The 72,089-nt window shown below is 45.1% G+C and overlaps 2 protein-coding genes across 2 annotated transcripts; both read left to right on the top strand.

Annotated features, from left to right (window-relative positions):
* Nucleotides 1–46,003: 46,003 nt before the first annotated feature.
* Nucleotides 46,004–52,463, top strand: LOC138650937 (C-type natriuretic peptide 1-like). The gene is made up of 3 exons (XM_069740822.1): nucleotides 46,004–46,133; nucleotides 46,762–47,070; nucleotides 52,293–52,463. Exons 1-2 carry the CDS (start codon nucleotides 46,041–46,043, stop codon nucleotides 47,059–47,061), a joined length of 393 nt encoding a protein of 130 aa, XP_069596923.1. The 5' UTR covers nucleotides 46,004–46,040; the 3' UTR covers nucleotides 47,062–47,070; nucleotides 52,293–52,463.
* Nucleotides 52,464–66,369: 13,906 nt separating this feature from the next.
* LOC138651337 (natriuretic peptides A-like) lies at nucleotides 66,370–69,132 on the top strand. The gene is made up of 3 exons (XM_069741448.1): nucleotides 66,370–66,602; nucleotides 67,573–67,864; nucleotides 68,936–69,132. The coding sequence occupies exons 1-3, from the start codon at nucleotides 66,492–66,494 to the stop codon at nucleotides 68,950–68,952; spliced, it is 420 nt and encodes a 139-aa protein (XP_069597549.1). The 5' UTR covers nucleotides 66,370–66,491; the 3' UTR covers nucleotides 68,953–69,132.
* Nucleotides 69,133–72,089: the final 2,957 nt, after the last annotated feature.

Genomic DNA, 72,089 nt, shown 5'->3' with positions numbered 1-72,089 from the left:
ACCAGCAGAATAGTGAGTGCAGCTCTGGGGTATAATACAGGATATAACTCAGGATCAGTAATGTAATGTATGTACACAGTGACTGCACCAGCAGAATAGTGAGTGCAGCTCTGGGGTATAATACAGGATGTAACTCAGGATCAGTAATGTAATGTATGTACACAGTGACTGCACAAGCAGAATAGTGAGTGCAGCTCTGGAGTATAATACAGGAGGTAACTCAGGATCAGTAATGTAATGTATGTACACAGTGACTGCACCAGCAGAATAGTGAGTGCAGCTCTGGAGTATAATACAGGATATAACTCAGGATCAGTAATGTAATGTATATACACAGTGACTGCACCAGCAGAATAGTGAGTGCAGCTCTGGAGTATAATACAGGAGGTAACTCAGGATCAGTAATGTAATGTATGTACACAGTGACCGCACCAGCAGAATAGTGAGTGCAGCTCTGGAGTATAATACAGTAATGTAATGTATGTACTTTAATATTTAGTCATCTTAAATATTAAATATTAAAAATAAGTGACAGTGTTTGTTAGATGTAAGTAACATAAGTAACATTTGTTAGATGACAAATTGGATACAGATATCAGTCCTATTTCACGGTTTCTTGAGTTTAATATTGAAGATTAATAAATGTGGCGTTTTTATCCGAGCAGCAGTGTCGGACTGTCGTGCCAAGCGCCCACGAGTAATCATCTCCAGGGCCCCACTTTTCAGCTACATACAAATGCGAAATTATCCCCAATCACAAATTTATATAACAATGATCTGGGTAGATGGATAAGATGCCGCCTTTGTCTGTATTCATGTATATTGTGCCGAGTAAACCCCAGATGACTGCACTGGTAAGAGGAATACATAATGGGGAAATAATAGAAATCCTGCATAAGTTCTCCATGTATTAAACGCTAATGGACTGTAATAATGAGCGTCACTTCCCTTCATTGTAAATTACTGAGCAAAGTCAGAGTATTAATAGAGGAGATGTCTAGATATCTTATGTCACTGCCACTGAGCTCTACAAGGAGGGAACACGGACCCCTGGACACTATTGATTCCACATTACAAGCCAAAAGTAACACTTTATGCTAAACTGAATACAGAAAATGCATTAAATGTAATAAATCTGTATTCAGTCAAGAATATTCCCAAAAATAAGGATCTGAGCAATATAATGGATAAGATGTACAGTATGTCACGGGTTTACCGCAACAGAGAGGAGTCAGAAGACCGCTGAGTCTGATTTCTCCTACTCCTGCACTGATTAGAAGCACTTCACCTTCATATAGAACAGTGCAGGTTTCTTTGAGCAGTGCAGGGGTTAATCTGCTCAGTTGAGAGCTCCTGGAAGCCTTCCTGCATTAAGGCTCTCAGCTGTTCACTGTTGGCCACTCCCCTCTCCTATATATATTCTGGGCCCTGGCTAGCACTCATTGCCAGAGTGGCTTATGCTGCATGGTTAGGAGATGGTGGTTTGTGGCTGTTGTTTGAGAAGGGGTTTGGTGGATTTATCTGAGACTGTTGCTAGGTTTTGGGTGTGTGCTAGTTTCCCCCCTTCTCCTACTTTGGCTTTACCCCATCCTGCACACCCTGGTGTTTACCTCTGTTGTGTGTGTGAGTGTGGAGACACGGGGGGTCAGCGGGTGCCTTATTCCGCTATCTGAAACTGCATGAACCAGGGATCGTCCCGCCGAACACCTGCTCTCCTTTTAACGTGGCCATAATGCTACTCAGACAACACAGGGTGAGAGTAAAACAGAGTGGCAATGCTTTATTGAACCACAAAAGAGGCAGAAAACACGTAGAACGGTCCCAGCAAAATACCCCAAGCTGGTGCACATTACAGAGTCTCACCCTTCCGCTGACTTGCCGGGATAATGGCACCTGCTACTTCAGAGCTTCCAGAGTTTATTACCCCACCTGTGGCACGCACACAGAGAAGAGGTAGCGACAAGCTTACGAAGATGACAGTCCATTGAGGTACAAGGCTAGATGACCCGAGGGTCATAACCTGGCTTCTCCGAACATCTCCATGGAGCCAGGCGACCGGCGGATCCCAATCCTGGCTTTCTCCAAACTTATCCATGGTTCAGTGATGGTCAATGAAACAGATCTGCATTCTTCCATCTAGGGCAGAGGTCCCTTAGGTTGTTTCCTGGAGAAACTATCTGGCTTACACAATGCATAATTAGCATATTAGTAAACATCAGTAGTCATCAAGCATAAGAGCACAGTATGTTTTGTCAAATATCAGCTTACAACTCAATATTCCAGGTTTAGGCCATGTTCACACAGTGCGTTTTTTACTGCGGAACCGCAGCGTTTTTGCCGCTGCGGGTCCGCAGCTGTTTTCCATGCAGGGTACAGTACAATGTACCCTATGGAAAACAGGAACCGCTGTGCACATGATCCTGAATTTAAAAAAAAAAGCCGCGCTGAATAGCTGCGGGAAAAAAGAAGGAGCATGTCACTTCTTTTTTCGGAGCCGCAGCGGTTCTGCACCCATAGACCTCCATTGTGAGGTCAAACCCGCAGTAAAACCCGCAGATCAAAAATATATCTGCGGGTTTTATTGCGGTTTGTGGTGCCGAACCGCTGCAGCAGGAAGTGCGGGGAAGCGGGCGGAAGTGCGTGGGCGGAGTGTGGCTGCCCCGATCCCACCCCCCCATGCTCCGATGCCCCCCCTCCGTGCTCCGATGCCCCCCCCGTGCTCCGATGCCCCCCCCCGTGCTCCGATGCCCCCCCGTGCCCTAATCTCCCCCCTTATACTTACCCGGCCTCCCGATGTCCGTCCGGCCGTCTTCTCCCTGGGCGCCGCCATCTTGCAAAATGGCAGGTGCATGCGCAGTGCGCCCGCCGAATCTGCCGGCCGGCAGATTCGTTCCAAAGTGCATTTTGATCACTGAGATATAACCTATCTCAGTGATCAAAATAAAAAAATAGTAAATGACACCCCCCCCCCTTTGTCACCCCCATAGGTAGGGACAATAAAAAAATTAAGAATTTTTTTTTTCCACTAAGGTTAGAATAGGGTTGGGGTTAGGGTTAGGGGTAGGGTTAGGGGTAGGGGTAGGGTTAGGGGTAGGGTTAGGGGTAGGGGTAGGGTTAGGGGTAGGGGTAGGGGTAGGGTTAGGGTATTTTCAGCCATTTTAACCCTAAAAAACTTCCTAGAAAACACACAGACTCTGCATAGAAAACTGCATAAAAAAAAGGATAAAAAAACACATAAAAAAAAACGCACCAAAAAAGCACAAAAAAAGGACCAAAAAAAGGACCTGCGTTTTCTGCCAAGAGCTGCGGTTTCAGTCCTGAAAAAAAAAGGATGGAAATCAGGAACGTGTGAACATACCCTTACACAAGCAAAAGACTGTTTTGTTGACCAACCAGAAATCAACACTTAATTTCAAAAGTCAACATATAGATAACAGTCTATGCTTCCTTGCTTGATAAAAATAGTTTTCTGGTTAATTTAGATACATTGGTGTCTCCATAGTGAGTATATTTTTATGATTGTTTTTTTCCTTTATCACTGCTCGTATTACCTTGTTAGTCTGGTTGGTGTACTACCGCACACTACTACTCCTCTTTTCCCAGGGTGGGGCAATGGTGCAGACTGAGGGTGGATTCAGGAGCTAAGGCAAGGTACGTGGCCCTGGCGTCTTCACCATCAGAAGTAAGCCAGGGAACAGGGCAAGCTTGGGCGCCCCGAGCGTTAGAGACAGGGAAGAATCCTCTGGTCCTGTGACATCTGACAACAGAATTGTGAAAATGTATCTGGAAATGCTCTTCAAGAAAAAGTGTAGATGAAATACAGGCTAATCTTAGCGTATTATCTCCAACCTGTCCACAGAATAGCTGGCAACGTTCTCATCTGTGACCCCCGACTGATCAAAAGAACAGGGCTCTAAAATGTAGTGGAATATTTCTGTCAATCCCATAGACAATGACTAGAGAGGGAGCGATGGCGCACATGCTTCACTAGGACCGACATTTTAGCAGTCGGTTCTTGGGATTTTTGGGGATCCCAGAGGTCGTACCTCCACTGATCACAATGGTACCAGCAATCCTGTAGATAGGTGATAACTTTTAAGGCTATGTGCCCACGTTGCGTTTTTTAAGCATTTTTGCCACAATTTTCCGCTGCGGAAACGCTTAAAAAATGCTTACAAACAGCATCCCATTAATTTCTAATGCATTGCACAATTGATGTGCCCATGCTGTGCTTTCTCCACGGCGGAAACGCATTGCGGTAAAAAACGCAGCATGTTCATTATGTTTGCAGAATCACTGCAATTTCGCACCCATAGACATGTATTAAAAAACGCTTGTAAAACACATGGAAATGCGGTAAAAACGCGTCTAAAACGTGTCTAAATCCGCATGACCACTGCTGCTAATCACTAACCTAAGTCGGGACAGTAGAAGAGTCAGCATATTGAGGCCAGTGTTTGGCTGCAGCAGTCACGGGGGGAGTGGTCAGAAAATTAACACTTTGCAAACAGCAGTGGGACCCCCTGAAAATGGAGTGGCAAAAAGTTGAAAACAAGTTATTTTAATTTGCCCCATAATGTGCGATCACAAAATGTTATCAAGCCGGGAGGCTACACGTAGGGAACGTCCTGGGAGTAAATGAGGCTACGTGTAGGAGGCGTCCTGGGAGTAAACTAAGCTATGTGTAGGAAGCGTCCTGGGTGTAAATAAGGCTACGTGTAGGGAGCGTCCTGGGTGTAAATAAGGCTACGTGTAGGGAGCGTCCTGGGAGTAAACTAAGCTATGTGTAGGAAGCGTCCTGGGTGTAAATAAGGCTACGTGTAGGGAGCGTCCTCGGTGTAAACGAGCCTAAGTGTAGGAAGCATCCTGTGAGTAAACAAGGCTACGTGTAGGGAGCGTCCTGGGTGTAAACGAGCTTAAGTGTAGGAAGTATCCTGGGTGTAAATAAGGCTACGTGTAGGGAGCGTCCTGGGTGTAAATGAGGCTAAGTGTAGGAAGCATCCTGGGTGTAAATAAGGCTACGTGTAGGGAGCGTCCTGGGTGTAAACGAGGCTAAGTGTAGGAAGCGTCCTGGGTGTAAATAAGGCTACGTGTAGGGAGCGTCCTGGGTGTAAACGAGGCTAAGTGTAGGGAGCGTCCTGGGTGTAAATGAGGCTAAGTGTAGGAAGCATCCTGGGTGTAAATAAGGCTACGTGTAGGGAGCGTCCTGGGTGTAAACGAGGCTAAGTGTAGGAAGCGTCCTGGGTGTAAATAAGGCTATGTGTAGGGAGCGTCCTGGGAGTAAGCGAGGCTACTAGTGATGAGTGAGTGTACTCGTTGCTCGGGTTTTACCAAGCACGCTTGGGTGACCTATGAGTATTTGTTATTGTTCAAAGATTAAGTTTTCATCGCCTCAGCTGAATGATTTACAGCTATCAGCCAGGCTGAGTACATGTGGGGGTTGCCTGGTTGCTAGGGAATCCCCACATGTAGTCAGGCTAGCTAATAGCTGTAAATCATTCTGCTGCGTCGATGAAAACTTAATTTCCAAACTCTAATAAATACTTGGAGATCACCCGAGCGTGCTCAGGAAAACCCGAGCAACGAGCACACTCGCTCATCACTAGAGGCTACGTGTAGGGAGCATCCTGGGAGTAAATGAGGCTACGTGCAGGGAGCGTCCTGGGAGTAAATGAGGCTATGTGCAGGGAGCGTCCTGGGAGTAAACGAGGCTACGTGTAGGGAGCATCCTGGGAGTAAATGAGGCTACGTGTAGGGAGCATCCTGGGAGTAAATGAGGCTACATGCAGGGAGCCTCCTGGGAGTAAATGAGGTTACGTGTAGGGAGCATCCTGGGAGTAAATGAGGCTACGTGTAGGGAGCGTCCTGGGAGTAAATGAGGCAACGTGTAGGGAGCATCCTGGGAGTAAATGAGGCTACGTGCAGGGAGCGTCCTGGGAGTAAATGAGGCAACGTGTAAGGAGCATCCTGGGAGTAAACGAGGCTGCGTGTAGGGAGCATCCTGGGAGTAAATGAGGCTACGTGTAGGGAGCCTCCTGGGAGTAAATGAGGCTACGTGCAGGGAGCGTCCTGGGAGTAAATGAGGCTACGTGCAGGGAGCGTCCTGGGAGTAAACGAGGCTACGTGTAGGGAGCATCCTGGGAGTAAATGAGGCTACGTGTAGGGAGCATCCTGGGAGTAAATGAGGCTACATGCAGGGAGCGTCCTGGGAGTAAATGAGGCTACGTGCAGGGAGCGTCCTGGGAGTAAACGAGGCTATGTGTAGGGAGCGTACTGATATTTGGTGGAGTAAAGACTGATGTAAAATTCTTTATCGATACAGGAAACATGGGTGAAATCTCCTGATCAAATATTGCAATATTGACAAAAGGGAAATATGGTGGTCAGAGTGGTGCAGGGGTCCACACATGTGCGGACATACCGCCTGTTCAGCCAGTGCGGCTGCACCGGGGCCCAGAGGCTCTAGGCTGCCCCTGCATGGCGGATAATAATGAGGGCAATCTGGCCAGTTTATCTGGCCTCGAGGTTTCGGGGGGACCTGGACAGATTGTCCTCATGTGCGGCAGGCAAGGAGCAATCACTGCAGCTCCGCTGCCTGCAAGAGAAAATGGCAGCGGAACAGAGCTGCAGGGAATGGACCGGTCCTGCTTCCTGCCCACGCTTCCTGTCTCACACAGCAGCGGCTGAATGACATCATCATTCAGCGAGGCGGCTGTTCGAGACAGGAAGCTGCTGGTGATGATGCGACTTCAGGATACCGTGCGCACAGGTGATTTGAGGTGTGTGTGTGTATGTGTATGTAGAGAGGTGAATGGTGCTGTGTGTGTGTAGGTGGAGGAGTGGGCAATGATGGGGGAGATGGGGCAGAAGGCAATGATTCGGTTGACAGAGAGGGCAATGATGAGGGTGATGGGGCAGAAGGCAATGATTGGGTTGACAGGGCAATGATGGGGGCCGGGGAGAAAGCAATGATGGGGGTGGTGGAAAGGGCAATAATGGGGGTGGTTTGGGAGGAGGAAATGATGGAGGTGGTGGAAGGGGCAATGATGCAGGTGGTGGGGGAGAAGACAATGATGATGGCAGTGGAAAGGACAATGATGGCATGGTGGGGAGGAGGCAATGATGGAGGTGGTGGAACGGGTAGTGATGGGGGTGGTGGGGGAAAAGACAATGGTGGTGGTGGAAAGGGCAATGATGGGGATGGTGGGGGAGGAGGAAATGATGGAGGTGGTGGAACGGGCAATGATGGAGGTGGTGGGGGAGAAGACAATGATGATGGCAGTGGAAAGGACAATGATGGCGTGGTGGGGAGGAGGCAATGATGGAGGTGGTGGAATGGGTAGTGATTGGTGGAACGGGTAGTGATGGGGTGGTGGGGGAAAAGACAATGGTGGTGGTGGAAAGGGCAATGATGGGGATGGTGGTGGAGGAGGAAATGATGGAGATCGTGGAATGGGTAATGCGGGGGAGGAGGACAATGAGGGGTGTGGGGGATTGGGTTGGGAGGAAGGGGGATTTATAATGGATTTAAGAAGAGGGGGAGATGGAGGAAGATGTTATTATCGATTATTATGTCTAACACAGTCCCTTAGTATAAAGTGTACTCACTTATTATGTATAGCACAGTCCCTTAGTGCAGAGGTCCCCAACTCCAGTCCTCAAGGCCCACCAACAGGTCATGTTTTCAGGATTTCCTTTGCATTGCACAGGTGATGCAATTATTACCTGGGCAAGACTAAGGAAATCCTGAAAACATGACAGGTTGGTGGGCCTTGAGGACTGGAGTTGGGGACCCCTGCCTTAGTGTATAGTGTACTCACTTATTATGTATAACACCATCCTTAGTTACATAGTTTCCTCTTTTGTTATGCATAACACCGTCCCTTATTACGTACTATCCTCTCTAGTTATATATGATACCATCCCTTATTATATAGCTTCCTCTGCTGTTATGTTCAGTGCTGTCTCTTACACAGTGTATTCTTGTGATTTTTGTTATTCACAGCGCCCTCTTTTATTACATAGTCCCCTCTCTTGTTAGATATAAAATGACTGCTGATGGAGGAGCCGGTGACCAGATGACCAGTGCATCACCTCCGCCATTAGAAGAGAAGCTTTCCCATGCTCCATCAGCCATCATTGCATTATACAGCTAACAAGGGAGGACGGTATGTAATAAAAAACAAGGCTCTATACAATCCAATATGTAAGGGATGGTGCTGTACATAATAAGAGAGGGCACTGTATAATAAGGGATGGCAATATACATAATAAAGGAGACTATGTAATATATACGTGTACAGTTAGGTCCATATATATTTGGACAGAGACAACATTTTTCTAATTTTGGTTATGGACATTACCACAATGAATTTTAAACAAAACAATTCCAATGCAGTTGAAGTTCAGACTTTCAGCTTTCATTTGAGGGTATCCACATTAAAATTGGATGAAGGGTTTAGGAGTTTCAGCTCCTTAGCATGTGCCACCCTCTTTTTAAAAGGACCAAAAGTAATTGGACAGATTCAATAATTTTTAAATAAAATGTTCATTTTTAGTACTTGGTTGAAAACCCTTTGTTGGCAATGAATGCCTGAAGTCTTGAACTCATGGACATCACCAAACGCTGTGTTTCCTCCTTTTTGATGCTCTGCCAGGCCTTCACTGCGGTGGTTTTCAGTTGCTGGTTGTTTGTGGCCTTTCTGTCTGAAGTTTAGTCTTTAACAAGTGAAATGCTGCTCTGTTGGGTTGAGATCAGGTGACTGACTTGGCCATTCAAAAATATTCCACTTCTTTGCTTTAATAAACTCCTGGGTTGCTTTGGCTTTATGTTTTGGGTCATTGTCCATCTGCAGTATGAAACGACGACCAATCAGTTTGGCTGCATTTGGCTGGATCTGAGCGCACAGTATGGCGGCTCTGAAGACCTCATAATTCATTCCTGTGTCACATCATCAATAAACACTAGTGACCCAGTGCCACTGGCAGCCATGCATGCCCGCGCCATCACACTGCCTCCGCCGGGTGTTACAGATGATGTGGTATGCTTTGGATCATGAGCTGGACCGCGCCTTCACCATACTTTTCTCTTTCCATCATTCTGGTAGAGGTTGATCTTGGTTTCATCTGTCCAAAGAATGTTCTTCCAGAACTGTGCGGCTTTTTTAGATGTTTTTTAGCCTTTTTATTCTTGATGCTTATGAGTGGCTGCACCGTGCAGTGAACCCTCTGTAGTTACTTTCATGCAGTCTTCTCTTTATGGTGGATTTGGATATGGATACGCCGACCTCCTGGAGAGTGTTGGTCACTTGGTCGGCTGTTGTGAAGGGGTTTCTCTTCACCATGGAGATTATTCTGCGATCATCCACCACTGTTGTCTTACGTGGGCGCCCAGGTCTTTTTGCATTGATGAGTTCACCAGTGCTTTCTTTCTTTCTCAGGATGGACCAAACTGTAGATTTTGCCACTCCTAATATTGTAGCAATTTCTCGGTTGGGTTTTTTTCTGTTTTCGCAGCTTAAGGATGGCTTGTTTCACCTGCATGGAGAGCTCTTTTGACCGCATGTTTACTTCACAGCAAAACCTTCCAAATGCAGCACCGCACCTCAAATCAAATCCAGGCCTTTTATCTGCTTAATTGAGAATGACATAACGAAGGGATTGCTCACACCTGTCCATGAAATAGCCTTGGAGTCAATTGTCCAATTACTTTTGGTCCCTTTAAAAACAGGGTGGCGCATGTTAAGGAGCTGAAACTCCTAAACCCTTCATCCAATTTTAATGTGGATCCCCTCAAATGAAAGCTGAAAGTCTGAACTTCAACTGCATCTGAATTGTTTTGTTTAAAATTCATTGTGGTAATGTCTATAACCAAAATTAGAAAAATGTTGTCTCTGTCCAAATATATATGGACCTAACTGTATGTGTGTGGCTATATATATATATATGTATATATTATGTAGCTTTGTCACCTTAAAAGGAGGGGGGCCCAGACACATTTCCTGCACAGGGGCCCAAGCTGTCCATGTCCGCCCCTGGGTCCGCACAGAGGGTATGCGGACTGGCTACATGGCCGGGGGGTGGGGTAAGCTCCCATATGGATTTCAGCAACCCCTTCAGTCTGGCGTTGTCCGGATCTGATCTCTCTGCATGTGAATACTGGACGGGATCGATCCCCAGGATGTGACATATGGGGCGACGAGCTGCCGCCATTCCGTTCTGTGTATACAGTATAGGATGAATCGTGTTTGCGTCCTATAATCTTACTCGCCCGTGAGGACGTCTGAGACGTCTGTGACACTGGTAAAGCCGGAGGGAGGACCTGTCTCAGTTTTTTAATTAGGTTTATAAAAAAAAAAAAAAAAGAGGGGAACAGAAAATATGTGACATAAAAGGTGACACATTTTACGGTAATTAACTTCTATTTAGTGACTGCGTCCCTTTAATGCAAGAAGCTAATTACAAAGCACTAATTGCAAATGGCTTTAGATAAACAGCGTCCCCTCCCCCGCTCCTCGAGCTCGGAGCATCAGAGGCCGCCGTCACTGAAACACTGAAAGACGGTCCGTATTTCCTATTACTGGAGACACGAGTAATCCGGCTCCAATTAATAAATATATTTGTATTTACATATGAAAGGGGAAATCCGCTCCCTCGATATACAGTCTAATTACAGGGGTCTTCCTGTTTTATGTCCATTAAGCTCATCACAAACATTTCTGCAACTTTCAAACATGTTTTGTTTCAAATTTGTAACTTTTTTTTAGATCTCTACTTGTTGATATTAAAGGGAATCTGCCACCAGCGGAGAGCAGCATGATGTAGAGACAGAGCCCCTGATTCCAGCGATGTGTCACTTATTGGGCTGCTTGCTGTAGTTTTAGATTAAATCCCTGTTATATCAGTTGTAGATCTACAAGTTCTCTGAATGCTGCGCTGTGTATAACTCTGCCCTCACCACTGATTGGCAGCTTTCTGTGCACACTGTGCATAGGCAGACAGCTGGTAATCAGTGCTGTAGGTGGGGTTATACAGACCTCACGAATATGTAGGACTACCTGACAGCAGCTTTACTAGTCCTCTAGTAATAAACTCCTACTGATAAAATTGTGATTTCTATCAAAACTACAGTAAGCAGCCCAGTAAGTGACACATCATTGGAATCAGGGTATCTGTCTCTACATTATGCTGCTTTCAGATTGCATGGCAAAAACCTGGTGACAGATTCCCTTAAAATATTGTGAATGGTGGATCCTGCCTTATCAGCTTGGTATAGAGGTGCTATCAGCCACTGTACAGGAGGAGGAGAAGGTGTGCTGTGATATCGTCTATTGTCAATGGTGGATCATGAATTATCAGCTTGGCATAGAGGTGTTATCAGTCACTGTACAGGAGGAGGAGAAGGTGTGCTGTGATATCGTCTATTGTCAATGGTGGATCATGAATTATCAGCTTGGCATAGAGGTGTTATCAGTCACTGTACAGGAGGAGGAGAAGGTGTGCTGTGATATCGTCTATTGTCAATGGTGGATCATGAATTATCAGCTTGGTATAGAGGTGTTATCAGTCACTGTACAGGAGGAGGAGAAGGTGTGCTGTGATATCGTCTATTGTCAATGGTGGATCATGAATTATCAGCTTGGCATAGAGGTGTTATCAGTCACTGTACAGGAGGAGGAGAAGGTGTGCTGTGATATCGTCTATTGTCAATGGTGGATCATGAATTATCAGCTTGGTATAGAGGTGTTATCAGTCACTGTACAGGAGGAGGAGAAGGTGTGCTGTGATATCGTCTATTGTCAATGGTGGATCATGAATTATCAGCTTGGCATAGAGGTGTTATCAGTCACTGTACAGGAGGAGGAGAAGGTGTGCTGTGATATCGTCTATTGTCAATGGTGGATCATGAATTATCAGCTTGGTATAGAGGTGTTATCAGTCACTGTACAGGAGGAGGAGAAGGTGTGCTGTGATATCGTCTATTGTCAAAGGTGGATCATGAATTATCAGCTTGGCATAGAGGTGTTATCAGTCACTGTACAGGAGGAGGCGAAGGTGTGCTGTGATATCGTCTATTGTCAATGGTGGATCATGAATTATCAGCTTGGCATAGAGGTGTTATCAGTCACTGTACAGGAGGAGGAGAAGGTGTGCTGTGATATCGTCTATTGTCAATGGTGGATCATGAATTATCAGCTTGGCATAGAGGTGTTATCAGTCACTGTACAGGAGGAGGAGAAGGTGTGCTGTGATATCGTCTATTGTCAATGGTGGATCATGAATTATCAGCTTGGTATAGAGGTGTTATCAGTCACTGTACAGGAGGAGGAGAAGGTGTGCTGTGATATCGTCTATTGTCAATGGTGGATCTTGAATTATCAGCTTGGCATAGAGGTGTTATCAGTCACTGTACAGGAGGAGGAGAAGGTGTGCTGTGATATCGTCTATTGTCAATGGTGGATCATGAATTATCAGCTTGGTATAGAGGTGTTATCAGTCACTGTACAGGAGGAGGAGAAGGTGTGCTGTGATATCGTCTATTGTCAGTGGTGGATCATGAATTATCAGCTTGGTATAGAGGTGTTATCAGTCACTGTACAGGAGGAGGAGAAGGTGTGCTGTGATATCGTCTATTGTCAATGGTGGATCATGAATTATCAGCTTGGCATAGAGGGGTTATCAGTCACTGTACAGGAGGAGGAGAAGGTGTGCTGTGATATCGTCTATTGTCAATGGTGGATCATGAATTATCAGCTTGGTATAGAGGTGTTATCAGTCACTGTACAGGAGGAGGAGAAGGTGTGCTGTGATATCGTCTATTGTCAATCGTGGATCATGAATTATCAGCTTGGCATAGAGGTGTTATCAGTCACTGTACAGGAGGAGGAGAAGGTGTGCTGTGATATCGTCTATTGTCAATGGTGGATCATGAATTATCAGCTTGGTATAGAGGTGTTATCAGTCACTGTACAGGAGGAGGAGAAGGTGTGCTGTGATATCGTCTATTGTCAATGGTGGATCTTGAATTATCAGCTTGGCATAGAGGTGTTATCAGTCACTGTACAGGAGGAGGAGAAGGTGTGCTGTGATATCGTCTATTGTCAATGGTGGATCATGAATTATCAGCTTGGCATAGAGGTGTTACCTGTCATTGTAACCCTGTCTCTAATGATAATGACATTGCTGAAAACTCTTGCTTAAAATCAAAGTTTGACCAGCTTAGAGATGCCCTTAATCTGGTAGACTGGGACAATATCCTCAGAAATAAGAATACAGATAATAAATGGGAAATGTTTAAGAACATCCTAAATAGGCAGTGTAAGCGGTTTATACCTCGTGGGAATAAAAGGAGTAGAAATAGGAAAAACCCAATGTGGCTAAACAAAGAAGTAAGACAGGCAATTAACAGTAAAAAGAAAGCATTTGCACTACTAAAGCAGGATGGCACCATTGAAGCTCTAAAAAACTATAGGGAGAAAAATACTTTATCTAAAAAACTAATTAAAGCTGCCAAAAAGGAAACAGAGAAGCACATTGCTAAGGAGAGTAAAACTAATCCCAAACTGTTCTTCAACTATATCAATAGTAAAAGAATAAAAACTGAAAATGTAGCCCCTTAAAAAATAGTGAGGAAAGAATGGTTGTAGATGACGAGGAAAAAGCTAACATATTAAACACCTTCTTCTCCACGGTATTCACGGTGGAAAATGAAATGCTAGGTGAAATCCCAAGAAACACTGAAAACCCTATATTAAGGGTCACCAATCTAACCCAAGAAGAGGTGCGAAACCGGCTAAATAAGATTAAAATAGATAAATCTCCGGGTCCGGATGGCATACACCCACGAGTACTAAGAGAACTAAGTAATGTAATAGATAAACCATTATTTCTTATTTTTAGTGACTCTATAGCGACAGGGTCTGTTCCGCAGGACTGGCGCATAGCAAATGTGGTGCCAATATTCAAAAAGGGCTCTAAAAGTGAACCTGGAAATTATAGGCCAGTAAGTCTAACCTCTATTGTTGGTAAAATATTTGAAGGGTTTCTGAGGGATGTTATTCTGGATTATCTCAATGAGAATAACTGTTTAACTCCATATCAGCATGGGTTTATGAGAAATCGCTCCTGTCAAACCAATCTAATCAGTTTTTATGAAGAGGTAAGCTATAGACTGGACCACGGTGAGTCATTGGACGTGGTATATCTCGATTTTTCCAAAGCGTTTGATACCGTGCCGCACAAGAGGTTGGTACACAAAATGAGAATGCTTGGTCTGGGGGAAAATGTGTGTAAATGGGTTAGTAACTGGCTTAGTGATAGAAAGCAGAGGGTATTTATAAATGGTATAGTCTCTAACTGGGTCGCTGTGACCAGTGGAGTACCGCAGGGGTCAGTATTGGGACCTGTTCTCTTCAACATATTCATTAATGATCTGGTAGAAGGTTTACACAGTAAAATATCGATATTTGCAGATGATACAAAACTATGTAAAGCAGTTAATACAAGAGAAGATAGTATTCTACTACAGATGGATCTGGATAAGTTGGAAACTTGGGCTGAAAGGTGGCAGATGAGGTTTAACAATGATAAATGTAAGGTTATACACATGGGAAGAGGGAATCAATATCACCATTACACACTGAACGGGAAACCACTGGGTAAATCTGACAGGGAGAAGGACTTGGGGATCCTAGTTAATGATAAACTTACCTGGAGCAGCCAGTGCCAGGCAGCAGCTGCCAAGGCAAACAGGATCATGGGGTGCATTAAAAGAGGTCTGGATACACATGATGAGAGCATTATACTGCCTCTGTACAAATCCCTAGTTAGACCGCACATGGAGTACTGTGTCCAGTTTTGGGCACCGGTGCTCAGGAAGGATATAATGGAACTAGAGAGAGTACAAAGGAGGGCAACAAAATTAATAAAGGGGATGGGAGAACTACAATACCCAGATAGATTAGCGAAATTAGGATTATTTAGTCTAGAAAAAAGACGACTGAGGGGCGATCTAATAACCATGTATAAGTATATAAGGGGACAATACAAATATCTCGCTGAGGATCTGTTTATACCAAGGAAGGTGACGGGCACAAGGGGGCATTCTTTGCGTCTGGAGGAGAGAAGGTTTTTCCACCAACATAGAAGAGGATTCTTTACTGTTAGGGCAGTGAGAATCTGGAATTGCTTGCCTGAGGAGGTGGTGATGGCGAACTCAGTCGAGGGGTTCAAGAGAGGCCTGGATGTCTTCCTGGAGCAGAACAATATTGTATCATACAATTATTAGGTTCTGTAGAAGGACGTAGATCTGGGGATTTATTATGATGGAATATAGGCTGAACTGGATGGACAAATGTCTTTTTTCGGCCTTACTAACTATGTTATTATGTTACTATGTTAAAGTATAAATCTATAACAGCCTCAGTGGCCCTTGTAAAAATTACAGGTCTTTAATTTTTTATAATACAGATCGTGATGAAAAATAATAATTGCAAAAAAAAAAAAAAAAAAAAAAGATTTAGCAGAAAAAATATTTTAAAATAGGTTATTTTCTGATGATACATTCCCTTTAAGCGTGAATGCCCTATTTCCCCATAGAGTTCCATGTCTCGGCGTATACATGGAATGTGGTGTAAACAGAGACTTAAACAGCAAGCAGAGATCTTAAAAATGAGGAGGAAATACAAAGTCTATCAGAAAGTGAAAGACCCTTTATATAGGATAGATGATGAATGTATACTCGCTGGGGTCCTGCGGCTAAGACCCCTACCCATCCTGAGTATTGGGTCCCTACTGTAAATTCCTTGTGTGACTGAAGCGATAAAGAACTAGTGCGGCCAGCGTTCCTACAGGCAGTGAATGGCGCAGTGGTTGCACATGCTCACTATCACTCCATTCACACTGAGGACTTTGGAGCCCCTATTCTTGTGATGGGTTGGGGTCCTAATGGTCAGACCCCCGGCCATCATACATTTAGATAATCTATTCTGTAAAAAGGTGATCTTTGTTGTTTGTTGACCACCCCCTTAAGCCTTGTTTATTTACCCATAGCACAACGTGTCCATGGTCAGTTTATGTGGGGACACTGGTGATTGGTCAGCATTCAGGATGTCACTGTGGAGACACAGCATTGTATCTTAATTAACTGGACGACTATTCATAGCAAGCCAGTAAGAATAGACTGTTATCTTTATGTTCAATTTAGAATTTATGTATTTATTTCTGGTTGGTCTAGAAAACAGACTTTTGCTTGTGTATTTCATATAACATACTGTGCTCTTATCCTTGATGACTAGTGATGTTTACAGATATGCTAATTTTACTTTGTGTAGGCCACACAGTTTGTTGACTTTGAAAACAGAGGAGGAAAAACTATGCAAATAGATTAAATAATCAAGTAATGCTACTTAATATCATCTCTATTCTTACCCTTTATGTAAATACTGAATGAAGGACACTTGTTAATTATAAAAAGAGGTTACATGCCTCTGTATAGAGAGACACAGAGAGACAGCCAGAGATTCTGCCAAGACTTCCAAACATCCTGGGGACCCTACAGGACTGCAGCCAATACATCATGGCTCCACCACGAGGGACACAGATCTATCATTCTACAAAATGCCGGCTTAGGGGACCTCAGCCCCAGCTGGAAGAATACAGATCTGCTCCATTGACCATCACTGAATCATGGATATGTTTGGAGAAAGCCAGGATTGGGATCCGCCGGTCACCTGGCTTCATGGAGATGTCCGGAGAAGCCAGGTTGTGACCCCCCAGTTACCTGGCCTTGTACCTTAATGGACTGTCATCCTCCTACGCTTGTTGTTACCTCTTCTCTGTGTGCGTGCCACAGGTGGGGTAGTCGACCCTGGAAGATAAAGCCAGGTTGTGATCCTCGGGTCAACTGGCCTTTTAACTGAATGGACTGTCATCTTCCTACGCTTGTCAGTACCTCCTCTCACCCTGGGAGCTCTGACGTAACATCTGCCATTATCCCAGTGAGTCAGCGGAAGGGTGAGAGTCTGTAATGTGCACCATCGTGAGTATATTGCTGGGACTGTTCTACATGTTATCTGCTTGGTTTGTGGTTCAATAAAGCATTGTCACTTTGTTTTACCCTCACTCTGTGTTGTCTGAGTAGCGTTATGCCCACGTTAAAGGGAGACCGGGCTTTTGGCGGTATGATTCCTGGTCCATGAGGTTTCAGCTAGCAGTCCGGGGCGCCCGCCAACCCCCTGTGTCTCCACAGTCACCTTTCTCAGACCCCTGAATGAAGCCTTAGTTATATCTGAATTTGGAAATGCTGGGTGATAACCATAGATTTGCCTGCCCATGGGATATAATAGCCATTCGATTTACAAGAAGGGGGATGGGCACAAAATGTCACTATAAGTGCAAAAAGCAGCACAAAGATGCAGAAAACGATATTACATAATGGCTGAAATAATATATAAACATCACAAAAGTGAGCACGTTGTTACTGCCCCCTCATCAGGTCCCAGGTCCTTGTAACGTAAACCTCCCTCTTTTCTCTTAGGGGAGGATGAAATATACGGCGCAGAGCAGGCGGACGAGAAATAAATCTTTATTACTTTTTATTATTTTTTATTACATGTACTAAAGTTATTAGCAGTTTGGCATCATATAGACAGAATGACATCTCCCGGAAAGGGAAGGAAGTAGAGCTCAAGTATCAAGGAGCCAGAATCTTACAGCGCAGACCCCGAGATGGAAATAATTATTAAAAAAATGATGAAATTGCTGCAACCAACAATAATACATGTTATTACTAAACTCAAGGGGGCGAGGAAATCAGCGGAGGGCGATAACTTCACCAACAACAGTATGTTAGAAAAGGTCAGGATGAAAGGAAAAACCTAACCTACTCCCATCCCTTCATGACCCGTTGAATTTGTCTATGGTGGCAAGAAATCGGAAGAATAGAATTAGTTATTAATAATTAATAAGAAGAGTGATGTTGCGCTTGGCAAAAACCACAGTGGTCACAGTGGTATGGTGGGATGCATTACTTTTGGTGGCAACCACAGTGGTGTGGTGAGACGTGTTGCTCTTGGCGGAGACCAGAATGGTGCAGTGGGATGTGTTGTTCTTGCTGATGAGAAGAGTGGTGTGATAGGATGCATTGCTCTTGGTGTAGACCAGATTGGTGTGGTGGGATATGTTGCTATTGGGGGTGAGAAGACTGGTGTGGTGGGATATGTTGCTCTTGGTGAAGACCAGAGTGGTGCGGTGGGATGTGTTGCTCTTGGTGGTGAGAAGACCGGTGCGGTGGGATGTGTTGCTCTTGGCGGTGAGAAGACTGGTGTGGTGGGATATGTTGTTCTTTGTGGTGAGAAGACTGATGCGGTGGGATGTGTTGCTCTTGGTTGCGGTGGGATGTGTTGCTCTTGGTGGTGAGAAGACTGGTGTGGTGGGATGTGTTGCTCTTGGTGGTGAGAAGACTGGTGTGGTGGGATGCGTTGCTCTTGGTGGTGAGAAGACTGGTGTGGTGGGATGTGTTGGTCTTGGTGGTGAGAAGACTGGTGCGGTGGGATGTGTTGCTCTTGGTGGTGAGAAGACTGGTGCGGTGGGATGTGTTGGTCTTGGTGGTGAGAAGACTGGTGTGGTGGGATGCGTTGCTCTTGTTGGTGAGAAGACTGGTGTGGTGGGATGTGTTGGTCTTGGTGGTGAGAAGACTGGTGCGGTGGGATGTGTTGCTCTTGGTGGTGAGAAGACTGGTGCGGGGGGATGTGTTGCTCTTGGTGGTGAGAACACTGGTGTGGTGGGATGCGTTGCTCTTGGTGGTGAGAAGACTGGTGCGGTGGGATGTGTTGCTCTTGGCGGTGAGAAGACTGGTGCGGTGGGATGTGTTGCTCTTGGTGGTGAGAAGACTGGTGCGGTGGGATGTGTTGCTCTTGGTGGTGAGAAGACTGGTGTGGTGGGATGTGTTGGTCTTGGTGGTGAGAAGACTGGTGCGGTGGGATGTGTTGCTCTTGGTGGTGAGAAGACTGGTGCGGGGGGATGTGTTGCTCTTGGTGGTGAGAAGACTGGTGCGGGGGGGGATGTGTTGCTCTTGGTGGTGAGAAGACTGGTGTGGTGGGATGCGTTGCTCTTGGTGGTGAGAAGACTGGTGTGGTGGGATGTGTTGGTCTTGGTGGTGAGAAGACTGGTGAGGTGGGATGTGTTGCTCTTGGTGGTGAGAAGACTGGTGCGGGGGGATGTGTTGCTCTTGGTGGTGAGAACACTGGTGTGGTGGGATGCGTTGCTCTTGGTGGTGAGAAGACTGGTGTGGTGGGATATGTTGTTCTTTGTGGTGAGAAGACTGATGCGGTGGGATGTGTTGCTCTTGGTTGCGGTGGGATGTGTTGGTCTTGGTGGTGAGAAGACTGGTGCGGTGGGATGTGTTGCTCTTGGTGGTGAGAAGACTGGTGCGGGGGGATGTGTTGCTCTTGGTGGTGAGAACACTGGTGTGGTGGGATGCGTTGCTCTTGGTGGTGAGAAGACTGGTGCGGGGGGATGTGTTGCTCTTGGTGGTGAGAAGACTGGTGCGGGGGGATGTGTTGCTCTTGGTGGTGAGAACACTGGTGTGGTGGGATGCGTTGCTCTTGGTGGTGAGAAGACTGGTGCGGTGGGATATGTTGCTCTCGGTGGTGAGAAGACCGGTGCGGGGGGATGTGTTGCTCTTGGTTGCGGTGGGACATCAGGAGAATTTTAGTCTATAATCCTGGAGATAGAAGACATCTTGGGAGCGGAGAGATATCAGGATGGTGTAAGGGGGATGTGGAAACCAATATATTGAGGTAGATTTGACTCTTGGGCTTGTGGGCCACAGTTTTGTATCTCCGGTAGACATACTGTAGATTAACTCCTTATTTTTGGGGAAAATGAAAGAAAATAATAATGATAAAGCTCGGTCTACCAGAATGCCTCTTTAAGGACCTCAGCGGGACATTGTAGCAATTTCCCATGTGACACAACAATGGACAAACATTGTATCCAGCACCAAAATATAACAATAACACCGTCTCACATGATGCTCTTGTATCTGGCTGCTAAATATATCTCCATGTGCCGTGATAAGGCCGGTAATTAAAATAGGAGCAACATGAGGGACCTACAAAGTGTTCCTGGGATCAGGCCCCAGTCAGGACTCGCAGTTTAGGATACGCCGGATTCCTCGCCCGAACATTCCTGAAAATCTGGATACAAAATGATGGGATGACATGATGCCAAATATCAGCAGAGGACATTAGTCCTGGTCCAAGAATGGCAACAGGACAGCGACACCTAGTGGTGACTGTGACTGTGTTTGGGAATAGCAGAGCTGACTGTGTTTGGGAATAGCAGGGGTGACTGTGTTTGGGAATAGTAGAGCTGACTGTGTTTGGGAATAGCAGAGCTGACTGTGTTTGGGAATAGCAGTGGTGACTGTGTTTGGGAATAGTAGAGCTGACTGTGTTTGGGAATAGCAGAGCTGACTGTGTTTGGGAATAGCAGAGCTGACTGTGTTTGGGAATAGCAGAGCTGACTGTGTTTGGGAATAGCAGTGGTGACTGTGTTTGGGAATAGTAGAGCTGACTGTGTTTGGGAATAGCAGAGCTGACTGTGTTTGGGAATAGCAGAGCTGACTGTGTTTGGGAATAGCAGAGCTGACTGTGTTTGGGAATAGCAGGGGTGACTGTGTTTGGGAATAGTATAGCTGACTGTGTTTGGGAATAGCAGAGCTGACTGTGTTTGGGAATAGCAGAGCTGACTGTGTTTGGGAATAGCAGTGGTGACTGTGTTTGGGAATAGTAGAGCTGACTGTGTTTGGGAATAGCAGAGCTGACTGTGTTTGGGAATAGCAGAGCTGACTGTGTTTGGGAATAGCAGAGCTGACTGTGTTTGGGAATAGCAGAGCTGACTGTGTCTGGGAATAGCAGAGCTGACTGTGTTTGGGAATAGCAGAGCTGACTGTGTCTGGGAATAGCAGAGCCGACTGTTTGGGAATAGCAGAGCTGACTGTGTTTGGGAATAGCAGAGCTGACTGTGTTTGGGAATAGCAGAGCTGACTGTGTTTGGGAATATCCCAGAGCCGACTGTTTGGGAATAGCAGAGCTGACTGTGTTTGGGAATAGCAGAGCTGACTGTGTTTGGGAATAGCAGAGCTGACTGTGTCTGGGAATAGTAAAGCTGACTGTGTCTGGGAATAGCAGAGCTGACTGTGTTTGGGAATAGGAGAGGTGACTGTGTTTGGGAATAGGAGAGGTGACTGTGTTTGGGAATAGGAGAGGTGACTGTGTTTGGGAATAGGAGAGGTGACTGTGTTTGGGAATAGGAGAGGTGATTGTGTCTGGGAATAGCAGAGCTGACTGTGTCTGGGAATAGGAGAGGTGACTGTGTTTGGGAATAGGAGAGGTGACTGTGTTTGGGAATAGGAGAGGTGACTGTGTTTGGGAATAGCAGAGCTGACTGTGTTTGGGAATAGGAGAGGTGACTGTGTCTGGGAATAGCAGAGCTGACTGTGTTTGGGAATATCAGAGCTGACTGTGTCTGGGAATAGCAGAGCTGACTGTGTTTGGGAATAGGAGAGGTGACTGTGTTTGGGAATAGGAGAGGTGACTGTGTTTGGGAATAGGAGAGGTGACTGTGTTTGGGAATAGGAGAGGTGACTGTGTTTGGGAATAGGAGAGGTGACTGTGTTTGGGAATAGCAGAGCTGACTGTGTTTGGGAATAGTAGAGCTGACTGTGTTTGGGAATAGGAGAGGTGACTGTGTTTGGGAATAGGAGAGGTGACTGTGTTTGGGAATAGTAGAGCTGACTGTGTTTGGGAATAGGAGAGGTGACTGTGTTTGGGAATAGGAGAGGTGACTGTGTTTGGGAATAGTAGAGCTGACTGTGTTTGGGAATAGGAGAGGTGACTGTGTCTGGGAATAGGAGAGGTGACTGTGTTTGGGAATAGGAGAGGTGACTGTGTTTGGGAATAGGAGAGGTGACTGTGTTTGGGAATAGTAGAGCTGACTGTGTTTGGGAATAGGAGAGGTGACTGTGTCTGGGAATAGCAGAGCTGACTGTGTTTGGGAATAGCAGAGCTGACTGTGTCTGGGAATAGCAGAGCTGACTGTGTTTGGGAATAGCAGAGCTGACTGTGTTTGGGAATAGCAGAGCTGACTGTGTCTGGGAATAGCAGAGCTGACTGTGTTTGGGAATAGTAAAGCTGACTGTGTTTGGGAATAGGAGAGGTGACTGTGTTTGGGAATAGGAGAGGTGACTGTGTTTGGGAATAGCAGGGGTGACTGTGTTTGGGAACAGGAGAGCTGACTGTGTTCGGGAATAGCAGGGGTGACTGTGTTTGGGAATGACAGGTAAAGACTAATTTTTTACATAAATTCTTTATGGTGGTCTAGGATGGCTATGGGTTAATATGCAACATACCTGAGCATGCAGTGTGACTTATCTGTTAACAGCTGTTATTTGGGGACATGTATAATAGTGAAGATGTTAACGGTGGAAATTATATCTAGAATATAACTGTATTTAATGTTAATACTGACACAAAGATCCAAATCTTCTGCTAAAAAAATAAATAAATCTGTCTCTCTGTGGCTGCCACTAGAGGGAGCTCTCTGCAGACGAATTTATGCCCTCTTTGTAGTCAGTTCCCCCTAGTGGTCAGAAGAAGAATTGGACACTGGAAGTTCTCATGAACGGCTCAGAGTTGCTCAAATATCCTGGTCTCATCCTTTACTAATTATGGAAAATGCTTATTTTAGAAAAAGCTAACTACAAAAAAATGAAGCCAGAACGTCAGTGACCTGAGCCAGGAACTTAAACCTTTGTTTGATTGACCGAGGATTGGATTCATTAGGGCTTCTACATCTCACACAAAAGCTTAATAGTCTCCTGCGCGGAAGAGTTATCTTTAGTCCAAGATCTGGTGAGCAGCAAATTATAATTATATATAATAATATATATAATATTGTAATTACGGCCAGAAGACGCTCTGAAATCCTCCATGTCAATCATAACTGAAGCCGCCATCGGCATTTACCAAGCATCGAATCTTATTTCTATTCATGTCTCCGACTAATGAATATTACACGGAACGCCAGCAGTAATGGCTGTCACCTGGCAGCAAGTGCCAGCTCTGCACAATCTGATTGGCTGGATCTGTCAGCGATTGATTAGAAATCCGGAACGAGAACATTTATACGGATACAGTCCAAATGTGATAAGAAGATGTCCGCACCGTCCTGTGCAGCTGCGAAAGTGACGGACTGACAACCGCCATAATGAGAGCAGAGAGGCAGGTGCCAAAAATACACCACAAGACCCAGAGATGGAAACTTTGTACATAGGGGGCAGTAAAATAGTAGTTATATTCTTGTACATAGGGGCAGTATTATAGTAGTTATATTCTGGTACATAGGGGCAGTATTATAGTAGTTATATTCTTGTACATAGGGGGCAGTATTATAGTAGTTATATTCTTGTACATAGGGCAGTATTATAGTAGTTATATTCTTGTACATAGGGGCAGTATTATAGTAGTTATATTCTTGTACATAGGGGCTGTATTATAGTAGTTATATTCTTGTACATAGGGGCTGTATTATAGTAGTCATATTCTTGTACATAGGAGCAGTATTATAGTAGTTATATTCTGGTACATAGGAGGCAGTATTATAGTAGTTATATTCTTGTACATAGGGCAGTATTATAGTAGTTATATTCTTGTACATAGGGGCAGTATTATAGTAGTTATATTCTTGTACATAGGGGCTGTATTATAGTAGTTATATTCTTGTACATAGGGGCTGTATTATAGTAGTCATATTCTTGTACATAGAAGCAGTATTATAGTAGTTATATTCTTGTACACAGGGGCAGTATTATAGTAGTTATATTCTGGTACACAGGGGCAGTATTATAGTAGTTATATTCTGGTACATAGGAGGCAATATTATAGTAGTTATATTCTGGTACATAGGAGGCAGTATTATAGTAGTTATATTCTGGTACATAGGAGGCAGTATTATAGTAGTTATATTCTGGTACACAGGGGCAGTATTATAGTAGTTATATTCTGGTACATAGGAGGCAGTATTATAGTAGTTATATTCTTGTACATAGGAGCAGTATTATAGTAGTTATATTCTTGTACATAGGGGGCAGTATTATAGTAGTTAAATTCTTGTACATAGGGGCTGTATTATAGTAGTTATATTCTTGTACATAGGGGGCAGTATTATAGTAGTTATATTTTGTACATAGAGGCAGTATTATAGTAGTTATATTCTTGTACATAGGAGCAGTATTATAGTAGTTATATTCTTGTACATAGGGGCTGTATTATAGTAGTTATATTCTTGTACATAGGGGGTGTATTATAGTAGTTATATTCTTGTATATAGGGGCAGTATTATAGTAGTTATATTCTTGTACATAGGGGCAGTATTATAGTAGTTATATTCTTGTACATAGGGGCAGGATTATAGTAGTTATATTCTTGTACATAGGGGCAGTATTATAGTAGTTATATTCTTGAATATAGGGGCAGTATTATAGTAGTTATATTCTTGTACATAGGGGCAGTATTATAGTAGTTATATTCTTGTACATAGGGGCAGTATTATAGTAGTTATATTCTTGTACATAGGGGCAGTATTATAATAGTTATATTCTTGTACATAGGAGCAGTATTATAGTAGTTATATTCTTGTACATGGGGGGCAGTATTATAGTAGTTATATTCTTGTACATGGGGGGCAGTATTATAGTAGTTATATTCTTGTACATGGGGGGCAGTATTATAGTAGTTATATTCTTGTACATGGGGGGCAGTATTATAGTAGTTATATTCTTGTACATGGGGGGCAGTATTATAGTAGTTATATTCTTGTACATAGGGGCAGTATTATAGTAGTTATATTCTTGTACATAGGGGGCAGTATTATAGTAGTTATATTCTTGGACATGGGGGGCAGTATTATAGTAGTAATATTCTTGTACATGGGGGGCAGTATTATAGTAGTTATATTCTTGTACATGGGGGGCAGTATTATAGTAGTTATATTCTTGTACATAGGGGCAGTATTATAGTAGTTATATTCTTGTGCATAGGAGGCAGTATTATAGTCGTTATATTCTTGTACATAGAGGGCAGTATTATAGTAGTTATATTCTTGTACATGGGAGAACTAACAACCAACGTAATGCAACACGGGACAAAGTCCCAAAAGATTATACCACGGCTGGGATAAGGGAAAATATGGCTTTACATATACTAATTATACTTGGTAACTGTGAACATTTATAATAAGATATGCTCCACAGGTTGCTGGAATTTGAGTAAGATACTTTATCTGCCTTATAAGATATATTACAAGTTTCCCATATTGAGTTGTATTACTCATTTATGCATTTACATATTCATTTTTCATCCATTTATTGGTGCATGTTACCATGTAATGTCGGTATTAGGATGTGTCCTTACACTGATGATATACGGAGGGTGCTGTGTGCGGCGGCAGCGATAAGCTTTCCTGCTGAACACATGGGCGTCCTAGTAAGTGGCATCTGTAGAAGAGCATCTGAAGTCGCCTCACAGTATATTATCCGCTTTATGTTCTCACATCATTAGTCATTTCACAGCTAAAGCGCCAACGTGACGACTGTAATAGGCATGACTGGCATCTGACATGCGCCATTTATCAGCGCCACGTGGCACCCAGAGAGGACACGTCTAATGCAGGAGATGAGGACACCAGGAGATTGCAGCATTTTTTTTTACATTTTAAATTTGCAAAGTTCTTTTCGAAAGACTTAGAAAATGACTGTATAATGGCGACTTCCGTCTCCGGGCAGAGATATCATTTTCTTTCATTTATTTCCCTTTCTACAAGATAAGACCTCAAGGAAAAAAAAAGACGATCACATAAAATATTGAGACAGAAACGTTACAGCAACAAACTGCTGTACTGACAGAATGACGCATTTCGCTTTCGCTGCTAAAATCACTTCTAAAATCCAAGGATTTAGGATTTTCAGCTGGAGATGAATGCGACGAGCGCTGAGTAGGAGAATTTCTGGGACACAGATGAAGCTTATCTGGATATTTCATGCAAATAAAGCTTTAGTTATTAGTGCGCTGGAGAGTCGTGCAAGATCTCTGATTGCTGCCAGTGAATAAATACACAGATCCCAAGCTTCATTTACACACGTGAAGAGTCCTGAAGGGAAACACCGCATGAAATATTGCTCCAGGTGTAGGAAGACGCTGATGGACCCGACATTAAGGGGCAACTCCACCAAAGGGCAGACTGAGCTGTAGGGTCTCTGACGCAGACAGAAGCCCCCCGTGCAAGAATTTGCCCCCTGCAGTCCAATGCCTCATCTAAATACAATAGTCCACCTGCTTTAGAGGTAGAAATGGCCCCCTGACCTCTGGGGCCCCTCTGCGGCTGCACATGTTGCACCAATGATATTTCCGCCCCTGGCACCGGGGATACACTGGCTGGCAGTGGCAGAGACGGTGCAATGTGGCTTCATTTACAGTCATCCAATATGGAGGCACAACAGCAGAACTTTTCCCAAAATCTGTCCAGTCTTTCCCCTGTTCTTGCTCCACATCACCACTGAAATTGCAGCCGTAAGTCCACCCTTCGGACGCGGTCACGGTCTTCGGAGCACCACTCCCCCGGATTTTGCAGTGAAGCCCCTTGCCCCCGGTATTTACCATTGCTCTCCGCGTCAGTCCCTCTCTGAACTTCAGGCGTTTGCCTTTAAAGTGCCCACTGGCACAACCGGACGGTCCCCACCTGAAAGGTCAGCATGGCCATATTTCCCCCAGACATAGAAATCATTGCTTGAAACGAGCAGACAATGAAAACATAGACAAGTGCACTGAACATACAGGTCCATGTCAGGACAGGAAACACAAATCTCACGGTTCAGCATCTTGCACTGCTCTGGCCTGGGACATACAATGCAAAATCATAGGTACACATGGCCAATATAATAATACCAGCCTGACCGGTAAGAGCTCAGCTTCCATGTTACAGCAGCAGGGTAAGTAGAGGAGCTGCGGAGACACCATCACGTGTTTCTCAATGCAGGCAGTGAATAGCCAGGCCTTTCACCGGGAAGGAACAACCAAGGGAAGGGCAGCATCCAATAAAGGAAAACATCCAATAAAGGAAAACCACCTATGCCAAGCATGGTATCCATCCACAGACAGCTGTTTCGGGGTTTTTGCCCCTCATCAGTGTGGAGTAGGAAACTGGCTATCAGGAGCAGTGCCTAGTAGAAAGTCTATAAAGGCACGGATGATTGACCTCGTGGAGACCAAAACATCCAACACCGCGGAGACACCATCACGTGTTTCTCAACGCAGTGATTCCAGAACACTGCCCCCAAATATGCAAATGCAAGTAGAGGAGCTGCGGAGACACCATCACGTGTTTCTCAATGCAGGCAGTGAATAGCCAGGCCTTTCACCGGGAAGGAACAACCAAGGGAAGGGCAGCATCCAATAAAGGAAAACATCCAATAAAGGAAAACCACCTATGCCAAGCATGGTATCCATCCACAGACAGCTGTTTCGGGGTTTTTGCCCCTCATCAGTGTGGAGTAGGAAACTGGCTATCAGGAGCAGTGCCTAGTAGAAAGTCTATAAAGGCACGGATGATTGACCTCGTGGAGACCAAAACATCCAACACCGCGGAGACAACATCACGTGTTTCTCAACGCAGTGATTCAAGAACACTGCCCCCAAATATGCAAATGCAAGTAGAGGAGCTGCGGAGACACCATCACGTGTTTCTCAATGCAGGCAGTGAATAGCCAGGCCTTTCACCGGGAAGGAACAACCAAGGGAAGGGCAGCATCCAATAAAGGAAAACATCCAATAAAGGAAAACCACCTATGCCAAGCATGGTATCCATCCACAGACAGCTGTTTCAGGGGTTTTGCCCCTCATCAGTGTGGAGTAGGAAACTGGCTATCAGGAGCAGTGCCTAGTAGAAAGTCTATTTATTGGATGATTTCCTTTATTGGATGCTGCCCTTCCCTTGGTTGTTCCTTCCCGGTGAAAGGCCTGGCTATTCGCTGCCTGCGTTGAGAAACATGTGATGGTGTCTCCGCAGCTCCTCTACTTGCATTTGCATATTTTGGGGCAGTGTTCTGGATCACTGCGTTGAGAAACACGTGATGGTGTCTCCGCGGTGTTGGATGTTTTGGTCTCCACGAGGTCAATCATCCGTGCCTTTACAGCAACAGGGTAAGACGTGACTGAGGCCGTCTGCTCCTTCCGGCGGCCGGGGGTCCTCTCCGGAGGGCGGCAGTGATGTGTGTGAGTGCTACATGGCATGAGTCCTGCTGGTCGGTGGTCGCACCTTCTCTGGTGTGCAGTTTGGTGTCAAACATGAGAAACTCAGGACCAATGCCAAATAAGTAGATGGTTGAGATAAGCAAATTAATTTGAGGTGAATCACATCACTCTTGAATTTTATAAAAAATTATTAACAATCTCCTAGAATCACCAAACCCAGACTCCTCCATCAGACTCCAGCTAGAGAAGTGCGATTCTTCACTGCAGAGTCCAATGGTGGCGGCTTTACACCGCTCCATCCGACGCTCGGCATTGTGCTTGGTGATGTACGGCTGCAGGCAGCTGCTCGGCCATGAAGCTCCCGGTGGGGGGCAGTGTTTGTGCTGATACCAGAGGAGGTCTGAATTCTACAGTTATGGGGTCAGCAGTGGTGACTTTTCTGTCCTCTGCTCCTCAGCATTCAGCCCCCGCTCTGTAATGTTACGGGGTCTCCACTTTGTGGCTGAGTTTCTTCCACGTCTCAATAATATCACTCACAGGTGATGAAGATCCAGGAGGAAGAAATATCATGGATGGACATGTTACCCCGGTATTACAGCACCGCGCTGGTATCAGTGAGCTCCGCACCATCGGCCCGTTAGTAAGGGCAGAAGGCAGGCGAGGGGCCGGAGGTTATATATGGGGGGCAATGGGACTGAGCGAGAAGCTGGAATTCAGTGACTAAGACTTGCGTCCTGTACATTTATCCATATATTGTGTCTAGCTACAGTCATGGCCGATTGTGCTGTCGCGCCTTGAAATTGATCCAGAAAATGAAGTATTTCTCCCAGGAAATAAATTATTACAATTACGCATGTTTTGTTATACACACATTTATTTCCTTTGTTTATTGGAGAAACACAAAACAAAAGAGAAAAAAAAAAGGTAAATTGGAGGTAATTTCACACAAAATCTCAAAAATGTCGTGGATGAAATTGTTGGCACCTTTGGCTTACTATTGGCGGCACGCCTTTTGGAATAAATAACTGCGATCATCGCTTCCTATAACAACAAGCTCCTCACACCTCTCAGCTGGAATTCTGGACGACTCTTCTTTTGTAAACTGCTCCAGGTCTCTCACATTTCACCTTCTCCCAACAGCGATTGTAACATGTCTCCACAGGTGATCAAGGGGTTTAGATCCGGGCTCCTTGCTGCCACTTCAGACCTTTCCTCCTGCGCTTTGTTTCCATCCATTTCTAGAGGCTTCTTGAAGTATATTTGGGGTCAATATCCTGCTGGAAGACCCATGACCTAGAACGCAAACCCAGCTTTCTGACACTGGACACTACATTGCCATCCAAAATCCTTTGGTAATCTTCAGATTTCATGATGCCTTGCACACAGTCAAGGGACACAGTTCCAGAGGCAGCAAAACAACCCTCCACCATATTTGACTGTAGGTGCTGTGTTCTTGACTTCATAGGCTTCATTATGGTTTCGGTAAACAGTAGAATGATGTGCTTTACCAAGAAGCTCCATCTTGGTCTCATCTAACCACAAGACACTTTCCCAGAAGGATTTTGGCTTACTCACGGACATTTTTCCACACTGCAGTCTAGCTTTTTATGGCTCTGTGTCAGCAGTGGGGTTCTCTCGGGTCTCCAGCCATAGCATTTCATTTACGTGTGGATGGATAGTTTGCTCTGACACTGATGCACCCTGAGCCTGCAGGACAGCTTGAATTTCTTTGTAACTTGATTGGGGCTCATCCACCATCCGGACTATCCTGAGCTGCAATCTTTCACCAATTTTTTCTTTGTTGTCCATGACCGGGGAGATTAGCTACAGTGCCACGGGTTGTAAACTTCTTGACTTATGGTGCATACCGTGGACAAATTAACATCAAGATCTCTGGAGATGGACTTGTAACCTTGAGATTGTTGATATTTTTCAACAATCTTGGTTCTCAAGTCCTCAGACAGTTCTCTTCTCCTCTTTCTGTTCTCTATGCTTAGTTTTGCACACATAGACACACAATGCAAAGAGTGTGTCAACTTCTCTCCTTTTTTTATCTGAGTTCTGGTGTGATTTTCATATTGCCCACACCTGTTACTTGCCATAGGTGAGTGTGAACGAGCATCACAAGCACACCAACATTTTCAGCCATGACTGTATAAGTTCATAGAGTGTGATATCCTATTAAACCCTCAATTTTGTGACTATGACAACACTGATCGTAGGTGCTCCCTATACGGCCCATGTCTTCCTAGTCATTAAGTCCCTGTTACTTTCGTTCCTCCTAACAGTGATTGTTCTTCCAATCCAACTGATGATACAAACAATTGTCTGAAAGGCGCAGAAAAGATCCAGAAGGGTGAAGTCTAAGGTAACAATGTAGCTGAAAACGTCATTATCTTCTGCCTGACCAGACCGCTGTGCTGTCATATATCCTCGCCCGCTGCCGGATCGGCGCTGACAGATGTCGCTGGTGAAGTATTCCTAAAATATGCGCTGCGCCCCTCTCTGTGAAGTCAGCGCGGAGCATGAGGACTTGTGATTAGGTGGCAGCTGTACAAGGAAATACTGAAGACGATTGATGGGAAATGGTCCTCAGGAAAAAAGAAAACGACATTCTTAAATGTCTGGACTAATGTGAGGGCCTTCGGTGGCACACACACACTGCATTTTTTGCCGCAATCTGGGTAAAACCACAATGTTTTTGCTGACATTTTTTTTCGGACAACCGCACATCATAGTTTGTGTACGGCCCCAATGCTCGGCCCCACCGCATGGCTCCAACCCCAAGCCACAAGCCATCTGAGGCCGGCGGTCGGTCCGAGTACAGCAATCCGTATGTGCACCATGAGATATGGTCGTCTGCGAGTCTGTAATGGGGTCTTGATGTGAATGAGGATTAGCTCGTTAAGCCCCTCGTTATCCTGAGCTCATTAATACCATGTATGATCCCAAAATGTCCTACAAAAACTATGAGTAGAATAAACCTGAAGCCATAATAGCTGTCAGCAGTCGGCCTTCATGTCGATGGTTTCCCTACGGTACATGTATCGGAGTGATTTCTCAGCACGGTGTGGCGGTATCACAGCTCCCCTTATACGTTCCTTTTCTAAAGGTTCAATCAGGACAAGAAACAGAAACACTCGGAGTCCAGATGCCGTGATCATGTCAGATCAGGTTATGTATGAGATACGAACCGCATCCGGGGGAGGACACGGGACCGATGTATCTAAGCCTCCCATGTGTCCATGTGTAATACTATACCACACTGATAGTGTATCTAAGCCTGCCATATGTAAATATGCAGCGCCCCAGAGACCTGGTCGTTGCAGTAGTATCGCTCTGCCGCTAAGGGGAGTGATGGTACGTCTGATGGCACTAAAGGAGTTCATCTGACCAGGTATCACCAGAACACATTACACTTCACACTCCGGCCACTAGGGGAAGAAAAAGGCTTTATTTATTGGGCCACTCCTCACACTGGTAAAACTAGGGGTTGGATAGGAAGTTGTCCAGGCAACATCCCGTGGCAGGGGGTGTTGTGGGGAAGATTCAGGGGGGATCCCTGTCAGGCGTGAGAACCTGGCAGGTACCTAGCGACTAGAACAGAACGTTACGGAACCGCGCCTGCACCACCCGCGGTGGTATCCTAAGAAAGAGACACGAAGCGAAGGATATTGTGGACAGTGAGAAACGAGATCAAGCACAAAGGAGATCCAGTAGGAGTCGTGCCCGGAGAAAGGCAACATCCTACTGAGGCGCGTAGCCGGAACACCGAGGAAGTAACTGACTCTATGCCTTATTTCAAACTCCGCAGGACAGTTAATTATAGGTTGGCTGTCTACCTTACATCACCTAAGCAGACATAGGGGGCAACCGTGGAGAGGGGCGTCTCTAGGGTCCCGGAAGAACTCCGAGCCTACCCGTCAAACGGGTGCGTCCTAGCCATAACATACCTGGGGGACGGAGAACTAGAAAGAACTGGAACGAATTAGAAAGAACGAGAATAGAAGTTGTGAGGACTATTCCGAATGCTCAGCAGGGTAGCACTACAACACACAGGTGCTAGTGGTAGGCAACGATTTCCACCTGCAAAGGGAACTCTGGATGTGCCTTCGGACCGGCCGGTCTCAGACAGCCCTGTTAAGCGTGCTCTGGATTGAGGATCCTGAAGTCTTCAGTAAAGAGGTAAAGAGACTGCAACCTTGTGTCCTCGTTATTGCCTGCACCTCACACCATCACCATCCACCTTACTGGGAAGCCCTGGGGACATACTTCACCTGTGGGAAGGTATACCATCCAGCTGCCATTCCATCACCCCAGCGGACCCCACAGCAGCGTCGGTCACCCTGACCGAACACCACAGGTGGCGTCACAAAACCATGACAGACTCGCATCACCTTTTATTGGACGGCCCTTAGCAGGGTCACGGACCGGGTCCAGCCACCGTGACATCCCCAGAACTGAGCCAGAAAGGCCCGGTACCGAGTAACCCGCGGCCCTGCGTCTGGGGGCGATCCAAATACATAGTAACACATATAAATGACATTGGGGTACTTAATTAACACCTGATAAATATAAGCATACCCGGATCAGGATGGTCCCTGACTCTAGAGACCCCCTGATATCTCTGATGAATAGATCAGACGCGCTGCCCATCACAGCCCGGGTTATATATTGTGCCTTGCTGGGGGTCCGGGGCCATGAGATGGTTTTTACCATGTAAAGAATTGTCGTTTTCTGCAGCAGTCAGAGTGCTGCTATACCGCGGATCATCAGCCGTGCACCTTCAGCTGATTTAGGTTTTTGTCTGCTGACCGGTGATATAAGCAGGTTATGACACAAGCCCTCCAAGTCAGTTCCCAGGTAAATATCCTTCCCCCTGGGGGCTTTACAGAGGGCACCGACTTTGGTCCGGTTATGGTCATTCTCTCGTCTCCATTACTGTATATAAAAGTGTTTTGCTTTTTTCTAACAATCTGTGAGATGAGCAGAGGAAATAAGACGGATTTCTCGGCCTTCAGTTCCGTGATCGGTTGTCAGCAGCGATCATAAAGACAAAACACAATCACCGGCTGAGATGATAAGGATCGGACGTCCTGTCCTTAAAACTTCTGGTTTTCCGAACTTAACCAAATATCTGAATCATTTAATGGCCACAATTAATAAATAACATTATTGTAACAACATTACATGGAGAAGAAGGACGAGCCGGGTCTGGACCTGCATCCTGAAGTCCTCTGCTCTGTAATTGTCCTGGAATTTCAACTTCTTCTGAGGCTAAATGTAGTAATATAGAAAAATAAGATAAGGATACAGATGTGACAAAAAGTGTACCTGTCGTTACAGGTGACAGTTCATAATAAGCGTTAACGTGTACATAAGAAACACTATTTGTGGCCACTATGTGCTTTATTTACTGCATTTTTCACCAGTTTTTTCTTCTGCTCTGGTTTTACATGTCCCTCAGCTAGTGAGTAGAGAGTAATTGCTATAATGTCTCCCATGCACAGCGAAATATACCAACTACTGAGCAATCTAGCTGTGAATCCAGCTCTGTAGTGAGATAAAACACTTATTAAAAAGCATCAGCAGCATGGAGGACATAATACAGCCATTCTGAGCTGTGTTACTGTGAATCCAGCTAAGAGGTGTGATAAAATACTTAGTAGAAAGCATCAACAGCATGGAGGTCATTATACAGCATTACTGAGCTGTGTTTCTGTGAATCTACCTACAATGTGGGATAAAATACTTATTAGAATGGATCAGCAGCATGAAGGATATTATATGATAGTAATGAGTACTGTGGTTGTAAATCCAGCTCTGGAGTGAGCTTAAACACTTACTAGAAAGCATAGCAGCATGGAGGACATAATGTAGCACTATTGAGCTGTGTTGCTGTGATTCCAGCTATGAAGTGCAAAAAAATACTAGAAAGCATCAGCAGCATGTATAATTACAGCAATACTGAGCAGTGTTTCTGTTAATTCAGTTATGAGGTGAGATGAAAGACTTACTAAAATGCTTCAGCAGCATGGAGGACATTATTATGCAACAGTGCAGAGCAGTGTTTCTGTGAATCCATCTACAAGGTGAGATAAAATCCATACTAGAATGCATCAGCTGCAAAAAGGACGTTATACAATAGTACTGAGTAGTATAGCTCTGAATGCAGCTATGAAGTGAGATAAAATACTTACTAGAAAGTATCAGTAGCATTGAGGACATAATACAGCAGTATTGGGTAATCTAGCTATGAATCCCGCTACGACGTGAGATAAAATACTAGAATACATCAGTAGCATGAAGGACATTATACAACAGTACGGAGTAGTGTAGCTGTGAATCTAGCTCAGGGGTGAGATAAAGTGCTTACTAGAAAGCATCAGTAGTGTGGAGGACATAATACAGCAGTATTCAGCTGTTGCTATGAATCCAGCTAGGAGGTGAGATCAAATACTGATGTAATGTATCAGTTGCAATGTATCACTACTGAGCAGACTGGCTGTCAATCCAGCTATGAGGTGAGAAAATGCTCATTAGAATGCATCAGCAGAATGAAGGACATTATACAACTGTATTGAGCAGTGTAGCTGTGAATCCAGCTATGAAGTGAGATAAAACGCTGAAAGGTAGTAACAAAATATATTTGTCCTTCTGCCTTTCTTTCTCATTCTGCTTCTTTTTCTTCCTCCCCCCCTCCATAAACTTGAATAGGCTGCAGAAATGTAGCCCCTCAGTGAGCTGGACGTCAAACTTGTTTTGCGCAAGAAGGGTTTTAGCAGTTTTTCAACATAAATGATAAGTTCAGGAGGCAGTGGCTCATAGCGGAGAAAGAAGCATCATCTCTAACAAGATTCTTAGGGTACGTTCACATTAGCGTTTTGCGGGGCTGCTTCAGGTGCAGCCGCGGCGACGCATGCGTCATGTGCCCCTATATTTAACATGGGGGGCGCATGGACATGCGTTGTCTTGCGTTTTGTGATGCATGCGTCTTTTTTGGCGCAAGCGTCAGGGCGCAGAGGACGCAGCAAGTTACATTTTTTTTGCGTCCAAAATCATGCCAAAAAAGGACGCATGCATCACAAAACAATGCGTTTTGCATGCGTTTTTGTTTGCGTTGTGCGTTGCGTCACCGACACAGTCCCGCACAAGGCAAATGTGAACGTAGCCTTAGATTTGCTGATTTTTGCAGTTTGTTAAAATGACCGTGCACCATTTCAATATCCTGCAGTGATGACTTTATGGCTTATCAATTAGAAATGCAATAAAACAAAACAAAATTTCTGACTCTCCACTGGGGAAATGTCACAGCGCCCAAAGGTGCAGAAGAAACAGCTCCATTTGGAACAATTTACCGACCCATACAGCATGTCCGGCGTGGACCGGCAGATGTTCTGTATAAATGGAGCGTGGCCTCGGAATAATTTTCTCACATGGATATAAGAATCCCCAATCTGACCCCCTAATATACAATACTGGGAGTGTATTATTGAGAAACACATTGAGTCATCACTAGATTTCGGTTCCCGTCGGACGCCTCCTCCCCACTTCCGGGGGTTTGCTTCTATCATTGCCGCAGTGGCTCTGTGTGGCATCTGCTGTAATGTGTCGCGTGTGACTGACGCTCACTAATTAGTAATCATGTTTTATATCCACATCTGCACTCCTCCGTAACGGGGGAATAATCGCTCGCGCTCCCGCCTGACTCCATCAGTCCTGTGTTCATTGCCATTTATAAATCAGCAAAGAAAGGAACAAATCTTCTCCAAATCTTGTGTCTCTCTAACCTGGAGAGTAGATGCCACCATCCCCACCTGCAAATTACATGTCGGGAACGCAGGGTCTTCACTGTGAGAAGTCATCATTGTGGGGCCTCAGTGCGTAGAAATACTGCTTAATACAGAAGCTTTAGTTTTCTCATTTTATGGCTCTAATTGCAGTCACGTCAGATGACAAGGCGATCGGTTACATCTCCCGTTACGTCCGGATTCATCTGAAAAAGTAGTTGGAGAAAGGGACTGTAATTCGCATCAAAAAGAAGAAAACCGCGTCTCAATTTCTTATTTCTTTCTTGAGATAGTGGCGAGAATAAGTATTTGATACACTGCCGATTTCGCAGGTACACTTCACCTGTCAGAATCTAAAACGAAAATCCAGAAAATCCCATTGTAGGATTTTTACATAATTAATTTGCATTTTATTACATGAAATAAGTATTTGATATATTAGAAATACAGAACTTAATATTTGGTCCAGAAATCTTTAGTTCTATTTCTCCTGTTCTGTAGATGCAATTTTAGTTTTTCTTGCCCAGATGTATAATCTTGCATTTCCCCCTGTTAAATACCATTCTATTAGTAGCTGCCCATTGTTCCAGCTTATCTAGATCATTCTGAATCCTTTCTCTGTCTTCTCCTGTGTTAGCGATCCCTCCTAGCTTTGCATCGTCTGCAAATTTGATCAGTTTGCCTTCAGTTCCCTTATCTAGATCATTTATAAAAATGTTGAACAGCACTGGGGCCAGGACAGAGCCTTGTGGTACCCCACTTGAAACACTTTTCCAATTGGATGTGCAACCATTTATTACCACTCTTCGAGCATAATCACTGAGCCAGTTATTAATCCACCTAACCGTAGCCTTGTCAATCCCATGCTTGGTCATTGTTTCAATAAGCATAGTATGAGACACTTTACCAAATGCTTTGCTGAAGTCGAGATATAACATATCTACCGCATTTCCCTGATCCACCCAGTCAGTGATTCCATGATATAAGTAAATTAGATGAATGAGTCTGGCATGACTTGTTTGCTACAACCCATGTCCTGGTTAATTACTGTATTCTTATCCAAGTACTTACATGCTGTTTAATAATTTGTTCACAGATTATCCCTGGTTTAGAAGTAAGGCTCACTGGCCTGTATTATTCTGGCTCCATCTTCTTCCCCTTTTTGAATATAGGGACAACATTTGCCCTACTCCAATCTTCTGGGACTTCTCCTGTTCTCCAATTTCTTATGCTAACTCATTCAGTACCCAAGGATGTAATTTATCTGGACCAGGAGATTTAAAATTCATGTAAATTAGCTCAGTGTTCCCTCACCATCACTCTGTTTATACATAGTGTGGATTCTTTTATTCCTTCGATGGCACAGTGAAGTTCAGTTGATGTTATATTTGTTTTCTTAGAGAACACAGATGTAAAACAGGAATTTAAAAGTTCGGCGTTCTTAACATAATTTGTAACCACTTCACCCTTTTCATCCTGCAAAAATCCTATAGCATCTTTGACTTTTCTTTTGACATACTCCCAAAATCGTTTTTTACTGCTTTTGGTCTCCCTTGCAAGCCTCACTTCATTACTGGCTTTAGCTCTTCTAATGCTTGCCCTGCAGCATTATATTCTTCATTAGATATGGCCCCCTTCTTTTCATTTGATATACAGTTCTTTTTTTCCTTTTTAACAAGTGATTAAGTTCTGTGTTTATCCATCCTGGACAATTGAAATGCTTCCAATTCTTAATTCTTTCTGGGATTATTACCACTTGTACAGTGAGAATTTCATTTAGCAATATCTCCCATCATTCTTGGACATTTGTGCTCCTTAGAACATCCAGCCATTGTACCTTTCCTACCCTCTTTCTGAGTCAAAATCAGAAGATGTGTTGCCTTTAACATAGTAACATAGTAACATAGTTAGTAAGGCCGAAAAAAGACATTTGTCCATCCAGTTCAGCCTATATTCCATCATAATAAATACCCAGATCTACGTCCTTCTACAGAACCTAATAATTGTATGATACAATATTGTTCTGCTCCAGGAAGACATCCAGGCCTCTCTTGAACCCCTCGACTGAGTTCGCCATCACCACCTCCTCAGGCAAGCAATTCCAGATTCTCACTGCCCTAACAGTAAAGAATCCTCTTCTATGTTGGTGGAAAAACCTTCTCTCCTCCAGACGCAAAGAATGCCCCCTTGTGCCAGTCACCTTCCTTGGTATAAACAGATCCTCAGCGAGATATTTGTATTGTCCCCTTATATACTTATACATGGTTATTAGATCGCCCCTCAGTCGTCTTTTTTCTAGACTAAATAATCCTAATTTCGCTAATCTATCTGGGTATTGTAGTTCTCCCATCCCCTTTATTAATTTTGTTGCCCTCCTTTGTACTCTCTCTAGTTCCATTATATCCTCCCTGAGCACCGGTGCCCAAAACTGGACACAGTACTCCATGTGCGGTCTAACTAGGGATTTGTACAGAGGCAGTATAATGCTCTCATCATGTGTATCCAGACCTCTTTTAATGCACCCCATGATCCTGTTTGCCTTGGCAGCTGCTGCCTGGCACTGGCTGCTCCAGGTAAGTTTATCATTAACTAGGATCCCCAAGTCCTTCTCCCTGTCAGATTTACCCAGTGGTTTCCCGTTCAGTGTGTAATGGTGATATTGATTCCCTCTTCCCATGTGTATAACCTTACATTTATCATTGTTAAACCTCATCTGCCACCTTTCAGCCCAAGTTTCCAACTTATCCAGATCCATCTGTAGCAGAATACTATCTTCTCTTGTATTAACTGCTTTACATAGTTTTGTATCATCTGCAAATATCGATATTTTACTGTGTAAACCTTCTACCAGATCATTAATGAATATGTTGAAGAGAACAGGTCCCAATACTGACCCCTGCGGTACCCCACTGGTCACAGCGACCCAGTTAGAGACTATACCATTTATAACCACCCAACATCTCTCAGTAGTGCAGCCTCAGGCCATGGGTCTGTAACTTCAAACATTCATATCTCAGGATCGAGGTGACATATCAGAAAATGGTTTTCACACTAATAAAATCCATTCAATGTAGAACATATCACTAAAAGAAGCCTGACGACGGACCTATATAATCTCAATCTCAATGATGGAGTGATGCAATCTATTAGAGGACAAGGGATCTTTTAGTGTTTCTGGATCTGCAGGTCATTTACTTTTCTAATTTAGAATTTTTGGGTTATTTCCAAGCCTGTTAACCCTTCTCAACCTATGTGTCCAATGATGACATTATGCATCAAACGGGACATGCACCAATTCTGCGTATCTGAGCCGTGGATCCTCTTCACCATATCCTTTGCAGGGCTCAATATACTAAATTGCTGCATGGCCGAATAGAAGCTCAGGAAGGTCTTGTCTTCGTATGTTGAGTATCTTCAATATCTTACCTCCTCGAGGAATATCTTACAGTTGTCTTCTGTTCATTATTAATTCCCTTTGACACATAACGCCCGAGGATGTGGAATAAAGACATTTCCTATCAGGATATAACAAACAGATTTCAGAAGGTTCCTACTGCTGCCCGACTGCTCCGACCAAGAACAGAAAACGAGCAAAGGGACAACGTAGAATCCTAAACACTCAGAAAAATCAACGTTCCAGACTATCGGACTGTACAAATAAGTTGAAGGTTTAATCATTCATACCTAAGTTTTGTATCTATACAGATATTTATCAGAAACTTCTGGGTAGAAGCTCCCTCACATGATACTGCTGAATTCCTTGAATGCTCATCCTTTGTCTTGAGATCGTATGTTATGCTACGTATTTTCTCTCTCAGTCTCAGTTCTGCTTCTCCACTGCATTCTCTGCTCCTTCATATCGTCTCTACATTACTCGCATGGGGCCTTTTCACATGAATGTAGTGATTCTTCATATTGCATTCTATTTTTATACATTGTGTTCTACTCATCTTCATTACACGCTCCTCTGCACTGTACGTTTGTCTCATTCATATTAGCGATTTTTCTCCTCCATCTCTGGTTTATTTTTGCTTTATTTTCTTCTCCTCCACATTGTATATTCTTCTGTTCAACAAATAATTACATCTTGTTCTCCTCCACTTTGTAGGTTCTTCTATTCCACAAATTATCATATCTTCCTCTCCTCCACTTTGTAGATTCTTCTATTCTACAAATTATCGTATCTTGCTCTCCTCCACTTTGTAGGTTCTTCTATTCCACAAATTATCATATCTTCCTCTCCTCCACTTTGTAGGTTCTTCTATTCTACAAATTATCATATCGTGTTCTCCTCCACTTTCTAGGTTCTTCTATTCCACAAATTATTGTATCTTCCTCTCCTCCACTTTGTAGGTTCTTCTATTCCACAAATTATTGTATCTTCCACTCCTCCACTTTGTAGGTTGTTCTATTCTACAAATTATCATATCGTGTTCTCCTCCACTTTGTAGGTTCTTCTATTCCACAAATTATTGTATCTTCCTCTCCTCCACTTTGTAGGTTCTTCTATTCCACAAATTATTGTATCTTCCTCTCCTCCACTTTGTAGGTTCTTCTATTCCACAAATTATCATATCTTGTTCTCCTCCACTTTGTAGATTCTTCTATTCTACAAATTATCGTATCTTGTTCTTCTCCACTTTGTAGGTTCTTCTATTCTACAAATTATCGTATCTTGTTCTCCTCCACTTTGTAGGTTCTTCTATTCTACAAATTATCGTATCTTCCTCTCCTCCACTTTGTAGGTTCTTCTATTCTACAAATTATCGTATTTTGTTCTTCTCCACTTTGTAGGTTCTTCTATTCTACAAATTATCGTATCTTGCTCTCCTCCACTTTGTAGGTTCTTTTTTTTCTACAAATTATTGCATCTTGTTCCTCTGCACTCTGGGGCTCGGTGAGCAAGCGATACATACATGCTAGCCACCTTTTGCCCCACTCCATACAGCCAACCAATTCCAGCCCTGTGCTGATGAGGGCCTAAAGCCCGAAACATGTGTCCACAGGTAGGAATTGGTTGGCTGTGTAAATTTAGAAACTAATCCACAGCATTGCACGCTTGGCGGTTCCAAGCGCTGTGGATTAGACTGGGGTGGAAAGAGATGATTTGCATAGCTCCGCCTACTGCAAAGGATTCTGGGTAAACCTGCTATTCTTTGTATTATGCTGCTTGCAAGTACTTTCCGTTTCAGGAAAGCATCCACTATGTAGTTGAATAAGAGGAACTAACTCCCATTTCCCTTTACTCTACCTCAAACGATGGGCTAGCCTTACAGTTAACCCTGTGCACAGGAAAACTGCAGCCTATTGGAGGAATAATCATATGAAACAAACAGATCACATAAAATATACATTCTGGAGACTTCAGAGAAAGTGTTCAAGCATCTTCTCCACTTTTACACACAACTTAAAATTGTGCGCAAATGTTGTGATCTTTGGCATTTTTATGCCAGTCCTGGCCAACTCCGCCAACATTTTGAGTGGGCAAAGCTGGGGCAGGATAGGTAATGGTCAATTCCACCCCAACAAATTCATCATACTTTAGTCCACAAAAGAGGCGTGAATTACTCTAGAAATGTATACGAGCCCCTGGCAGGAGCAAGACTTCGGGTAGAGGCGCACAACAGTTATAAGATGCACACACCTCTTAATGAATTATGTGCTTCTTACTCCAGCACTCCGTTCATTAAGAATATAAGGCATAAAAAAACCCTAGTCTTGATCAGTAGGGGTATATATCTGCTTCTCTTCCATATCTTATGTTTTTTCTTCTCCACTGTAGTATATGTTAATTTCTTCTACATTAACTCATCTTCTGCTCCATTTTGTATGTTTTTTCCTCCACATTGTATGTTCAACTACATTATGGCTTCTTTGGCCTCCTCCACACTATATGTTGTTCTCCCCAATACACTGTGTTCAGAATTATTAGGCAAGTTGTATTTGAGAGGATTATTTTTATTATTGATGAACAACTATGTTCTCAATCAACCCAAAAGACCCATAAATATCAAAGCTTAATATTTTTGGAAGTTGGAGTGGGGTTTTTTAGATTTGGCTTTCTTAGGAGGATATCTGTTTGTGCAGGTAACTATTACTGTGCAGAATTATTTGGCAACTTAATAAAAACCAAATATATTCCCATCTCACTTGTTTATTTTCACCAGGTAAACCAATATAACTGCACAAAATTTAGAAATAAACATTTCTGACATGCAAAAACAAAACCCCCAAAAATGAGTGACCAATATAGCCCCTTTTCTTTATGATGACACTCGGCAGCCTCCATCCATAGATTCTGTCAGTTGCTTGATCTGTTTACGACCAACATTGCGTGCAGCAGCCACCACAGCCTCCAGACACTGCTCCGAGAGGTGGACTGTTCCCCTCCCTGTAGATCTCACATTTTATGAGGGACCACAGATTCTCTATGGGGTTCAGATCAGGTGAACAAGGGGGTCATGTCATTATTTTTCTTCTTTGAGACCTTTACTGGCCAGCCACGCTGTGGAGTAGTTGGAGGCATGTGATGGAGCATTGTCCTGCATGAAAATCATGTTTTTCTTGAACGATACCGACTTCTTCTTGTAGCACTGCTTGAAGAAGTTGTCTTCCAGAAACTGGCAGTAGGTCTGGGAGTTGAGCTTCACTCCATCCTCAACCCGAAAAGGTCCCACAAGTCCATCTTTGATGATACCAGCCCATACCAGTACCCCACCTCCACCTTGCTGGCGTCTGAGTCGGAGTGGAGCTCTCTGCCATTTACTGATCCAGCCTCCGGCCCATCCATCTGGCCCATCAAGAGTCACTCTCATTCATCAGTCCATAAAACCTTTGAAAAGTCAGTCTTAAGATATTTCTTGGCCTAGTCTTGACATTTTCTTATGTTTCTTGTTCAGAGGTGGTCGTTTTTCAGCCTTCCTTCCCTTGGCCATGTCCCTGAGCATCGCACACCTTGTGCTTTTTGTTACTCCAGTAACGTTGCGGCTCTGAAATATGGCAAAACTGGTGGCAAATGGCATCTAGGCAGCTTCACGCTTGATTTTCCTCAATTCATGGGCAGTTATTTTGCGGCTTTTTTGCCCAACACGCTTCTTGCGACCCTGTTGGCTATTTGCCATGAAACGCTTGATTGTTCAGTGATCAAGCTTCAAAAGTTTGTCAGTTTCAAGACTGCTGCATCCCTCTGCAAGACATCTCACAATTTTGGACTTTTCAGAGCCCGTCAAATCTCTCTTCTGACCCATTTTGCCAAAGGAAAGGAAGTTGCCTAGTAATTAAGCACACCTTATATAGGGTTTTGGAAGTAATTAGACAGCACCCCTCCTCATTACAGAGATGATCATCACCTGATTTACTGAATTGGTAGTTGGCTCTCAAGCCTGAACAGCTTGGAGTAGGACGACATGTATAAAAAGTATCATGTGATCAAAATACAACTTGCCTAATAATTCTGCACGCAGTGTATCATCCACGCTCTGCTCCTCTTCTGCATGTTCTGATCCTCCACATTGACCTCTTTACGTTGTGCTGCTATTCTAGGCTGTTTGTCCTGCTGTACCTCCCCTCATGCTTTCCTTCTCTTTACATTTTTCATTTCTTTTCTATATTGTGTCTTCTCATATAGATTTGAAAAAGGTGAATATAAACCTCTCGATTTCCTTCTTCTGTTCAACCCCATTTTTGAATGCTATGAAGTTAGATAATATAAAAGCCACCTACCTCCTGGATTGGCGACGTTCCTGGTGCTGTGTCTCATGGTGGTCATATGGCATTGTTATGTTTCTAGAGAACTGCAGTCAACTAGCATTAGGTCCTTGTTGGGCTGCAGCCTTCACAGTATCACAATATGGAATAGTTCTGTTTAATGGTAGAATATTGCATGATTCAATCCATAAATGAAGGCACTTATTGAATCATGCTGGGAGTTGTAGTTGCTCATCAGCTGAAGATTCACAGGTTGCAATCTACTGATGTACAAAAGAAAAAAGGAACAAAAATATGTAGCAGAGATCAAAACAATAATTAGCTTGGCAAATGTTAAAGATTATCATTATAGAGCCTAAAGCTGCTTGCGGCAGAGGTCAAAGATGCTCATGGCAGAGGTCAAAGATGCTCATGTCAGAGGTTAAAGATGCTCATGGTTAAGGCTAAAGGTGATCATAGTTGACAAAGATGCACATGGTAGAGAATCATGGTGCTCATTGTAGAGCTTAAAGATGCTCATGGTATAGGTTAAAGGTTTTCTGGGTTGAGGATAAAGGTGCTCATACAAGAGAATCATGGTGCTCATGGTAGAGCCTGAAGGTGCTCATGGTAGAGAATCATGGTGCCCATGGTAGAGCCTGAAGGTGCTCATGGTGGAGAATCATCATGCTCATGGTAGAGAATCATGGTACTCCCGGTAGAGATAAAGATTGATAAAGGATCTCATGGTTGAGGATAACGGTGCTCACGGTAGAGCCAAAAGGTGCTCATGGTATGGAATCATAGTGCTCATGGAAAAGTCTAAAGAGGCTCATTTTAGAGAATCATCGTGCTTATGGTTGACCCTAAAGAGGCTTATGGTAGAAAATCATGGTGCTCATGGCAAAGAATCATGGTGCTCATGGTGCAGAATCTTGCTGCTTATGGCACAGCCTAAAGAGGCTCATGGTAGAGAATTCTGGTGATTATTTTAGAGCGTAATGGTGATCATGGTAGATAAACAAGGCACTCCTGATTGAGCAGTAAGATTCTCTTAGTAGAGCCTAGAGGTGTTCATGGTAGACGTTAAAGATGCTCTCGGTTAAGGCTAAAGGTTCTCATGGTTGAGGATGAAGATGCTCATTTTGGAGCCTACATGCTCATTGCAGAGAATCAAGGTGCTCATGTTAGAACCTAAAGGTGCTCATAGTAGAGCGTAAAAATTGCTCTCAGTTAAGGCTACAGGTTCTTATGGTTGAGGATAAAGATGCTCATTCTAGAGCCTACATGCTCACTGCAGAGAATCATGGTGCTCACGTTAGAACCTAAAAGTGCTCATAGTAGAGCGTAAAAGATTCTCTCGGTTAAGGCTAAAGGTTCTCGTGGTTGAGGATAAAGATGCTCATTCTAGAGCCTACATGCTCATTGCAGAGAATAATGGTGCTCATGTTAGAACCTAAAGGTGCTCATAGTAGAGCGTAAAAGATGTTTTCGGTTAAGGCTAAAGGTTCTTAAGGTTGAGGATAAAGATGCTCATTCTAGAGCCTACATGCTCATTGTATAGAATCATGGTGCTCACGTTAGAGCCTAAAAGTGCTCATAGTAGAGCGTAAAAGATGCTCTCGGTTAAGGCTAAAGGTTCTCATGGTTGAGGATAAAGATGCTCATTCTAGAGCCTACATGGACATGATAGAGTTTCATGGTGCTCATGGTAGAGCCTAAAAGTGCTTATGGTCTAACTAAGGTGTCCCGTTGTTACTTGTTATGTCCCTCAACACAAGTCAACTTAAGTAGTAATAATATTTTTTACATAAAACTGTCCTTCTTTGTCAAAATAGTTGTGAAGGGTTAATGGCAAACTCCAAGATATTGATAAAGCCTCCGGACAGAGAAGATTTATATTATTAGGATACCATTTCTTGGGAGAAGGGCAGGTGCCCAGTTTGGCACCCTGGCACTGGACTAGAGTAAGTGATAGGGGGAAAGGAAAAAACAGGATTAGCGGAGGTAACAGAAAGAATATATAGAATATTACTAATAATATTAATATTATTAATGAACTGGTGTCAGAGTATCATCCCGGTATACAATCGATACAATACACAGGAAATCTGGAAATTGTGGCTGAGATGATAAGCAGCCAATGGGCAGAGTGAGTGGGTTGGCACCGGAGGGGCACGAGATATAAGGAGAGGACTATAGCAGAGTCCTGGAAGGAAGCGTAGGAGACTCACCAGGGCAGGAGAAGCAGGAGATGGATTACAAGCGCAGCGCCTGCCTGGGATTACTCCTGATCCTCGTCTTCTCCAAGGAGCAAGCGAGAGCCAAACCGATGAGCAGCCTGCAGGTGAGAGCCCCGTGCCGCCCATTATAGGTCACCGCCAATTCTAGACATATCGTATCCGGATCTTCCTAACAGTCCTGAACTGAGAAGAAGGAGAGAAATATTTAGTAGTCCTTATAGTCCTTGTGTTCTCCAATCGGTGGCTCTCCAGCAGTTAGGAAACTACAACTCCCAGCAATGATCCCTACAATCAAAGGTTGTAGTTTCACAAACGCTAGAGAGCCGCAGATTGAAAACCGCAACTGTGATCCGAGCAGCCAACTATGGCGGCTTATAGTGAAGCCGTGTCGCAGCGCCATGATCTACGGATACATTTCAATATTCGGACCCCCATTGTGGTGCAGATAAAGCGAGGTTTCGGCGTTCATGAGGGCGATCATACGGTTATTGGTAATGGGCGACAACAAATCCTTTTTATATATTGGATTCATATCTGGTCTTCTGTCTGCAGATGTAGCAGAGCTGTGTGTGTAAGCTGCCATACAAGAGTCAGTTATTCCACGTAACTCCTGTGATATTACATAGGACTGCACGTAATCTAGTGATGCAGTTAGAGGACAGCCTCAGCTCTGCTACATCGGTACAGGATACGATGGTGGTATCATTACATGTTAACCATTTGCTCTTGTAGAGTTTGTCCAGGTTACTGGAGGACAATTTTGACCGCTCCTATGGGTCTGACGAAGCAGATCATGGGGAGTTGGTACCAACTGACTTGCTGGACCAGCCGAACCCCGAAAACCAGTGGAACAGAAACCGGGCCGAGCAGAGGGAAGGTTCCCACTTAAATGAAGTCACCCTGCAGCAGCTGCTCAGCGACCCGGCGGGCGGCACCAGGAGGCTGCGGCAGAGGAGCAAGAAGGGCTTCTCCAGGGGATGCTTCGGGGTGAAGCTGGACAGGATCGGATCACTCAGTGGTCTCGGCTGCTGACGTTTCCTGGTGAGTTGGTAAAAATCACAAGAATTGGTGTAGTGTAGCGGACAGTAGGTGTTTGGTGTAGTGTAGGGGGCAGTAGGTGTTTGGTGTAGTGTGGCGGGCAGTAGGTGTTTGGTGTAGTGTAGGGGGCAGTAGGTGTTTGGTGTAGTGTAGCGGACAGTAGGTGTTTGGTGTAGTGTAGGGGGCAGTAGGTGTTTGGTGTAATGTAGCGGGCAGTAGGTGTTTGGTGTAGTGTAGGGGGCAGTAGGTGTTTGGTGTAGTGTAGGGGGCAGTAGGTGTTTGGTGTAGTGTGGCGGGCAGTAGGTGTTTGGTGTAGTGTAGCGGGCAGTAGGTGTTTGGTGTAGTGTAGGGGGCAGTAGGTGTTTGGTGTAGTGTAGGGGGCAGTAGGTGTTTGGTGTAGTGTAGCGGACAGTAGGTGTTTGGTGTAGTGTAGGGGGCAGTAGGTGTTTGGTGTAATGTAGCGGGCAGTAGGTGTTTGGTGTAGTGTAGGGGGCAGTAGGTGTTTGGTGTAGTGTAGGGGGCAGTAGGTGTTTGGTGTAGTGTGGCGGGCAGTAGGTGTTTGGTGTAGTGTAGCGGGCAGTAGGTGTTTGGTGTAGTGCGGCAGGCAGTAGGTGTTTGGTGTAGTGTAGCGGGCAGTAGGTGTTTGGTGTAGTGTAGCGGGCAGTAGGTGTTTGGTGTAGTGTAGGGGGCAGTAGGTGTTTGGTGTAGTGTAGGGGGCAGTAGGTGTTTGGTGTAGTGTAGGGGGCAGTAGGTGTTTGGTGTAGTGTAGCGGGCAGTAGGTGTTTGGTGTAGTGTAGGGGGCAGTAGGTGTTTGGTGTAGTGTAGCGGACAGTAGGTGTTTGGTGTAGTGTAGGGGGCAGTAGGTGTTTGGTGTAATGTAGCGGGCAGTAGGTGTTTGGTGTAGTGTAGGGGGCAGTAGGTGTTTGGTGTAGTGTAGGGGCAGTAGGTGTTTGGTGTAGTGTAGGGGGCAGTAGGTGTTTGGTGTAGTGTAGGGGGCAGTAGGTGTTTGGTGTAGTGTAGGGGGCAGTAGGTGTTTGGTGTAATGTAGCGGGCAGTAGGTGTTTGGTGTAGTGTAGGGGGCAGTAGGTGTTTGGTGTAGTGTAGCGGGCAGTAGGTGTTTGGTGTAGTGTAGGGGGCAGTAGGTGTTTGGTGTAGTGTAGGGGGCAGTAGGTGTTTGGTGTAGTGTAGGGGGCAGTAGGTGTTTGGTGTAATGTAGCGGGCAGTAGGTGTTTGGTGTAGTGTAGGGGGCAGTAGGTGTTTGGTGTAGTGTAGGGGGCAGTAGGTGTTTGGTGTAATGTAGCGGGCAGTAGGTGTTTGGTGTAGTGTAGGGGGCAGTAGGTGTTTGGTGTAGTGTAGGGGGCAGTAGGTGTTTGGTGTAATGTAGCGGGCAGTAGGTGTTTGGTGTAGTGTAGGGGGCAGTAGGTGTTTGGTGTAGTGTAGGGGGCAGTAGGTGTTTGGTGTAGTGTAGGGGGCAGTAGGTGTTTGGTGTAGTGTAGGGGGCAGTAGGTGTTTGGTGTAGTGTAGGGGGCAGTAGGTGTTTGGTGTAGTGTAGCGGGCAGTAGGTGTTTGGTGTAGTGTAGGGGGCAGTAGGTGTTTGGTGTAGTGTAGGGGGCAGTAGGTGTTTGGTGTAGTGTAGGGGGCAGTAGGTGTTTGGTGTAGTGCGGCAGGCAGTAGGTGTTTGGTGTAATGTAGCGGGCAGTAGGTGTTTGGTGTAGTGTAGCGGGCAGTAGGTGTTTGGTGTAGTGTAGGGGGCAGTAGGTGTTTGGTGTAGTGTAGCGGGCAGTAGGTGTTTGGTGTAGTGTAGGGGGCAGTAGGTGTTTGGTGTAGTGTAGGGGGCAGTAGGTGTTTGGTGTAGTGTAGCGGGCAGTAGGTGTTTGGTGTAGTGTAGCGGGCAGTAGGTGTTTGGTGTAGTGTAGCGGGCAGTAGGTGTTTGGTGTAGTGTAGCGGGCAGTAGGTGTTTGGTGTAGTGTAGCGGGCAGTAGGTGTTTGGTGTAGTGTAGGGGGCAGTAGGTGTTTGGTGTAGTGTAGCGGGCAGTAGGTGTTTGGTGTAGTGTAGGGGGCAGTAGGTGTTTGGTGTAGTGTAGCGGGCAGTAGGTGTTTGGTGTAGTGTAGCGGGCAGTAGGTGTTTGGTGTAGTGTAGGGGGCAGTAGGTGTTTGGTGTAGTGTAGGGGACAGTAGGTGTTTGGTGTAGTGTAGCGGGCAGTAGGTGTTTGGTGTAGTGTAGGGGGCAGTAGGTGTTTGGTGTAGTGTAGCGGGCAGTAGGTGTTTGGTGTAGTGTAGCGGGCAGTAGGTGTTTGGTGTAGTGTAGCGGGCAGTAGGTGTTTGGTGTAATGTAGCGGGCAGTAGGTGTTTGGTGTAGTGTAGCGGGCAGTAGGTGTTTGGTGTAGTGTAGCGGGCAGTAGGTGTTTGGTGTAGTGTAGCGGGCAGTAGGTGTTTGGTGTAGTGTAGGGGGCAGTAGGTGTTTGGTGTAGTGTAGCGGGCAGTAGGTGTTTGGTGTAATGTAGCGGGCAGTAGGTGTTTGGTGTAGTGTAGCGGGCAGTAGGTGTTTGGTGTAGTGTAGCGGGCAGTAGGTGTTTGGTGTAGTGTAGGGGGCAGTAGGTGTTTGGTGTAGTGTAGCGGGCAGTAGGTGTTTGGTGTAGTGTAGCGGGCAGTAGGTGTTTGGTGTAGTGTAGCGGGCAGTAGGTGTTTGGTGTAGTGTAGGGGGCAGTAGGTGTTTGGTGTAGTGTAGCGGGCAGTAGGTGTTTGGTGTAATGTAGCGGGCAGTAGGTGTTTGGTGTAGTGTAGGGGGCAGTAGGTGTTTGGTGTAGTGCGGCGGGCAGTAGGTGTTTGGTGTAGTGCGGCGGACAGTAGGTGTTTGGTGTAGTGTAGCGGACAGTAGGTGTTTGGTGTAGTGTAGCGGGCAGTAGGTGTTTGGTGTAATGTAGCGGACAGTAGGTGTTTGGTGTAGTGTAGCGGACAGTAGGTGTTTGGTGTAGTGTAGCGGGCAGTAGGTGTTTGGTGTAGTGTAGCGGGCAGTAGGTGTTTGGTGTAGTGCGTCGGGCAGTAGGTGTTTGGTGTAGTGTAGCGGGCAGTAGGTGTTTGGTGTAGTGTAGCGGGCAGTAGGTGTTTGGTGTAGTGTAGCGGGCAGTAGGTGTTTGGTGTAGTGTAGCGGGCAGTAGGTGTTTGGTGTAGTGCGTCGGGCAGTAGGTGTTTGGTGTAGTGTAGCGGGCAGTAGGTGTTTGGTGTAATGTAGCGGGCAGTAGGTGTTTGGTGTAGTGTAGCGGGCAGTAGGTGTTTGGTGTAATGTAGCGGGCAGTAGGTGTTTGGTGTAGTGCAGCGGACAGTAGGTGTTTGGTGTAGTGTAGGGGGCAGTAGGTGTTTGGTGTAGTGTAGCGGGCAGTAGGTGTTTGGTGTAGTGCAGCGGGCAGTAGGTGTTTGGTGTAGTGTAGCGGGCAGTAGGTGTTTGGTGTAGTGTAGCGGGCAGTAGGTGTTTGGTGTAGTGTAGCGGGCAGTAGGTGTTTGGTGTAGTGCGTCGGGCAGTAGGTGTTTGGTGTAGTGTAGCGGGCAGTAGGTGTTTGGTGTAATGTAGCGGGCAGTAGGTGTTTGGTGTAGTGTAGCGGACAGTAGGTGTTTGGTGTAGTGTAGCGGGCAGTAGGTGTTTGGTGTAGTGTAGCGGGCAGTAGGTGTTTGGTGTAGTGTAGCGGGCAGTAGGTGTTTGGTGTAGTGTAGCGGGCAGTAGGTGTTTGGTGTAGTGTAGCGGGCAGTAGGTGTTTGGTGTAGTGCGGCGGGCAGTAGGTGTTTGATCCGGGCTCTTTGCTTCTCTCCCATATCACCAGATGTCTGTATCTCTCCAGCCTCCTTGATCTCTCACAGACTTTCTAGGTGATTTTCCCTTTCTAGCAGTAACTGACAGCCTGATGGGAAGATCTGAGCAATTACCGCTGTCCAGGGTGCTGAAGCCATGTGGTGCCCCCTCAGCTGCCCCTGCTGGGAAGGGTTAAATGAGGGATTTGCAAAAAGAATATCACTTAATTAACCTATAATGATGTTACAGAGCCAAGCTAGTCAGATGTAGCAGAGGTAAGCTTTTCAGGTGCAGCAGAGCTAGGCTAGTCTGGAGTAACAGAGCTAAGCTAGTCAGATGTAGCAGAGCTAAGCTAGTCAGATGTAGCAGAGCTAAGCTACTCAGATGTAGCAGAGGTAAGCTAGTCAGATGTAGCAGAGCTAAACTAGTCAGATGTAGCAGAGCTAAACTAGTCAGATGTAGCAGAGCTAAACTAGTCACGTGTAGCAGACCTAAACTAGTCAGATGTAACATAGTAACATAGTTAGTAAGGCCGAAAAAAGACATTTGTCCATCCAGTTCAGCCTATATTCCATCATAATAAATCCCCAGATCTACGTCCTTCTACAGAACCTAATAATTGTATGATACAATATTGTTCTGCTCCAGGAAGACATCCAGGCCTCTCTTGAACCCCTCGACTGAGTTCGCCATCACCACCTCCTCAGGCAAGCAATTCCAGATTCTCACTGCCCTAACAGTAAAGAATCCTCTTCTATGTTGGTGGAAAAACCTTCTCTCCTCCAGACGCAAAGAATGCCCCCTTGTGCCCGTCACCTTCCTTGGTATAAACAGATCCTCAGCGAGATATTTGTATTGTCCCCTTATATACTTATACATGGTTATTAGATCGCCCCTCAGTCGTCTTTTTTCTAGACTAAATAATCCTAATTTCGCTAATCTATCTGGGTATTGTAGTTCTCCCATCCCCTTTATTAATTTTGTTGCCCTCCTTTGTACTCTCTCTAGTTCCATTATATCCTTCCTGAGCACCGGTGCCCAAAACTGGACACAGTACTCCATGTGCGGTCTAACTAGGGATTTGTACAGAGGCAGTATAATGTTCTCATCATGTGTATCCAGACCTCTTTTAATGCACCCCATGATCCTGTTTGCCTTGGCAGCTGCTGCCTGGCACTGGCTGCTCCAGGTAAGTTTATCATTAACTAGGATCCCCAAGTCCTTCTCCCTGTCAAAGCTAAGCTAGTCAGATGTAGCAGAGCTAAACTAGTCAGATGTAGCAGAGCTAAGCTAGTCAGATGTAGCAGAGCTAAACTAGTGAGATGTAGCAGAGGTAAGCTAGTCAGATGTAGCAGAGCTAAACTAGTTAGATGTCCCCCCTTCCCCCCCGGTACGACCTGCTCTAATCCTAACACTTCTCCTCCTGTTTTTCTTCTTACAGGTTACATATGTCTCATAGCTTCCCATGGCGGCCATTATTCTGCTCCACACCCTGCTCCACCCATGGCTGCCATCTTTGTTCCCATCGGCACAGAATGGTCGTTATTCTGGATGTTTTGGACTCTGGTCTGTGTGTCGTAGATGTGACAATAAAGCTTTCTCTATGTTTGTAGTTCTGGTTTCTTTTTCCAGGACCATAGTGTTGGGGTGCAGCTGTGCTCGCTGCATTGTCTGTTGGGGTCTCTGGTGGTCTGAGATCTCCAGGGATCTCCTCCTATTCTCCTGCTCAGATCCATACAATAACTCAATTATAGAGGAGAGTCCTGAACAGGTTCTTACATGTGGCCCCTCTCTCTGAGGCCCTAAGCAGCTCTGTAGGAAAGGGTAAAACAATGAAGTCTGATCAGTGGGAATGTCAGGAGGGTGGTCCGGCTCATCGGCGGAGGTTATGGCTTTCCCTGCGTCCCGGTAGAATTAGAGGGGGTCACAATGAAGGATGGATGAATGAAGGATGGAGATTCGGTTTTGTCTCTTTTTCTAATCAACACTATAAGAAGAGTCCCAATGGCTCAGTGTAAGGAGCCGAGATGTTCTCCCCCAGGACTGACAGCTGCAGGGGTCCCGCGGGAATCTTCACAGGGTGTCAGTTATGGGCAGCATCTAATGACTCCTCCTGAATGATCCCACTGTATACTGTATACTGTAACACAGCAGCTCCTTCTCTCTTAGTAATCTGTCTCCCATCCTAACACAGCAGCTCCTTCTCTCTTAGTAATCTGTCTCCCATCCTAACACAGCAGCTCCTTCTCTCTTATTAATCTGTCTCCCATCCTAACACAGCAGCTCCTTCTCTCTTAGTAATCTGTCTCCCATCCTAACACAGCAGCTCCTTCTCTCTAAGTAATCTGTCTCCCATCTTAACACAGCAGCTCCTTCTCTCTTATTAATCTGTCTCCCATCCTAACACAGCAGCTCCTTCTCTCTTAGTAATCTGTCTCCCATCCTAACACAGCAGCTCCTTCTCTCTAAGTAATCTGTCTCCCATCTTAACACAGCAGCTCCTTCTCTCTTAGTAATCTGTCTCCCATCCTAACACAGCAGCTCCTTCTCTCTTAGTAATCTGTCTCCCATCCTAACACAGCAGCTCCTTCTCTCTTAGTAATCTGTCTCCCATCCTAACACAGCAGCTCCTTCTCTCTTAGTAATCTGTCTCCCATCCTAACACAGCAGCTCCTTCTCTCTTATTAATCTGTTACATTGCATTAGTCTGATAATAATGTGACATCCTGGAGCAAGGATTGTCCAGAAGAAAAGGTTAGTAACAAAAATGAAGTTAAGTCAAGCCCTATTTATAGGATCGTGGATAATTTGGGGTTACAGCTGCTGGCTTCCCCAGTAATCCTTAGCTCAGGGGCTCTGAAACCCCCAAAACTGGACATTCCAGCCCTGTCCTGGCTGTAGCGGAGGTGCACATGTACGGCCTCCTGGCTGTTCATTGTCTATGGGACTCCTGAGAAATAGCAGAGCGATATACTGGACTGTGCAGGAGCAAATCTGCTACATTCAGGATGGGGCTGCAAACCCCTGATCTGGGAATCAGACCCTGGATCTCAGGATCTCCTGGGGATCCTGTAATCCAGGGATGGACAAACCATTGGTGCAACTCAAGAAGTAAGAGGCCCATGCCCGGCTCCACAGCATGGGGAATATTGCACTACAAAGGGCGCATATAATGTTACTGCGCAGGGGCCGTCTCCATCTGCGTCCACCAGTGCTGCAGGCAGACACGTTTTCTTCTATCCCTTGGTAGGGGAGAACTGACTTTTTTTTTTTTTTTTTTTATAATAACCCTTTACACATAATATTAGCATGATTAAGCCTCTAGTGGTTGTCAGCCATTAACAATAATAATTATTTATTATTTATTTATATAGCACCATTAATTCCATGGTGCTGTACAGTTTCCATTAACTGACAGCAAGCAGAGATCCTGAAATACACTAAATATATTAGAACATTGCAGAACTGTTCATTATATAAAGGGTCATTCCTATCTGGAAAATATGATCGCTAGCGCTCTGACCCCGGAGAGCTAACTGACCCCCAAGAAAAATGCGCCATTAGATGAGGACAGTGCGCAATTTTTTTCATCACCGGCAATGAATAGAACGGGAGCATGAAATCTGACTGGGCATCAGAGAGCCCCGTTCTCAGGATAGTCCCGGCAGTCGGACTCCACAGCGATCAGCAAGTTATCACCTATCCTGTCCTTTTAATAAAACTGCGCCGATTAATTTCTTAATCTATCTGATTAATTTCCTAATATATCTGATTAATTTCTTAATATATCTGATTAATTTTTTAAATATATCTTCATAGCGGCTGAAGCTTTATTTTTAGGATACAGAACTCCAAATCTTCCTCCAAAGCAGAGGTGAAAAGATCAAATTCTCATTCCCTGCAGCTGCCAGCAGAGGGAGCACTTTGCATGCTTCGTATACACAGACGTCTGTCTACAGCTCTCCATCTAGATCCATGCAGGGAGATCTCATATTAAATGAATCAGTTTCCCTATTATTAGACTTTCATTTATTAAAGTGACCCTGCTCCTTGCAGAAAGAGCCGAAATCGCCATGAAGCGACCGTCCGCCGCCCTCTGCACGACCCCCGACATTACACGTATTACCAGGAACGCGGCGAGATTATAACGAAGCCGCTTCCAGTAATGGATGAGTCAAACAAACAGGAAAACAAGATCCTTCTACTTATTAAAAATCCTCTCTTGATAAATGGGGCCGATATCTGGCGCTGTAGGATTGTGCTACAAGAGGTGCTGTGGGTCCAGGACCTCGCACAGTCCCTGATCGGACAATTATATGGACATTACGGAGCACAGATCTTATTACGCGCCCTCCATGCCTCCCCTCCGGTTTATTTCTCTGTGCTTATTGCTTTGCCAGTTTGTAACATCATTATTTTATGCCTGCAGTGAAATATACAGAAGTATCAGTATCTTGACGGATGACGTCAAGGTTATGCTCACAGATACACTGAATATTTTCATAGAGTTTTTGAAAGTGGGCTTTGGGGGAATCTAGGGTTTTTTTTTTTAAAGGGGGTCTATGGAGTAGACATGACGAACATCTTTCTGTGTAACATCCTTAATACTTGAAGGTCCACTTTGTAATGCAATATCATTTACAGGCCAGATCTAAGTCGTTTTCTTTTTTTTAGTGTGCAGAGGTTTAAATCCTATAGAGTTAGGCAGGAAAGATAAAGGATTGACTCCCTGCAGCCACCACTAGGGGGAGCTGACTGCAGGTTCACTGGTAACACAGTATGCGGTAAACTCACAAGCTCCCCCTAGTGGTGGCTGCAGGTCGCCTGGAATATCGCAGCTGTATCTTTATGGTTATACAAAGGATGTGTTACTTTGTACCAGAAAAGAATAGAATACTTTCAGCTTCCACATAGGGTGTCTCACAGCTTTCCATGTCTCCTGAATGGCAAATACACCTCCTTGTTGCAGATAGCTATGTAAATTTGGAGTAGGGGGCTGTCTCTCCACCCTGTCTCTGAGACTATGAGTAATCAGTGGGTGATGATGCTGGGCTGGCTATTAATCTGGTTGCTGAATTGGTCATTGGCACAGGACCTGTACCAAAGGGCATGTCTTTAAGAGACAGAGTTGTTAGGAGGGTCATGTATTGGTATACAGTTCTTCATACACCAAAACTCTTATGCTGTCACTCTTTTTCCAACCACCCCTTTATAAGTCGCCAGTTTTCCCAGACAGATTGTCATGGGGTTTCTGCAACCGAGAGGAGCCAGATGGTCACAGCGTCTGATTGCTCCTACTCCTGCGCTGAGAAGCAGCACTTCTACTTCATTTTAATGGTGTTTATTCCTTTTGGCAGATCAGGGGTTAATCGGCCATGTTGGAAAACCCTGAGCTCTCAGCTGAACTCAGTCAGCCACTTCCCTTCACTTTATAATCTGATTCAAATCTATGTCAGAGCTAGCATTTGCTGCATGGCTTCAGGAGGAAGAGGATGTGAGAAGGAGTTTTGGAGGAGTGTTATGACCTGGTGGTTAGGAGCACCCGGTACGACCTGATAGTTAAACTCACACAGGACAAGCTCTGGGATGTGGGAGCTCTGCTGACCGCAAGCCCTAATCCTATCACAACAACTAAAAATAGCCGTGGAGCGTTCCTGACTCTCCCTAGACGCCTCTTCACAGCTCCCCGTTGAAGCACCTGGGAGGTGCGAAACGGCTGTCGTTCAGCCCCCACATGTCTTTGTAACCACACCCCCCCGTGCCGTGAAGATTTTTCTCACCAATAAATAACCTGCAAGAAGACCGGTGAGTGCTGCCGCTTTCTTTTCGTTTATACTCCACATGGCATGTTTTCAGGCTATTAGCACCCGAGGTCTGCGATCCAGCGTAGGTGATCTGACCAGGAAGTGACCACAGTGGGTGATCGGTGGTGCGGGTTGCTGTTTTCTTTTACAAAGGATAAATCACGTCACCTGTGTAAGGAACCTCAGAAGCCGCAGCTCCACTCACAGCCACCAGAGGGAGTCCATGGACAGAACTCGCCGAAGTACCATTCACGACCTCAGGAGGGAGTTCGACAACAGAATTCACAACAGAGGAGTTATCTGTGACTGTTGCTTGGTTTGTATGCGTGGTAATTCCCTTCTCTACTTTTGTTTATTCCCCTACCTCCACTGTTATGATCTGGTGGTTTAGGAGCAACATGAGACGAGCTCTGAAGGAGGTGGTACCTGTACTGACCGCAGTCCCTAAGCTCAACACAACACTAGAAGTAGCCGTGGAATGCTCCTGTCACTCCCTAGGCACCTCGTCACAGCCTGAGAACTAACTACCCCTAAAGATAGAAACAGGAAAACTATCTTGCCTCAGAGAAAATCCCCAAAGGATAGATAGCCCCCCACAAGTAATGATTGTGAGTGGAGAGGGAAAAGACATACACAGAACAAAACCAGGATGTAGCATAGGAGGCCAGTCTAGCTAGATAGATAGGACAGGACGGAATACTGTGCGGTCAGTATTAAAAACTACACAAATCCACACAGAGTTTACAAAAATCTCCACACCTGACTAAAGGTGTGGAGGGTAAATCTGCTTCCCAGAGCTTCCAGCTTAACTGAATTAATCCATACTGACAAGCCGGACAAAACATAGAATGCACAGAACGAATAGGTCCACAACATGTGGACAGAAAAGAGCAAAGCAAGGACTTATCTTTGGTGAACTGGTCAGGATATCAGGGAAATCCAAGAGAGATGTGAATCCAACCAGGAACCATTGACAAGTGGCACTGGCTGAAGGGAAGAGCCAGGCATAAATAGCCGAGCAGAAAGACAATCAGTGGAAGCAGCTGCAGACTGCTAAATCCAAGGAGCAGCCATACCACTTAAAACCACCAGAGGGAGCCCAAGAGCAGAACTCACAAAAGTGCCACTTACAACCACTGGAGGGAGCCCAAGAGCAGAACTCACAAAAGTGCCACTTACAACCAACGGAGGGAGCCCAAGAGCGGAATTCACAACACTCCACGCCCCGCTGCATTTCTGTGTTATATGTGAGTGAATATTTTGTATGCCTGGGAGTTTACTGTTAGCCCTTGTTTGTGTTGCCTTGTTTGTTGGGTTGGTATACTGGCCCATATTCCATGGGTGGGGGAAGAGAACAGATGGAGGGCTAACTCAGGAGATAGGGCAAGAGTGGCGGCCTCGGCATCTTCACCTTCAGAAGTATCCCGGGGAATAGGGCGAGCTAGGGTGCCCCCTAGTGATAGGAACAGGGAAGGAGCCCCTGGTCCCGGGTCACCCGACAGCTGTGTCGTGACACGGATACAGTGTTACTAAGTCCAAAGAAAAACATTTTTGGAGAAACATTCTCTGATCGGTCACGGTTCTTTCACAGATTGTATTTATAACATCAAGAATTTCCAGAATTCGGCACCTGAGAATTGATTGTTTACCATTCCGAAGGAAGTAAATGTATCTATTTTCGTTTTTCATCAACAGGATTCAGCCCATAAATCTGGAGACAATCGTCCTCTTCATCCATTACAGCCGATCTGGGGCAGTGTTCAGGACCTGTGGCGGAGCACGCTGCTGGATATCGGGGTCAGTGTGTCCTCCGGGCTCCAGAACTCTTCATCTATGACCAGAAAGCAGCAAAAAAGGCAAAGTAACCAAAGCCCTGCAACTCCAAGCTGGCAGAGATGGGCAAAGCCACACGACGGCAGACACAATATACGGCCCTCTATTCCTTCCGATGAAGCTGGTGGGCCACGAACCCCAAAACCTGGGCGACACTAGGCACATTTTTGCCTTAGATCAATTACAGCTATCAGTGCATGCTGGGAAACTGTATTTATGAAACAGCCAAAATGTTGGAGATCAATGTTCAAAAGGTAGATCAATCAATGCCAAGACTGATTAATTGGGGACGCCGTGTTTTCAAGGCAAATCCCACATCTTCTTACCCCCAGTAGGGACCTGACAGAGCCAGTAGAGGGCGATATCGTGCTAGATCACCATTCATGGCCTATTAGTAAGTGATCTTGCCCTTGTGACGTGATCCCTTTAATACTGTAGTACTTGTATATAAATAACCTATATAATAAGAGACATCAGGAAAGGCGATGATGGGAGCAGCACTGTAACTCCAGGCTAATATGTCAGCACCCCGGACAGCGGCCAGGGTCGCCCGTATAGCCCGAGCCTGACTTCATCAAATGCAGCGAGAAGCAGTTGTTATAACCAGCAGGTAATAAAATCTTTTAGTGTTACGCACAGAAGCCTGAAAATGGTCTGATTTATTTAATTTATACCTACAAATGTGTATGGTAATTATGCAAAACTTCATCCTATAGATCAGATTAGTTCTCTACACAATGCAGTCACATTTGTTTCATTCATCTACACCCCATGTCCACAGATAGAGCAAGCGGCAAAGCGCAAAAATCCAGCATCCGCAGGAAATGAGATAAGAAAAAAACCAAGAGCACCAACAACAGTTTTTGTATCCAAAATATCAAAAAATGCTTTATTATCATACAATTATTAAACAGGTTTAAGGGAAACAAGGGGGAACATGAAACAATGCGACACAAAAAGTGCCCAATGAAAACAGTGGACGGAACATACATCAAATATATAAAAGAGTTCCATCAAAGGTAGATGCATCACGGCTAGTGCACCGCACAGCCATTGACAGATGTATACCCATAGTTAGTTATCCCGGTGACAGTCAAAATAAGGCAGAAAGTTTAATAGCATAAAAAGGTAGTAAAGAACATACCAAAATGTACAGGCCAGTCACCACGCCGTCCACCGTTGACCCCGATGCGCGTTTCGGTTAACGAAACCTTCCTCAGGGGGCATGCCGTAAATACATGTGTGCCGTCTTTTATAGTCCGTGTGTTACCGCAAACCGGAAGTAGACTAACGTCACCTAGTAGCGGCTAAGCCTATGCATCCAGAAGTAGGAGGGCGTCGGTGTAACGTCGCTGCTATCTGTAAATCTGTATGTAGTGAGCTCCCTCTAGTGGTGGCTGTATACATTTATATGTAGTGAGCTCCTTTTGTCGTGGCTGTATAAATCTGTATGTAGTGAGCTCCCTCTAGTGGTGGCTGTATACATTTATATGTAGTGAGCTCCTTTTGTCGCGGCTGTATAAATCTGTATGTAGTGAGCTCCTTTTGTCGCGGCTGTATAAATCTGTATGTAGTGAGCTCCTCCTAGTGGTGGCTGTATACATTTATATGTAGCGAGCTCCCTCTAGTCGCGGCTGTATAAATCTGTATGTAGTGAGCTCCCCTAGTGGTGACTATATATCTAAATCTGTATGTAGTGAGCTCCTCCTAGTGGTGGCTGTATAAATCTGTCCGGCGATGCTGCAGTCATGGAAGACAAGTCTGAAGATGCTGCAGTCACGGAAGAAAAGTCTGGAGATGCTGCAGCCATGGAAGACAAGTCCGGAGACGCTGCAGCCACGGAAGACAAGTCCAGAGATGCTGCAGCCACGGATGACAAGTCCGGAGATGCTGCAGCCACGGAAGACAAGTCAGGAGATGCTGCAGCCACGGAAGACAAGTCCAGAGATGCTGCAGCCACGGAAGACAAGTCCGGAGATGCTGCAGCTACGGAAGACAAGTCCAGAGATGCTGCAGCCACGGAAGACAAGTCCGGAGATGCTGCAGCCACGGAAGACAAGTCCAGAGATGCTGCAGCCACGGAAGACAAGTCCGGAGATGCTGCAGGTCATGATAGCACGGTAATGTCTTGAAAGCTGCTCACAGTAGCGAGAGGAACATGCAACCCTGCGTTCTCGTTTTGAATCATAGCTTCTGGGACACTTTCATGTTGCCTCAGGAAGGCCTCTCGATGGCGTTGCACACATGGTCTACAGACCAATCTCCAGCTATCATTACATCCAAGACAAAAATGGGACTCAACACTGAAGAGGACAGACCTCTATTCCAGCCTCCATTGCTCTCTATCTCTGCACCATGATACAGTAGCTTTTTAGAGAAGCGGCATAAGGGCAGCGAAGAAGTCTTCACAAGGAAATGTCACAATGGTCCAACTTCGGTTTATCGTGTGGGGTGGCATAATATACGGTAACCGGCTCCCTCTTATCTTCAATCCAGAGACACTATCATTATTACATTGATTTGGTGATGGATTCAGTGATACAGTCATTTCTCAAAAAAGAAATGGCCAAGAGCCATTTTTCAGCTTGATAATGACACCAACCTGTGCCTGTCCCTAAGCTCCCATAAAGCCCTTTGCGGGTCCTTCCCTCCGCTGCCGTCATGTGCCTAGTCCCTTATTGTCAACTCAATGGAGTGTGGCTAGTGCACTGGCCAGCAAGGACGCTAGCCTTGCCACTGCAAATGATATTACACAGGGGAAGAGAAAAACATGGGACAGACAAAGAAAAAGGAAGAAATACTCAGCTTCAGGCTCTGCTGCCAAGCTCCACCGCAGCATAAAAACAACAGCGGGAATCTGAACTCTCAAAGCAGCAACACCACCGAAACAGGAGAGCTCCACACCCCTAGCTGGTCTGCATATAAGAACTCTATGATCAGCTGAAGGGTCATGTGACTATATAAAGGAAGGAGGGAGTGGTCACAAACTAACATCACCTGACCAGCCTAAAAGAACAGCCAGCAGGAGACTGACATTAACTCTTGCTGGAGCAAAAGGAAAAAAACAACATTTAGGCTATGTGCACACGTCAGGATTTCTTGCAGAAATTTCCTGACAAAAAACGGACATTTCTGCCAGAAATCCACATGCGTTTTTTTGCGCGTATTTTGTGCGTTTTCTTTTCCGGACATTCCAATTTAATGGGAAATCCGCAAAAAATCCGCAAAAATAATGAACATGCTACTTCTTTTTGTGGAATGCGTTTTTTTTTTGCGGAAAAAAACGCAAACATGTGCACAAAAAATGCGGAATGCATTCTAATTGATAGGATGCATAATGTTTGCATTATTTATGCGATTTTATAGCATTTTTATCAGGAAAATCCGCAAAAAAAACGCAAAAAATCCGGAACGTGTGCACATATCCTTAACTTTCAGCAGAACCAGAGTTGCCATGAATGCCATAATGAATCGTGACAGCCGGGGTCATGCGACCATATATTCTATCCTCCGAGGGGATCAGATCGATTATATTAATGACACTCAGTTCATACTCTGATCAGTTTGAGCAAAGTGCCGGATTACTGTGATCTGATTATCTGGAATGAGAGGATCATAGCACAGGGGAGGAGAAGATGCCGAAAAAAAAATTCTCCATCTTCTCCATTCTGTGAGTCTGTGGACATCGGACTGCACTCGGACGTCAGAGTGCAGCTCAATTATTTCCGCGCACCCACAGATTTCTCCGGGTGTGTGCGAATCGACTTGCACTGCACATTGCAGCATTCTGCAGTTTTCTCTCGGCTGGTCGGCACTGCCCCATACAATTACATTGGTCCCATTGCGATCTGATAAAACATCGCACAGCACTTGGCCGTGTTATTCACTCACGTGACCGAGCCCGCACTCTGCTTCTTCCTGTTATCTGCTGATTCTATCCACCTGAGGTCGGACACTATTTGGTCAATGGCAGCCATATGAAGGACGAGCTCGCTGTGTATGGATTCTCGGGTTCCTGTGTGTCAGGGTTAATATTGGTGGTTTTCAGATACAGGGTTCCCATGCTGATGTTACCCTGATGGGAGACCATAGATGACGTCAGGATACTTCAGGGACTGCAATCATAAGATTTTAACACTTCCATCCATATTTCCCTTTCTTCCCAGCAATAATACATAACATTTTCCATGGACTCTTCCTGCTGACAACTCAGGAGACAATTTCCGACCCCCTCAAATCTCGGGATTTACCATATCCAGGCCACTCTCTGTGAGTTGTAAGAAGTAATTCTCCTTTATCAGGTGGAACTTATTCCCCCATAAGGGTATGTGTCCACGTTCAGGATTGCATCAGGATTTGGTCAGGATTTTATGCAGGTAAAATCCTGACCAAATCTGCACCTAAGGTCACTGGCAGGTCACCTGCGCTGACCTTGCGCTTTTTCTGCAATGTAAGGACATGCTGCGTTCTTAAAAGGCGTTTTCGCGGGTCTGCCGCATGCGTTTCTTCCTGCATAGTGAGGACGGGATTTCATTAAATCCCCTCCACTATGCTGTAACATCTGGACGCTGCGTTTTTGACGCTGCGGCTCAACACAGCGTCAAAAACACAGAGTTTCCTGAACGTGAAAACATACCCTAAGAGCAGGCTGAAGAGCCTCGCCGGGGAAGATTCTGGCGGAGTGACGATGACAAACACAAACGAGAAGACGGGGAGCAGGTAAGTCTTCAGCATAAAGCGTTGCGGTATATGATAGCGGTATATAAGCAAAGCACAATAAATAAACATAGCCCTCTAGGACGTTATTATGGGTGAAGGCATTAGCAAACCCTAAAGGTATGTTTCCACGTGCAGGAAACGCTGCGTGTTTGACGCTGCAGCGTCCAGATGTTACAGCATAGTGGAGGGGATTTAATGAAATCACGTGTCCACTATGCGTGGTAACATGCACGCGGCGGCCCTGCGATTCTGGACATGCGGCACATCTTTTAAGATCGTAGCATGTCCGTGTACCTTGTGGCGACGCTGCGCTGCCGCAAGGTATAACACGGGGCCCTATGTGTGGGGTGCGATGATTCGGGATGTGTGCTATGAACACATCCGACATCATCGCGTCACAGAAGGGGGCGGAGCTTAGCGCGGAGCGGGTTTGCCGCTCCAACCAAACCGCCGGCCATCCTGAAGGTGGACACGTACCCTTAGCCTCAGTATAAGGGCTCCTACTCACTTGGGAGAAACTCAGATGAGTCTTGCCTGTCAATACGCAACACTGCCGCTGGCAATCAGATCGGAGTGTTCAGCTGCATGTATTGCTATGTAACTTTTGTCGCTTTCACGCCAGTTTCGCCAGCTCCGCCAAAATGGGTGAAGTTGGGTCAGGACGGGGACTCCACATCATGTCTAATTGATGACGAGCCATTGTGCACCTTACACCAGAAATCTTCCTTCAGAACCTGACGAGAGTAAGATTTCTGGGGCGGCACATGGAGGCGCTCGCCGCTCGTCAGATGCTCCTGATCCATCAATGGTCGCGTGCCTCTTAATGAATCAGGATTCTCTGACTCCAACACTCGGCTCATTAAGACAAGCGAGAAAATCGCCAGGTCTCGTTGAGTATCGTTTCTTATGTATCGTCCTGACAAGGCCCAAGTAACGTCCTATCACCTACACTCCAGTAGCCAATGAAATAGAAGGTCTTCATATGTAAATGACTGGGACTTTCATCAATAAATGATTAGGACGCAGCGATACAATGACATAAAGAAGCAGCAGAATAAGGAATGTCCACTGGATGTCAGATTTCAATATCAAGGCGTCTCCAAGGTCAGCGGAGCTGTGTGTGGCGTTAGCAAGAGATTTCAAAGACACCGGATCAAAAGTAAGTTCTGGCTCAGGATCGGTTTGCATTTCAAAGAATCGTACAGAACGCGGGATCCAAGCAATATGGCCGTATATTGTGTATACACCAGCTCCTCCATCACATGTCTGACGGGGGGAAGATATCACGAGCGGACTGTCACTTCTTCTTTGAGATCCCTACAGTCATTCGCATCATAATTATGGAAGTGCTGCACAATGTTTGATCGATATGATGCATCATTGGATATTACGTTACTGCGCTTATTACACAACCTTCACCTGCTTGGAATGATTTGCGACTTTTTAAGAAAATTGCAATTCTGGCCAAGCCATCATTAGAATAGCTGAACTTTGAAAAGTGGAAAAAGTGGCATAAAATCGCAAAAAGTCACAAAATATGTTTTTCAGAATATGGGGAAAATGCAATAAAAATCGGAGAAAATCTGGTGAGATCTTGTTAGTGCTAATTCAGACGTACATGTGCTATCAGTACATGTGTTTCATAGACAGAACACGCGCCCTTAATAGTCTCCTTAATCACACGTCCGTGTTTTTTGTTGTGTATCTCAAAAATAAAAAAAATTATGGCGACACGGATCACATTAAAATCTATGGGTCCATAAAAATCACAGAACGGACGCGGAGACCATCTGTGCGCTGTCCATGATTATCATTGGAATGGGTATCAGCAACTTTCCCATTGTTATTTACTTTTATGGCTTATGAGAAAATTATTAAGGAAAAAAACTGAAACATGGACCAAACAGCGATAAAAATCTGATCCGAAACACTGATGAAAAATGATCCTTTTTTCACGCATTCTAAGGCCACATGCACACGTTGCGGATTACTCTGTGGATTTTGGTAAATCTGCGGGAAATCCGCACTGCGGATTTACCGAGTTTTTTTCACTTTTTTTGCGCTGATTCCACCTGCGGTTTTACACCTGCGGATTCCTATTGAAAATCAGGTGTAAACCGCCGCGGAATCCACACAAAGAATTGACATGCTGCGGAATAAACAACGCTACGTTTCCGCACGTTTTTTTCCGCACCATGGGCACTGCGGATTTTGTTGTCCATAGGTTTACATGGTACTGTACACCTCATGGAAAACAGCTGCGAATCTGCAGCGGCCAATCCACTGCGGATCTGCAGCAAAATCCGCAACTTGTGCGCACACCCTAAAAGAGGCCAAAAAGGAACAATAACTGGACCGCTCTATAGTCAGACATCAGGGTCCCTATTATTATGGGGCTGGTCACATGTTCGTATTTTTGGGTCCTCGCAGAGTCACGGAGATGTCGGATTTTGATCCAGGTGTCAGATCAACATCCCCAATGGAAGTCAATGGGTCAGTGAGAAAAAAAAAAAAAATCGGACATCACTCAGATGCCATGACTGAGAAATCGCCATTATGGTTTTTTTTTTCGTATGAGAAAAAGTGATGAAATTCTGATGGTAAAAAGTGACGCACGGACCAAATACTGATGAAACTCGGATCTGATAGGGAGAAAATCACCGGTGAGCCCGGAGTCTTTCCGAAGTGTTCAGTTCCAGACTAAATAGATAAATACGGATGGGGACAATAATCCGGATCTACTCCGGGGACATTCCGTCCATTTCGCCGTATAAGGGAGTGAGGTCACTCGGCTTTCTCTGCTGATTGCTGCTTCCATAGACGTCAATGAGGGCTGCATCTACCGTCTATGGGAAGCTGTGAGGAGACATCAATCATTTCCTCTGAACACTAATCTATTGGGTTTGGGGATTAGCACCTGGAAGTGATGGTGTCACAGGATGGAGAATGGGGGGCGTAGTAGTGAGGAGGGGGCACATCACAGGATGGAGAATGGGGGGCGTAGTAGTGAGGAGGGGGCACATTCCACCAGCAGGACCCTTTATGGGAATCTTCCATGCACACACTGCTGTCTGGAGAAATCTGGCTAGATAAGGCTGCAGAGATCAGGTCACAGGGTAGGGGGTATAAATGGGAGAGGGGTTTGGTCCAGGCTGCAGATCACTGGGGGAATAGAGAGAGGGAGTCACCAGCAGCTGCAGGGACCTCAGTATACAGCACCAGCTCTCAGTATACAGCACCAGCTCTCAGTGTACAGCACCAGCTCACTACACCACCTGCCCACCATGGAGAGGAAGCTCTATGCCTGCTGCACCCTGCTCTGGGCCACCCTGCAGCTGCTGCCCACCACTGCCCACCCCATAGCAGACACTGGCAGGGAACTGGACTCCTTCAAGGTAAGCAGTAGACTGCAAGGAAACGGAGATTTCTGGGAGTTGTAGTCCTACACTTCATAGCTCAGGGCAATGAATGGGTGTTAGGAACAGGTTAGAGAGTCTGGGATCTGTAGAGGTAATGTGTGGCATGCTGTGACTTTTAGTTCTACACCATATTTATACAAGCGATAAATCTTTATGGAGGATGCAGGACAATGGAGCAGATTAGACAGAGATTTATAGGAGTAAAACATGCTGAGAGTAGTAGTTCTGATCATGGGAAACAATGCATGGCATAGTTGTAAGGGCAAAACATGCTGAGAGTAGTAGTTCTGCAACCACAGCTTATACATGGGGCAATGGAAACAGATGGATAAAGCATGGTTGTGAGGATGGGGCATGCTGAGAGTGGTAGTTCAGATCATACTTATACATAGGAAACAAATGATACATACAAATTTGTATTCATAGGGAATGCTGTGAGTAGTAGTTCTACAATCAATGCTTATATATGAGATGACAGGAACAGTGCATGGCATAGTTGTAATGGTGGAGTATGTTGAGAGTAGTAGTTCTAAAAACACTGTAAATGCGGTTATGGAAATTGATAGAGCATGGTATAGGCGTAATGGAGGGAAATGATGAGAGTAGTAGCTCTAAAACCACTTATGTTATGCATGAGATGGATAGATCATGAGAGTTGTAGTGAACAGCATAGAAAGGATGCACAGATCAATGGTGAACATTTAAAAAGAGCAGGGCATGCTGATTTTTGTAGTGCCACAATATATGGGCAAGAGCATTGCACGTATCCATACAACTGTCAATCATTGGGTTTGCTGGGCATTGTAGTTCCCGGCTACCAGCTCCGTTAGTAGGAATGGTATTATGATTGTATGGGATGTTGCATTATACAGACACAGCCTTTTTGTGATATTTGGGGGGACCGGGACCCTGCAGAATATGATATATTCTCTATTATCATACACAGGACGTCCTGGAGAGATTGGAGGAGAAGCTGTCAGCCATTGAAGATTTACAACAATCAAATCCCAGTGTCCTGGAGACCAGACTGGACGATCGCACTCAAGCGATGACCCCAGAAGAGGCTGGAGCCCAGTTACCAGAGTCCAGAGGGGCGAACCCCGGCAAGACCATCTCCATCAACGACTCCTTCCTCAAAGGGCTGCGATCGCTGCAGAGCCCCAAGATGATGAGGGGTTCAGGCTGCTTCGGGAGAAGGATTGACAGAATCGATTCCTTCAGTGGACTGGGCTGTAACGGTAAGAGGAGAGCAATGTTATTGTTCTGTTGTCACAAGGGGAACTACAAGTCCCAGCCAGGGGATACTGGGAGTCCTGCTCCAGCCATTGCACAGATATACATGACTCGACTTGCTACGTAGGGTCCTGTGTGTTTTGTGTTCTGGGTAGTTCCCAATGCAAACTACAACTCCCAGCATATCCCAATAGGGCATGATAGGAATTGTAGTTTCCCAGCAGCAGCTGGCAGAGCGCCTGTTACATGATATAGACCACGACCTGGAGAGAATAGTCATTATAATGATATATGTCGTGTAGATACAAAGGTCGCAGAGCTGAATTTGTTGTATCCTGCAGTCCTATGTAAAAGACATGACGATGTCACCATGAGCTGAGCCAGATGGCAAACACAGCTCTGCTATGTCTGAGCATGGCTGAATAATAGCGCCATATGTATTAGATAAAGACGTATCGTAGTTCAGGAGAAAATGACCTCCATGTCATCAGTATTTGTCAAGTACTTCAACAAATTCCTTTGTAGATACAAATTACCTCATGATTTCCACCATTTTCTTTTAAGTAGCTTTCACCACACACACTATGTGTATATATATATATACATACAGTATATACGGTACTCTCCACGTCAGCGTGACCACCAGTAGGCCTCATACCCTGATTAACCTTGTTGCCCATAGCAACCAGCTTACATTCCGCACTCTGAACGGTTGTTATCGACAATGGTGGCCACGCTATCATCAATGGTGGCCATGTTATCATTATTGGTGGCCATTTTTATCACCAGGACAATTTTAGTCCCAAATGTATTGTACATGGATGCACAATCACCTCCCCACACATTGGTGGCAGATATTTTGCCAGATAGACCATTATTAATGATGGGGTGTACAGTCAAAATGGCTGCCTCCACCTGGACCTTGTTTCCCATAGCAACCAATGCAGCTTAGAACATGAAAGCTGAGGTCAGATTGGTTGCTAAGGCCCCTTCATACACGGTTTCCTCCGTAGCGACGGTTTCTTCCTCCTTCTTTTTCCCAGTTTTGTTTTATAATTCTTCTTTTCTTTCCACAGGATCCAGACGGTTTTGATACGATGGGGCTGTGGGAGAATCTCGGGCTGCTTGAGGACCCTCCCAAGACGACTCACCGGAACATTACTTTTCTATTTCCGAGGATCCCGCTCATATTTATTTATTTATATGTATTTATTTCATGTTTTATAATTGTAATTTCTAACACTTCATAGATCATAATAAATATGACACTTTCCTTCCGTCTATGATGTCCGTAAATGATACAGAATTATACAAAATAAACCTTTTGTTGGATATTTTGGAAGGGGTTGTAGTAAGACGGCCATTATTTTATTATGTTACCATTGACCATGGCATAACTATAATGGGAAGGGGGAAACTGCAGTCACATCGGGCCCTGCAGCTCCAGGGGTCCCAAAAAGAAGAGCAATATTAAAAATGATGCTGTCACAACACAGCTGTCGGGTGACCTGGGACCAGAGGCTCCTTCCCTGTCTCTAACACTAAGGGGCGCCCTAGCTCACCCTATTCCTCGGGATACTTCTGAAGGTGAAGATGCCGGGGCCACCATTCTTGCCCTATCTCTTGAGTTAGCCCTCCGTCTGTTCTGTTCCCACACCCAGGGAAGAGGGGGTGCTATTTTGCACCGCAGTAAACTAACCTGACAAACAAGGCAACACAAACAAGGGTTAACAGAAAACTCCAGGAATACAAATGATTTACTCACATGTAACAGAGGAATGTTCCACGACATAGAGGTAAGGGAATAAACAAAAAACAAAGATGGATAAGGAATTACCACGCATACAAACCAAGCAACAGTCTAAGATAACTCCTTCAACTCTCCTCATATGTGCTCCTCTCCCACCATTAGCCATGCAGCAAATGCTAGCTCTGTCAAGGATTAGTAACAGAGCCCAGGTTATAAAGGGGAAGGGAGTGGCTAACCAAGCTCAGCTGTGAGCACAGGGATTCCCAACATGGCCGATTAACCCCTGTTATGCCAGAAGAAATAAAGTGCTTCTTCTCAGCGCTGGAGTAGGAGCAATCAGACGCTGCGGTCTTCTGGCTCCACACTGTCGCGGTAACCCTGTGACAGATGCATCATACTTCAGGGCCAGGTTATAAATTTTGCTTTGAGGCCTAAAAGATTAAAGTTACCCTTTTATCTGCTGTACATGATATCTAGAGGGCAATAAGGGCCCAGGCTCAGGGGTAATTGATAGGTCACATTGTACATATCCATAAAATGGCATCTGTACACTGCTTCTGGACTCTACCATGATCTAAAATTTGGAGGACTTGTCCTGATTTTCTAAATAGTCAGATCAAATTGAGACCGTCCTAAGCTAAAAAAAGGGTGAGATTATGCCCATCATTACTCAAAAGTAGGAGGCCCTTAGCTGAGTTAGAGACACGCCCACGAGGAACCAGGGGTGGGACTTGCATTTCTTTACTCCCTCCGACATTATAGTGATGTTACTTGTAAGAACAGTGCCTACAGTTCTGTAACATGGAAGCCCAAGCACCAATTCTGTATGTGATAATTTCCCTTTTGAATATATATATATATACCAGTATATATATATATATATATATATATATATATATATATATATATATCTACAGTACAGAGCAAACTTTTACTCATTTAAAGATTTTTCTGTATTTTCAGGACTATGAAAATTGTACATTCACACTGAGGGCATCAAAACTCAAAACTATGAATTAACACATGTGGAATTATATACGGTACTTAACAAAAAAGTGTGAAACAACTGAAATTATGTCTTATATTCCAGGTTCCTCAAAGTAGCCACCTTTTGCTTTGATGACTGCTTTGCACACTCTTGGCATTCTTTGCACTCTTGCTCTGTACAGTATATATATATATACACTCCCACACGCATCAATACATGGAGCAGATGGCAGTGAGTATATACTGTATTAGGTCCGGAATGAAGCTTCATCTATACAAAACAAGGAAAACCTTTCTAACATTTGTGCTATTTTGTGAATACAGCTGCTATGCAGACTTATTTATCTCCATGGTAACAGACTACAAACCAGCCCTATGTAGTCGGATCCTGTGCATATCTGGCATCCTGTCAATCTGTTATCTATTTACCCCTACAGAATGTAAATTATCAATACTAGTGGGCAGAAGGAAAAAGCATAGCTGCAGAATCAGACTACACAGGGGTTGTCTGTAGTCTGTTACCATGGAGACACACAGCTTTGCATGGCAGCTGTAGATGCAAATTGGTTCAATTTTTAAGGTTTTTTATTCACCTCTTTTAAACCTATTTTTTGTGATTGAAAAAAGTAAAATTGATAGTGATGCAAAATCGTAACATAATGAAAAAGGGGGTGAATACTTAAAAAAAAAATACTCAGCACTTGGTCAAAGTGAGATATTGTAAAAATGCTAACCACGGTCCATTGCCCCTCCCCCTCACTGTCTATACCAGAATGAGGGACAAATATACCAGAAACGGGGACATAAATACCAAGATGGGGCCAAGGATGGGGGGGGGGCATATATACCTGGAAGGGGCCCAGGATGGGAGACATATATACCTGGAAGGGGCCCAGGATGGGGGGCATATATACCAGTAAGGGGCCCAAGATGAGGGACATATATGTACCAGGAAGTGGCCCAGGATGGGAGGCATATATACCAGGAAGTGGCCCAAGATGGGGGACATATATATGCCAGGAAGGGGCCCAAGATGGGGGCAAATATACCAGGAAGGGGCCCAGGGTGGGGGCATATATACCAGGAAGGGGCCCAGAATGGATGGCATATATACCAGGAAGGGGCCCAGGATGGGGGCAAATATACCAGGAAGGGGCCCATGGTAGGGGGAATATATGCCAGGAATTGGCCCAGGATGGGGGCATATATACCAGGAAGGGGCCAGGATGGGGGGCTTTAGTACAAGATGGTAAACATTACTATATAATGGGAAGGGGCAACATGCATGTCTTAACAGGATTTAGAATGCTACAAGGGCCCATACATCTGACCAACATGAAGGGGTGGAGAAGGGGGGCAGGTCCAAATTTTGCACCACGGCCCATTGGGCAGTCATTACGCCACTGATTGCAGGGTTGCTTTAAGACAATGTTGTGTCTAAGTTTCCAAACCTAATGATGCAGAATATAACCCAAATTATATTCCGACACATT

This window comes from Ranitomeya imitator, chromosome 10 (assembly GCF_032444005.1).
Source record: "Ranitomeya imitator isolate aRanImi1 chromosome 10, aRanImi1.pri, whole genome shotgun sequence".
Classification (NCBI taxonomy): domain Eukaryota; kingdom Metazoa; phylum Chordata; class Amphibia; order Anura; family Dendrobatidae; genus Ranitomeya; species Ranitomeya imitator.
The sequence above is the reverse complement of the archived record's forward strand: the minus strand, read 5'-3'. Positions and strand labels throughout refer to the sequence as shown.

Bases quoted from the DNA above. Each gene is read 5' to 3' on its own strand.
- LOC138650937 (XM_069740822.1), top strand. From the start codon at position 46,041: ATGGATTACAAGCGCAGCGCCTGCCTGGGATTACTCCTGATCCTCGTC. The intron at 46,134-46,761 runs GTGAGAGCCCCG...TTGCTCTTGTAG, and splicing joins AACCGATGAGCAGCCTGCAG to AGTTTGTCCAGGTTACTGGA.
- LOC138651337 (XM_069741448.1), top strand. From the start codon at position 66,492: ATGGAGAGGAAGCTCTATGCCTGCTGCACCCTGCTCTGGGCCACCCTG. The intron at 66,603-67,572 runs GTAAGCAGTAGA...TATCATACACAG, and splicing joins GGGAACTGGACTCCTTCAAG to GACGTCCTGGAGAGATTGGA.